The following is a 71,505-nucleotide window of genomic DNA, read 5'->3' on the forward strand; positions in this document are numbered from 1 at the left end:
TTGCAATGCCGCCTGCCAAGCCCACAACGCAGGCTGACGTAGTAGTTGGTGGTAAGAAAAATCTGTGGAGCTGAGCCATTGCATTGAGCCCTGTGTGACCCAGCTCTCCAGAGCACAGGGGTGGCCTCTGGGTCTGCAGAAGCCCCACAGCTTGCTTTGGGACTGCGGTAAACTGTACAGCAATGTGGACAAGAGAGATATTGCATCCTCTTCTTAGGCTCCCCTTTGGGTACTAGGGTCTTTTGGGCCACCCTGCTGCCAGCCCAGAGCATTGCTTCGGTCCTCAGAGGGACAGGAGATGGTGGAGATGGCGCTCCAAGCCTGGACAGGCACGGCTTGGCGGATACCCTGTGTAGGACCCAACCCTATCCTCCAACCCCAGTGTAGCCGTAGCACCATTTTTCTGTGTTTCTCCCATTCATTCTCATACTACTTCCGGCTCTGATTTCCTGGGCTTGGTGGTTGTGTTCATCAGAGGTGAGAAAGAGAGGTGAGCAGATCCCAAGAGATGGAAGGCCAGCCCAGCTGGAAGTCAGAGACAGGGGGATAGTGAGCAATGGACAGAGGCATGAGAAATGGCCTTGGGAGCGGGGACCACATGTTCCTCCTAACCAAGGCAAGGAGCCCTGGCAGTCATCTCCCTGGGACAAGAAGTGGGATTAGAGAGGGAGGCCCAGGGGAGAGGGCCAGGACAGGCTAGCGAGGGGAAGCTCTTTGTTTATCCCAATTAAAAATGGCAGCCTTGTGTTGGTCTCAGAAATGAAATTTACTCGAACATGTATGCCTAAGGCATGGGGCTCGGAGGAGCAGCTCAGTGTTCTGGCCTGTGCCCTCTGCCCATTTCTGTCTTCAGCTTTGGGCCTGTGGCCGGATGCCAGCCTGGGCTACTTACACCACTGCAGCCTGCTGGGCCCATGTCCATCATGGCGCAGGCCCCGCCCTTTCCTGTCCCACTGTGTGTCTGGTGAGGGACGTACACTTCCTATACCTCATTTCAAGTCCCTGATGCCTCTGTGCAGCTCCCTTCTCCCCACACCCCCTTCTCCCCCATCCCCTGTGACTGACCCAGACTCATTGCTGCCCTCTTCTGCTACACCACGTAGATCCAAGGACCTGAGACCACCAAGTGCTGCTTTCTTGATTCTCCCTGCAGGGGCTGAGTGTGGCTGCCACAGACATCACAGCCAAGTGGGCGTGGACCCCTCTTACTTGTGGCCCAGTCCCCCCAGCCCCCTAGCGCCGCCCCTCCCCTCAGGCTAAATCTCCCATAAGTGCAGGGGAAGTTTTTTCTGGGTAGAGGTGGTCTGTAAGGATGGGTGGAGAAGTTTGGGATCTATGGTGGATTGAGCATCACTGAAGCCATAGGAGACCATCGGGAGGAGGAAGAAGAGAAGGCCAGAAGAGGGCTGGGGCCAAGGCAGGAAGATACTCACTGTCCTGCCGCCAGCCTGCCTCCTGGGCGGCTGGTCATGTGTGGTGGCCCTGTGGGTTGGTGGCAGCGACTTACACCGTGGCTGGGGGCCATTCTAGGCCCCGAGTCCTCCTGTCTCTGCTTCCCTGACATTGTCAGAGAGGCCCCGAGCTTGCACCTCCAGCTACAGTGTCAGCTCTTCAGTCTCCTTCCCGTGGCCTCAGCTGGGCCTCATTCCTGGAATTCAGGGCCTACTGCAGCTCACGGGGCTGGCATGTCAGTGTGCACCCAGGCAGGTTCCACAGGCTGATGGCCTCCGGGGCGAGCGTACTTCACCATCCCCTGGACAGTTTGTGGAAACTCACACGGTCAGCCCGCACCTCAGCCTCAGGTTCCATGGTTCTAACGAGCTCTCAGCGGGTTCTGAGGGGGTGGGGTGGGAGGCTTCGAGTCCCGAGGCTTTAGTGAATGGGTGCACCTGAGCTGGAGCTCCTGGAATAGTCAGAGAGCAGTATTGCTTTCTCATTCAGGCCCCCCATCACATTAGGATACAAAACACCCTTCTGCTTTATTTCCTTTATGTCCTAGGGCATGAATTTAGGGCCTAGGCATCGTCCCTGAGCTGTTGTACTCAAAGCTGGTACTCTACCACTTTGGGCCACAGCTCCAGTTCTGGTTTTTCTGGTAGCCCATTAGAAGTAAAGTCTCATGGACTTTCCTGCACAGGCTGACTTTGAACTGCGATCCTCATATCTTAGCCTCCTGTGTAGCTAGAATTATAGGCGTGAGCCACCAGCTCATTCATCCTGGGTCATCTATCTGCTTCTTATGAATATGTGTTCCCCTGGACGTCATTCAATTCCAGGCAGTCCTTCTTCAGTTGTTTTCAAACATGCCTCCCTCCACCCTGCCCATTCCCAGCATCAAGAATGGTGCAGCCATTTTTTAGACTAGAGGACAGATCTGGTTTGGGGTATCCTTGAGCTGGGCCAGTGGATTGGGTTCTGTCCTTCTAGACTGTCATATACACGACTGGCATCTTTGCTTCCTATTCATCCTGTACCCAAGTCTCTCTAATGGAGATGGAAGAGGAGAAGGAGGCCCTCTGCGTCTGCACAGAGAGGACTTCTGTGTACAAGTCTTTTGGAGAGGAACCGTGCCAGTTTCTTAACTCAGCACAGAGAGCAAAACCCACCTCTGCCCCAAGCTCATGTGTTCTTTGGTTTGGAGCTAGTCCATTCAACTCTCTGGTGTATCTTGGCTACTAGGGGCCAAATATCCAGGATTTGTGGAAAGGACAGTTATGAGGACAAGTATTTAGAGGTGTTCAGAACAGAACAGAAACTGCGCAAGGAAAGATCATGGCTCATATCTTGGGAAGAGTTGCTTTTGGATACCATTCAGTTTCCTTGTTCTCATTCTTTGCTCCCAAACAAACTATTGATATATAATTTGGTCTCTCAAGCTGACTAATTCTGGAGCCAAAATATACTGCTATTGTCAGTGATGAATTGGTTTCCTGGTTTACCAATTAGTGTCTGGAGAGTATAATTAGCGTGACTAGATCTGATTGCCCTGCGGTGCTTACATCTGAAAGGCTGACATGGGTTTGCTGCCATCCTCCAGGAGGCTTTTCACGAAGCAGCTGTCCCCAGCTCCCAACCACTGCTTCCTTCCCCCTCCCTGGACTTGCCCACTTGGCCACAGTAGCCTCTTGGAGAGGCAGGGAGTGGAGCTTCACCAACCTCATGTGCAAAATCACGTTAGGAGGATGAAGGCTGTCTGGGAAGGAGACCTGGGACCTGAGGATGGGAGCAGGAGGGCAACGCTGGCAGCAGAGAGGGTCTGGACTCAGCCCCTCCCGCTTTGCTTACCCAGGGCCACAAGTTGTAGTGTTGCCATTCAAAATACTCTCCCTCCACTCTTCTGTATGTCTTACAGGGATTGTTCAAGCAAGTCTGTACTTGTTCCAATGCCCTGGAGAGTTTTCCTTCTCTCCCCATTCCATTTGGGTATGTTTTCTTTTCTTTCTTTCTTTTTTTTTTTTGGGTCCGGTCGTGGGGCCTGAACTCTGGGCCTGTGTGCTGTCCCTCAGCTCTTCAGCTCACTTGAGCCATAGCGCCACTTCTGGCTTTTTTCTTTTTGCTTATGTGGTGCTGAGGAATCGAACCCAGGGCCTCAGGCATGCAAGGCAAGCGCTCTACCACTGAGCCACCTTCCCAGCCCCTTGGGTACGTTTTCTAAGTAGCAAGATAGCAGGCTGTCCTTTGGTAGAGGGAACTCAAGCCCAAGGCCCACCATCTGAATCGAAACACAGTCACAGACGGTCCGGAACATGAATCAGCAGCCAGTGGGAAACAAATACCAGGTTTTGCATTCACCCTGCCAGGGAAGCTGTGTCTGTGCTCACGTCTAGCTGTGTGATTGCCCAGAGTTACTTAATGTCTCTGAGCCTCCGAGTCTCACTGCTCTCTGTAACTAGCTCTGCTCACCCCGGTCCTCCCTACTCATTGTCTGGTTTATTCTCTTCACAGTTCTTATCCCAATCCAAAGTGCTTCTCACTCCTTAGCTATTTCTTCTTGACTAGGCCGTCCAGTCTGGAAACACACCACGTCAGAGGTGGTACCACGCTGGCTTTATACTGCAGTCTCATCTGGGTGAACAAACCGAAGGTGAATGGCATGATGATCCTTAGCCTGGGACTGGCACTTGGGGAATGTAGAACTCTCTAGAACCACTGTGCAGAGGCTTTGCTACTCCTCAAAACTCACAGGCAGTTCAGTCTGCTCGGTTCCTTGTGCACCACCCCAAGCGTGGTGCCAGGCTCTGGAGGTGCGGCAGTGACCAAGCGGGCAGAGCTTCCTGCCTTGTAGATTTTGCCTTTGGGTGGGGGCAGACAGGCAAGAGAATCCAGAAGTAAAATGCAGGGACCAGGTGGGGAGAGAGAGAGAGGCTAAAGAGCACTGGAGTCAGGGTCAGGAAAGGAGTCACGAGGGAGGTGACATGTTAGAGAAAAGCCGGAAGGGGCTAGGAACACAATCCTGCAGCTATCTGGGGAAAGAGTCCTCCAAAGACAGAGCTGGACTATCTAGTGTGAAGAAGGGGAGGGGCCGTGGGGTCTGGTTGTGCAGGGCCCTTCAGTCCTGGTGGCAGTCTTCAGTCTTATTTTGGGAACGATGGAAGGGGTACAATCAGATTTCACTAGGGGCTGCATGTTACTGGGAGAAGCTGTGGTTGCATTGCATCTTGGCGATCGCTAAGCTCACCCATCCTTCAGGGAGGAGGAGTCAGATCCGAGTTGACTGCCGTCCTGCACATCATGGCAGGTCTCACATCACCTCTCCCCTCGGTGCCTCAGTGTCCCCAGCCAGAGACCCTGGGAAGCCAGGGCCAGCTGCTCTCAGTTGCCGACTTCAACAGCCTGTGGGGACCTGCTCCATCTGGGGTACTGCAACAGTGCATGGTCAGCCAGGGACGATGACCCTTAGCTGCCTTCCAAACCTAATGGGTGAAATCCAGTGAGGACTTTATGGGGTGGTTGGAGGACACCGCTGAGGGCCATGATAGATACCACAAGAGACACTCAACGGTGGAAACCACGGCCATCAATGATAGCAGGCTACAGGAGGGCAAAATCAGACTTGGGGGGAGTATCAACCTGACATCCAATGAGAGGTCATTGGGATCCAGCCACTAAACGCCCCCAAGATGGCACAGCCCTTCCCACAGATGCTCCCGGAGCGGCTTCCTGGCTCCATGGGCTTCATCTGTCAGGTTCCATGATCCTGGGCTCAAAATCAGAGCCCTCTGGGAGGTGGGAGGGGCTCTGGTCATCTCCAGGGTCCCGTGGTCTCTTGTCCAGATGGATGGCAATCCAGCACAACCTCCAGACAGAGGCTGGCCAGGGCCTGGCCTGACTGGGCCTGTGAAGAGAGGGGCTTCTCCACTCTGCTCGTGGCCATCTACCAAGTCCTCGCTGCCTCGGGCTGTTAATGCTGATTCCTATAAAAGGAGGGCGTCCAGTGGTGAGGCCGGGAAAATTATCCAGAGTGCTCAAGCCCCCTCTCCTGCACTACCTTGCTGGCAGTGGGGACCTCTGTGGTCCGGCTGAGCTGTCCTGGCTTTGGGGCCGAGTGACACTGCATTCAGTCCAGTGTTGCCACGCCGGCGCCTGGCTCAAAAGTCTGTTGGAAGAGAAACAGAATCAGTTTGCTTTTGTGGTACGCACTCTACAGAGGAGGCCCCAGTTTCCCATCTCTGAGAATGACATACATCTACATGTGGATCTGACATACAAGGTGGTGAACCTCACTCACCCCACAGCTTATTACAGACGTGTGGGTTACACACAGCTGTAATCCTGTGGACCCTACTTGATGCTCAGTGAGATCCAAAGCCAGGGTCTGCTGCAGTGTCCTTCTAGAATGAAGCACAAAGACCATGAGTGAACAGTGCATGGCGATGGAGCCCAGGTGTGAGGGATAGCTGGGCTCACTGTCTCAGGGCTGAGGGATAGCTGGGCTCACTGTCTCAGGGCTGAGGGATAGCTGGGCTCACTATCTCTGCTAAGAGGCAGGGTTCTGCTCCCAGGAACGCATTGAAAGTGACACTGCTAATCTGTTCCTCCCCCAACCCTTTCCAACCATGGAGCATGACATGATACAGAGAGATGACAGACAACCATCTCCATATTGTGTGAAGGATTATCTGCATCTGGAAACAATCTCAAAGAGTGAGATGGTATTTGTATTACAAAGCCAGAGACAGACAGACAGACAGAGAGCCAGAGAGAGGGAAGGGATGGTGTGCAAGGTGGGCAGAGGATAGGGTGTCGTACACTGTGACGTCAAGGGCAAGCGTCAAATCCACATGAGATGGTGGAGGTGGTTCTGTGTGCGGTCACGTGTTTCTCAGCTCTTGGATTAGTGTGAAATGCAGAACAAGGTGGTCCACCTCTTGGAGGCCCATGGTCTTTGTGGAATCGTCTCTCATGCCTGCTACTGTGGTTAGTAATGCCATTCTCATTCTTTGGTGGCTAGCTAAGGCCCTCCAGAGCCAATTAAAGAAGGCCCTGCCAGGATAAATCGTCCCAAAGAGATGCTCTCTCCCATGGCACTGGCCTCCTATTTGCCCAGTAGCCCACATCCTGCTTTCCACAGGACAATTCAAACTCTCCAAAAGGAAAATCAAGTCCATTCTCAGGAAGCCCTTGGGAGCCTTCTAGGTTCACCTAGAAGGAAGTTGGAAATTATATCTCTAATGTCTCTGCTTTGGGCAATAGCCAGATGTTGCATACGGCAATCAATCAAACACACCCCAATTGTTCTCACAGATTAACGAAGTCCCTTACTTCCTTCATATTGATTTATGGCAGCAATAGAAATATACCACTGGAGGACACGCCTCCTTTCAGCTAGATGTGTATAAATGGTGAGGAATCTCCATTCCAAGGGAGAGGAACCAGCAACATGGGGATCTCCACGGTCATTCTCGCAACATGTCTTTTATGGGGTCAAGTTCTCTCTGCAGGTATTATGTCTAATTATTCTGATCATTCCCTAGACCATGCAAACCCAGTTCTGGCAGGTCAGATCATCTTGTTTCTTGGCATTTGCCTGTCTCTCTGGTATTGAGTTTTGTTCAAGGACTTTCTTGTTGATCGTTGTAAGTACTTGCTGGTGTTTAGAAGGAAGGTATCTTTTTGTTCTGGTTTGGTTTGGTTTCTGGCTATCCTAAGAACAAGCTAATCATCACCTCAGTGATTTCAGTGAAATAAATGACTGATTGGGATTAGAAAAGCTCGTAGGGTTCAGGAAAGGTATAGATGTAAGACGAAGAGGCCTCAGAGTTTAGCAGAATGGGCTCAGCACAAGGTTGGATTGTATGCTACAAAAATAAGGAATGATTCTCATTATAATTCCAATTTAGGACTCTTGGTAAGAAACAGGAAAAAGTGCCCCTGCCATGCCTTCCCTCTGCAGGTGTGTCTGACTCCACAAGCAATATTTGCTGAGCACAATTGGGTCAAGTAACGGACAGAGACAGGAATGCGTTTCCATTCCAAGTCTAAGCCGTCCACTCACTGCTCAGACAAGTGACTGGCAGCTCAGTCGCTCTAGCATGGCTTTGTGTTCTCAGCATCAGACGATAAACACTGGAAGAGCCGCTGGCAGATCTCTGTGACTGGCGAATCTCAGTGTCTGTCTCCCCTTCTCTCGTCTCAGTCTGTCTTCTCTCTCTCTCTGTCGCTCTTTATCTCTTCCTCTGAATTCCTCCCACTGTCTCTGCCCACCTGTCCTCCTGTCTTCCTCTCTATCTCTATCTCTGTCTCTCTCCCTTCATGCCTGTTTGTCTGTCTCTCCTTGAATCTTTCTCTTTGCCTCCTCATGTCTCTTTCCACCTCTCTGGTCTCTGTATCAGAAAGCGAGATCTTTGTCTCTGTCTCTCTATCTATCTCAGCCTTTCTCTGCTCTCTCTCATCTAGCACCGATCATCTTCCTTCCCTCTCCCTCTTCCGTTCTTCTTTCTTTACCTCCTTCCTCCCCCCACCCATCTTTCTTTCTTCTCTCTCATTCCTCCTTTCAGCCCCCTCCCCCAACTTGACATCCCTTTTTTGCGTCGGATTTGTGAATTTCAGGAGGGAAAGGTAAAAATGGTCAAATTTCCACAGCACTTCCAGAACTATCCCTCTCTTCCTGGGGGTGCTCTGAAGTTTTAGGTGCACTTGAGAGATGGCTTTTGTGAAAGCAGCATCTCCCGAGCAAGGCCTCCGGTCCACCGCTGCAGGGAGTGTTCTCACACAGGCTGGGAGAGGCCTGGGCTCAGGGTTCTGCTGGGGGCGGTGTGAGGGATGGGCAGGTCCTGCGGCGTGTGAAAAGAGGTAGCAGGGCCCTAGTTCCAACTTTCTCGCGGGGACAGCCTTGCTCTGGCTCCGTGACAGTGCCCTGGGGTCCTGTCAGCTCTGGAGGGTGGGGAGCAGACTGCCAGGTCCTTGTCCACACAGGGACAAAGGCAGCAGGGTCCTGGGGCTGCGAGGATTTGTCATTTTCCCCAGGCTGCTCCAGCCAGCAGCTCACCCGCGTGCCCGTGGTAGTTCGCTTCACTTGTCTTCTCAGGCAGCTCGGCCAATAACCACAAAGTCTGGCGCCATCCTTCCTTGTTGTAGATGGAGACACCAGGGCTGGGCAGATCTGTGACTTGTTCCAGGATAGCAGCTCCTGGGCGGCTAGGGCCAGATGTGAACTCAGAACGAAGCCCCCTGGCTTTGGGCAGCAGTGATGGCCAGCCAGTCCTCCCTTCTGCTGGCAGGGGCAGAGTATGAGTGAGGGTGGGGTTGGGGGGTGGGGGGGAGGGGGGGTGGGGGGTGCAGCCAGCTCAGCACCGGAGAGCTTCTTAGCAGTTTGTGTACCCAGGCCTCACAGGGCAACAGAGATAGGGGCGCCCACTTCTGTCCTAAGCATTTGTCCTTGTCTCTGCCACTGGCCAGCTGTTGGGGGAGGGGCACTGTAAGCCTCAGTTTACTCATTTGTAAGGGGGTTATGTTTCCTTGCGCCACAGAGGGTCGTGAAGGAGTCAGGTCACCCAGGTCAGGTCTGGCTCATAACAGGAGCCTTGGAAAGGCCAGAGTTCCTATTCTAGGCATTTCCCTAATGTTTTATCCACATGTGACTTCCTACATGCACTGTGGCTCTTGGACTGGCTTCTGGAAAAGGAGACACTGGCGAACTCTAAATAAAGCTGATAGTTTAGTGGACAGGCATAGGCTGTGCCTGGATGACTTCAGTGGTGAGAATGTAAGAGGCTGGGTCGGGGTGTGTGCGAACTCTCTGTAGCATCATTGCTCTTCTTTAAATCCAAAATTGGCCCCCATTTTTTCCCCCAACTTTCCTTCCATGGGTCTCATTTCTTCAAGGCCAGTGTTTTTCAAACTGAGCAAGTAGTCGTTCCTTTTGAACTCATTCCAGGCATACTGCTCAGCCTCATTCTTAGTCCTCCTGCAATTTAACTAGCCGTGCCTGGAAGGAGAACATTGAATGCAGGGACTTTCAGCGTTGTTCAGGTATTTGAGCGTGGGTAGTGTTGCGTGGTGGGGGGACTTCTGAGTCGCTTTGATAGCAGGCCATGCTGGTGATTAATTATCCTTCAGGACAGCCCTCCTTTCTTTTTAAAACTTTTTTCTTTTCTTTTCCATTTCTGGGGCTTGAACTCAGGGCGTGGGCACTGTCCCTGAGCTGCTTTTGCTCAAGGCTAACACTCTACCACTTGAGCCACCACTTGAGCACCATTTCTGGCTTTTTCTGTGTATGTGATACTGAGGAATCGAACCCAAGGCTTCATGCATGCTAGGCAAGCACTCTACCACTAAGCTACCTTCCCAGCCCAGCCCTCCTTTCTTGATCTGTTCTTAACTGAACGATCACATGCTGGGCAGTGCAGGTCTCATCTTCTGTAGCTGCTGAATGCTGTGGAATGCAGAGAAAGCCTGAGGCTTCACCAAGTCTCAGCTGCAGCCTGGTATCTGGGCTCCCCGGCCCCCACCCCCATTTGCTTCAGTCCCCCACATGCCCCTTTGCTGGTATTTTCTTCTACGTCCTGTTTCTGTTTTGTTTCATTTTGCTTCCTTTTCTTTTGAGGCAGGGTCTTAATTTGTAGCTCCAAGTTGGGCTTCTCTGCCTCAGCCTACTGAGTGGCAGAATTACAGGCATGCACCACCACACATGCTCTTACACTCAGATGCACACACGGGCACACAGAAAACACACAACGATGGATACATAAACAATCATGTGCAGAGAGACATACCCATACACACACGCAAAGACACACATGGCAACATGCAGAGACATATACAGTATCACATATAAATGCATGTATCACACAAATATGCAAAGAGATACACTTCAGGTACACTGCATACTTAAACCCAAACACCGAGGTACACACACAGACACAGACACACACACACACACTCACACTCACACACACCGCGGCTGCCTTGTTCTCTCACGGCATCTTGGCCAGCATCTGTCTGTGTAGCGTGCTATCTATGGGTATCTGCAGTGATACTGCTCTGCTGGGGCACGGGTATCATCCTTATTCGGTACTCAGCTCAGCACTATCAAGAACTTAGTAGAGCACCTAGTCTGAATGTTCCCATGCAGAGCTGGTATGGCAGGGAGGACAGAGGTGCAGGTGTGTGCTGGTGAACGCCAACATCTGGCCTTCCACCAGATCCTCAGCAGAATGACAGCGCACACATCTTCACTGTCACTGAGAACAGTTGTCCCCCGTGTCCCCAGGGGTTGGTCTTACAATCCCTGAGATGCCCAAACCCTCAGATACTCAAGTCTCCCATGTAAAATGGCATCCAGCCTGCACATCTCCTCCTGTAGACTGTAAATCCTCTCCTCATTCCTCCTTCCAATTCCTAACCCAGTGTCCATGCTGTGCAAATCACTGGGCAGGGAAATAGTGGCAAGAGAAGAAACCTTTGCCTGCTTAGTACATCTGCAGCCTCTTTCCCCACAACTTTCCATCTGCTGAACTTATGAGAGTGGAACTCCCAGACACAGCTGGCATCTTCAACTGAGTGTTTGTACTCTTTCATTGGATTCCCATGGAAGGCACTGGTTAGAGAAGGACACTGGCGTGGCTCTTCAGGAAGCCACACAGCAGAGGTGAACACCCCCTGCCCCGGGGGTCAGGGCTGGCTGAGGATCATACATCCTTGCTTGTTTCTGTGTCAGAATCAGGTGCGTTCCTTCACAGGATTTTTTGTCAGGACACATGTCTGATTTTTCTTTTCTTCCATTACAGGTACAGATTCAGATTTCCTAACTGGTAAGTACTTTGAAAAGAATCGGTTTAGTTTATAACTGATTTTTTTTTTTCACCTGACGCAGTTATTTCCTTCTTGAGAATAAATCCAGATGTTGCGATGAAACCCATTAAAAATCCTCCAGACAGTAAATGTCGCCTTAGTAACTGACACGAGGCTAGCATAAAGGTGCGATGCGTGTCCCTTCTAGAAACACAAAGTCGACAGAAACTTCCTCTGGCGATAGCGTTGACGGGCCATTTGGCAGCAGAGCCACGTTCTTCAGTTTTGTCCTGCCTCACCTCCATATTCAGTACAGAGTAAAATCAAGTACATCAGTCAAATGAAGGGCTGGGGATTCACCTCCCTCTCTGGGGAGAGGCTAACACAGAGATGGAGGCGGGGCTGAGGAGTCTACAATTTTGTTAACCCACACACGAGGACACACTGGGAACTGCCCTCCCCCCCTCCTCCCACCCCCTACCCCCCTCACACCTGGGACAGTACCGAGTGAGAACTTACGTTCTCAGTGTAGTCATAGGAGCACTGTTTTGCTAACAAGAACTATGTGTACACAATTGTTTTTCTTTTTTTAAACTCAGGGCCTTGTACTCTATAGACAGGTGCTCTATTGCTTAAGCCTCACCCCCAGCCCTGTGTAGATAGAAGAGCGCTATGTATTTTTTTTGTGTGCTATATCTAAAATGATTGAACACTTGTCTCTAACCTCCTTGCTTTAACTTTGTCACCACAACCACTTACTTTTAGTAAAAATGTTGGTGGTGCTCACATCCAAGGTTGAACCACAGCGCTCCCTGGCGGCATTGCAGGGAAGCTGGAGGGAACTTTGGTGATGATCGATGGTTGTAAGGACCACTTTCCCAGAATCTGGGTGTAGAGCTCTGGGATGGGACTTTCAGAGCAGAGCCAGAGCTGGAGAGGTAGCTCTGGGGCCTGCTGCCAACAGGGTCCTCAGAGGGCATGCATGAAGTTCTCTGGGGGAGTTGTAGGAGAGCGAGAAGAGGGGGAAGAGAGCTGTCTTTAAAATCGCAAGGGGAAGAATTGGAGAAGGACGCAGCCTAGGGAGGAAGGAGAAAGAGGGGTGCTGGGCAGCGTCACCACTGGCCAGGAAGCCACAGGGCAGAGGGTGCCGAGACCAAGGCCTTCCGCTGTGTCAATGCAGGTTTGCCACTGAGGCTGGTGGATGGCGGTGACCGGTGTCAGGGCCGGGTGGAGGTCCTGTACCAAGGCCACTGGGGCACCGTGTGTGATGACGGCTGGGACATCCAGGATGCAGAGGTTGCCTGTCGGCAGCTGGGCTGTGGCCGGGCCGTGTCGGCCCTGGGCGGGGCTCACTTTGGTCAGGGCTCGGGGAATATCCTCCTGGGCGCCGTGTACTGCTCGGGATGGGAGCCCTACCTGTCAAGCTGCCGCCACGATGGCTGGTACAACCACGAATGTGGCCACAGGGAGGACGCCGGAGTCACGTGCTCAGGTAGCGTGGCTGTGGCCTCTCACGCTTGCATGCGCACTCCAACGCAATACCGCATGTGTATGTGAGCACACGCGTACACGCACACTGCACTGTTCACTTGCTCTGCTGTGAGTCTCGCTTTAGCTGCTGTTATACAACAAGGGCTGTTGCTTTGCACGGACAAAGACATTGAGGCTCAGAGAGGTCTAGGGACCGCCCATGGTCCAAAGCCGAGGTTCCCCTCAGAGTTTGCAGATGCCGTCACTCAATGGGCTGGCTCTGATGAGTGGCGTCGCGAGCATCCTTGGCGTTAGCCACAGCCTCTCCTTCTGCGAAGGTGGGAGAGGATGGGGAAACTGCTGGTCCTCACTGCTTTTAATGTGCACCAGATTAAAATGGAGGAGTGGCTAATATGCGCTCTCTTGGGGGATTAAAAGGTAAGTGAATGATGCTAAACACATCAGGTAAAAGAGGAAGTCTCCCTCATGCAACTCAATGACCCCCAAGGCTGTCTTTCTCATCTGTTCACATGGTGCTACATTCAACCGTCAAGGCGTCCTTCAATCCACAAAGAGCCCTCCCAGGATGCCAGTCCATCATGTGTCCTCCAGAAAGGAGTTTCTATTTAAAGCGGTCCCTGATACCCACCGTGTGGCCTGGACTATGTGCCTACCACCGCACAAGGGCGTGACCATGACAGGCCAGCCTCCCCTAGGAATGCATGACCCAAAGGCTCACAGAATTCTGTGCAGCCACTTTGTGCATGTGCTTATTTTGGCATTCCAGAATGCATTTCTAGAAATGACCTTTCTTTTCTGATTAGGGTCATTTTCCTTGGGATATCTCAATGATGGCAACTATTTGTCATTTGAGAGTGTCTGTCAGCTATGGAAATTGCCAGATGTCATTTGGAGACCCATCTCATGACTAGGATGAGGTGATTTTGTTTTTAGATGGAGATTAGACACAGAGGAGGTAGAAGCAGCAGAAAGGAGCAGAATAAATACACTTTTGAAGGCATCTTACAGGCAAAGTGACAGAAGGATCAGTGGTTTTTCATAAGGGGAAAAAACCAGCATTTTAGCAATCATAGCCTTCAGGGAGTATGTTCCCACCCTTTGCTTCTGAGCTAGGGGAAACGGGGACCTACCGCTCTGCCAGTGAGAGACAACATCCAATGACCTCTTCTTTCTTTTCCACTCTGCAGAAGTACTCAGTGAGGAACACACGCCAACACCAGAAGGTAAAGATCATTGTGTGGGATCCCTGTAGTCTCTCTGCCCACATCGTGCACCCGTGGGCTCATCACTATCCAAAGCAGGGGCAGAGGGCCTAGGAGGAGGTCTGCTCGGCTCCCCAAGAGGCCTCAGGCCTGAACAAACATCTCTTCCATGGATCATTTCTCCCAGACAGAGGGGAATCAATAGGATGAGGAATCTCCAAGGAGCTCCGAAGTAGAGTCTGGGATCCTATTTCCCATGTCCAGTGTTCATGCATCCATTCAGACTGCTGGGCAGCCTGTCATGCTGGTCAGAGAGACAGGCACAGACCTGCTTCGGTGGCATCCTTGGCCGTGCCCTTCCTGTGAACCCATAGTAAGAACTCGTGACCCTCCTTCCAGGGTCATCCTGACCTTTCTGGCTGGGCACCTCCAGAAAAAGATATGAGGCACAGTCAATAAAGCTGGAGGTTCTCACAGCCTGGGCTTGGAGAAGGGAACTCACTTCTCCTTTCCCATGAGAACTTTAGGCCTTAGGACAAAAATCAAGGCCATTCTCCACACCAAGGCTGATGGCCTTCTTAGGAGTCAGCGTGGGCCAGTCAGGCAAGGTGTCCTTGACCACCTTCTCTTTCTCTTCTCTATAGTTCAGGACACAGAGCTGAGGTTGAGACTGGCTTTATTCTAACTTACTGTTTGGTAGCAGAAACAGTAGCAGATCAGACCAACTCTCTGATGCAATTGGCTAAAACCAGGACAAGAATGAGGGGTGGAAGGGCTTGGATGATCTGTCTGGACATAGGCCACAGAGTGGGCTTTCTTAGAACTGCTTCTATTAGGGTCTCTAGTGTAGGGAGAAGTCCTGTGAGATTTTCCAGCTTTCCTGACTCAGACATAAAGCTGAGTGCCCTGGTTACGGTGGATGAAGTATAGTGGAAAAACCTCCAGGATGGGTGGGGTCAGTTCCCCCTCTCATTCTCCATGAGATTCTTGCTTGGAGTTACCTCTGTGTGTGTGTGTGTGTGTGTGTGTGTGTGTTGTATGTGTGGTGTGGTATGGTGGTGTGTGTGTGTGTGTATGTGTTTTTTGTGTGTGTGTTGTGTGTGTGGTATGTGTGTGGTGTGGTGTGGTGTGGTATGTGTGTGTGTGTGTGTGTCCCATGTCTGAAGAGCAAGGAGCTTGGGCCAGGGCAAAGGCAGTGCTGATACTTAACCTTGCTTAAATCCGCTGGGTGCCTGAACCTTGATTGCCATGAGAAGTTAACCTCATCAGCACAGCCTGGCTGACCAGCAGTGACAAAGCCTGTCTCTCTGTACTGTGACCTTAATGCAGACACCACAGGAGCATGTGGAAGCCATTTAATGGCGTGGGGGGTGGGAGTTGAGGAGTGGGTGGTGGTGAGAAATAGGAGCTTTTATTTACAGTTAGCATTTTTGTGTCTGGACCCAAAAAGGGAATGCTCATATGAGTTTCCAGCCTCTCCTGGGGACTCCTCTCCTGCCAGGGGTCCCCTCACACTGTCCCTGCCGGGCTGCCTCAGCCCATGACACTGGTTACTCTTCTCCTTCATGGAGGCGCAAGTGTATGCCCTTGTGCAGATACATCCGCACGGGTGTGCAGTGTACTCTTGTGTACTAGGATTGGGGTGGCTCTGTTTTTCTGGCCCCCTTTTGTAGCATACTTATTCTACAGGGCAGGTCTGTATCCAGGAGAGGACGGGCAGTACCTGGGGAAGGAGGTGATGGAAGTTTCTGGTGCATTCCTCACTACAGAACCTCATGCTGCCCTAGTCGGCTTGCTGTCTGGTGCCTCTCACCCTTCTACCCAAGTGGTAGTGTGAGGGCAACCATAGCCATAAGGACACAGAAGTCATTGGGCATGATGGAGGGCAGCGGTTTTCTAGCTGAGTGAAAATGTCACAAATTCAGAGAGATGGAAGTGGCAGTCTGATTGACAGCAGGGCCTTTGTCACATGAATGAGTTCAGAAATAGGAGCCTGGGGCAGACACACAGGGAGCAAGAGAGATTTCAGGAGCTGATTACTGTCATCAGATCTTCCTGGTAAGAACCTTTTCCAAGTGTAGTTTTAGCCTTTCTCCTTGTCTTTCAAGGAGTGGGAGGCACACCATTGCCACACCTGCACAAGGATGTAAACAACCCTCCCGCCTGGGCTTGGGGTCACTTTCCAGAGGGTGGGAGGAGGCTGAAATCATCTCCTACCTTATTGCATCCCTGTCGGTTGGTTTGGTGGAAACTGGAGTCTCAGAAGGCCGAGTCTCCTGTCTGGTGTTGAGGGAGGAAGTGGGCTCCTGTTTGAGAAGCTCTTTTACCTTCTCGATACAAGATGTGGAGGCATCAACCATGCTGCTGGGACTTTGGAGGGGGATGATTTTTAAGACCTCAGACATCTTCTTGACTGGGTTAAGAGTAAAGAACTACAGTATATTCAAAGGGGCAAAATACAGGTGCAACAAAGAAGGCCATGCGGCCTGGTCCAGGTTTCTATGAGAATCAGCAAGCAAGACCTACCTCTCTTCACACATTCTCTTCTTTTTCTTCTCCCATAGGCACAATAGTTCCTGATGAAACATTTATAACAGGTACTCTCCTCCCCCCCCTCCCCCCCACTTCCCTTCTGTCTCTTCAGGTCACAAAAATCCTTGGGCTGTAGGGTGAGGGTTGAGTTCTCTCAGAAGAAACTTTGGAGTCAGAAGCCTCAGAATAAGATAATCTTCCACAAAGGTCTCCAGGTCTGTGGGAGTAAGACCTGTATTGTTTCAGGGTGCCCTGCTCTGAGTCTCATCTCCAGCTTTTATGGTCCCTGGGAAGGGGTCCCTGGGGGTCTTGCAAGGTAGAGGCAGGGCGGGTATTTTTTTTTTGCCATCCAGGGTGATCAACCTGGGTCATGGCAAATCAAGATAACCTCAGTGACTAAAGCCTGGTGTGTGGTGGGCATCCTGACGTGGTACTGGGGTGAGGATAAAGGTAAGGGGCTAGAGGCCCTGGGGAAGGAGCACACAATGCATACTGTTGTGTGGACTTTAAACTGCAGGAGGACTGGTCTTGGCTATATACCAGCTATGCAAGTTAGGCCCAGAAAACAGCTTTTGATGATAAATGTCCTTTTTGCGCCCTGTCTATAACCAGATTCCGGTTTGGCACTGAGGCTGGTGAATGGAGGAGGCCGGTGTCAGGGCCGCGTGGAGATCCTGTACCAGGGGTCCTGGGGCACCGTGTGTGATGACAGCTGGGACACCAATGATGCCAACGTGGTCTGCAGGCAGCTGGGCTGTGGCTATGCCCTGTCGGCTCCGGGGAGTGGCCGGTTTGGTCAGGGCTCAGGACCCATTGTCTTGGATGATGTGGCCTGCTCGGGGCACGAGTCGTTCCTCTGGGATTGTAACCACCGGGGCTGGCTCTCCCATAACTGTGGACACCAGGAAGATGCTGGAGTCGTCTGCTCAGGTGGGTCCCCAAACCTACCAGGTCCCCCTCATCAAGAGTGGATTTTCATCAACTGGATTAAGTTCTAAGAGTAGAACTTAATCTCATGCCACTCATATCTACCTCCCATTTTGGATCATGAATATTCAGAGAAAATACCACTTTCACTCAGAGCTTTGACTCCATCTCTCATAGTTACCCAGTGGCTCGAGAGTTTACCCTCGAGGTACAATTCGGGGCTGCGTAGCCGTGGTGTTTTGACATATATTGGCTTTTGCAAACAGTACCCGTGTTGTCTTGGAAGTCATTGAACACCATGAGAAAGGCCCCGGTCCAGTATCCTGAGGGCAGAAGCAATAAGCCGTGGCTATAGCTGAGGAACAACCAGCTGTCTCCCTTCCCAGAGTGTCCTGACACTCTGTCCTAGGAGATGTGGTTGATAAAGCCTCCTCTGTCCAGGCTGCAGTCCTTTATGGGAAAAGTTCAGAGGTCTCAGGGGATCGTTGTGCTGGAGGTGAGGCGCAGTGATGGCAGGCAGCAAGGAGGCAGGCAGCAAGTGAAGGCAGACAGGGCTGGAACATGGCTGCAGGGAAGATTGCTAGACTCCATGTCAGGCCCCAGATTCATTTCAACTCGAGGATGCATCAGTGGGTCTGTAATGACTCATTGCTGAAAATGGATTTTGCATGGTCATGCAGAGGCTGTGGTGGGCTCTCCAAGGGTCGCTGTGTTGTTCCTGCTTTTGGAGAGTGACCTTCAAGCACACAGATGCAGGGTGTGGCTGGGAGGGGGGACAGGGGAGCTACCTGAAGTGCTTGAGGGATTCAGAGCTCCCCTGGCTGGTACATGTGTGGGGATGTGTGGGTCATCAGCTCAGCCTGTAAATCCTCCCACCTGTTATTCCAGGCAGGCATGCGTGCACGTGAATCTAACCTTCCTTCTCTTTCTCATAGATTTCTACAGCCAGACTACCATCTCTCCAGGTTAGTGCCAGCGTCCTGACTCGAGATGTTTATGCTTTTCCACCCACCGTCAGAATTGTTGGAATTCAGAAGCAATCTTCTTTTCTCAAGCCTTCTAGGTCTGCCTCAGACAGTTAGATAGGGGCTCAGTGGGTGATGTTTTCAGCTTCAGAAATGGAGTCACTCATCCCATGAGCCTTGGTCCTTTTAGATTCCAGGCTGACACGGTCCAGTGGGAAGTGATGTTGATCATCTCTGGCCTGCAAGCGCCGTGTTAACATCAGCCAGATGCCTGTGCCCCTTACTCCTAGAGACTCCCCCAGACTTCACAGGGCCGCATCTGCACCCAGAGGAAGGCGTACACGAGGTTGTAAGAGGAAGTTTCTAGTTACCAGTGCATGGATTCTCCTATGTTCTACACCCTGCTCTTCTGGCGCTGGGTATCCCAGTGTGCACCGTGGTGTCACGTGTACCCATCAGCACATGGTCAGCAAAGGAACAGACAAAGCTTCCTTCACTGGAAAGAACATCCCAGGAGGAGAAGGATGGGGGTCAGCCATGGGGTCGGCAGGGCCTTTTTCCTATGGATGAGGTCTTTGCACATGACCAAGGAGTTTGTGGCACAAGCTACAAGTGGAATTGCTGATGAGTCTTGTATGGTGGGGAGAGCACTCAGTGTTGTCCTTCCTTCACTTGAAGTCGATTTTTACCTCTTCTTTCTAGGGCCTATTTCACACACATCACCTGCCTTCAGGACTTTGGAATCAACAGGTAAGCATCGGCTCTGTGATGGATAGGTGGGGGGTGGAGGGAGTCGCTGCCTTGCCCCTGTCTCTGTGGGTTCAGTGGCAAACAGAGCAGGCCAAGCTGGTGATCTGTTGTGAGCCTGTCCCTTCCTAAGACGCCTTAGTGAAGACCATGTCTTGCATCCTTGAAGTCAAGGGAGAGATGGATGGAGTGTTCTGTGTCCCTCTAGATACTGCACTGGATGTGAAGCTGATGAATGGGAGTGGCTGGTGTGAAGGCCGGATGGAGATCCTGTACCAGGGGGGTGGGGCACCCTGTGTGATGACAGATGGGACACTAGTGATGACAACATGGTGTGCAGGCAGCTAGGCTGTGGCTCAGCCACCTCAGCCCCAGCAAATGCCCCGTGTGGTCAGGGCTCAGGGCCGGTTGTGCTGGATGATGTGAGCTGCTTGGGAAGTGAATCCTACCAGGATAGTGAAATCCTTCACTATCAGCACTGCCCCACCCAGACTGGCTCTCTCACAACTGCAGACACCATGCAGACACAGGTGTCATCTGCACAAGTGGGCCTCCAAGATCCGTGCCCCCCCCCATTGGGACAGCTTCTGATCAGTCCCCCAACCCTGCTCCCACAGCTTCCTGTGGGTGCCTTTGATTTGTGGTATGCTTCTGCTGCTCCCTCCTTAGACAGAGGGCCCTGTGGGCTGGTGCCCATCCAGGCTCAGATCTGAGTAGGGACATTTGGGCCCTGGGTATTGGTCTCTGGGTATTGGTGGTACCATGCAGAGTTGATAGGTTATTGTGCTGTACTCAAATTGAATATGTCTTTGTTTCTCACTCTTTGTTTTCACTAAGTCTTTAAGAAGGAGGTAAAGGCTGCTTCCTTCCTCCAACTAGTGAGATGATTTCAGGAGGGCCGATGGCAGGTTGTGGGGTGCCCCGTACCCCATGCATCATCCAGCTGCCTTTGGTCGTAGAAAATTCCGTGGGCAGTCGCTGAGCCCAGAGGGGCTGGGAAATTTCATTCAGTCTGGGAGGAGAATCACATATTTGGAATGACTGGGGCAGACCCTTTGCCCCATGCTGCGGGGGAAGTGGGAATGAGGGGGGCGGTGCTTGGCCCCCTGCAGATCTTTGCTGATGTTCCTCTGGTAGCTGAACCTTGACTCTAACAGGAAGGTAGCATCAGTCACTCCCAGGTAGCCTCCGTGACAAAACCTGAGCCTGTAGGGCACCTTGAATGCAAGGAACAAGCGTCATCTACCCACACCCATCTGAATGGTGAGAAATAGATTTCATCATAGTGAAATGGTTCTATGCCTGGTGTTGAGGGTAAAAATTCTGATGTGAGCTTCCATCATCTTCTGGCTGGGAACTGGGGACATCCTTTGCCAGGGACCCAGGGTGTGTCCCTTGTCCTGTAGAGGTCATTTGTTCTCCTTGTTCTGTAGAGGTCATTTGTTCTCCTTGTTCTGTAGAGGTCTTTGCCTCCCTTGTCCTTAGAGGTCATTTGTTTGATCTCTGTTGCTCTGTCTCACATGAGACCATCCATTCACTCACTTACTTTGCTGATGAGCACAGGATGCCGGTGTGAAGATGCACATGCACAGTGCTCTCCTGTAGGTCAAGCTTGCAGATGGCTCTGCTTCCTTCACCCTCCTCAGTTTTCCTCTGCTTCTGCTAGGCATCAGGAGAAGCATCAAGGGGCAGCTGCCTTGTTCTTCCAGTGCCCAGTGAACCTAATTCTTTCCAGCTTGCTCCCTGGTATATTTGCAGGAAATGCAGATATGTGTGGCTGTGTCAGAGAGGTAATGGTAGCAGAAGGGGGAGCAAAAGATGTCAGAGAAGAGGACAATCCAGATAGGGAGCGATGGCGGGTCGGCCTTTCTCCAGCAGAGCTCTCATGGCATGGATGAGAGCTGCTCAGGATCACCCCAGGGAAGCCAGTCACTGTCCATTTACCCTCAGACTTTACCCTTCAGGGAGGGGCAGTGGTGATACCCCAGCTTCCTGACCCTCATAAGCTGCACAGAATGCGGTTAAGTAGGAACCCTGTGTCTTCTCCAGCAGGAGATTCCGGTTTGGCGCTGAGGCTGGTGAATGGAGGAGACCGGTGTCAGGGCCGCGTGGAGATCCTGTACCAGGGGTCCTGGGGCACCGTGTGTGATGACAGCTGGGACAACAATGATGCCAACGTGGTCTGCAGGCAGCTGGGCTGTGGCTATGCCCTGTCGGCTCCGGGGAGTGGCCGGTTTGGTCAGGGCTCAGGACCCATTGTCTTGGATGATGTGGCCTGCTCAGGGCACGAGTCGTACCTGTGGAATTGTAACCACCGGGGCTGGCTCTCCCATAACTGCGGACACCATGAGGATGCTGGAGTCGTCTGCTCAGGTGAGCCCCACACCAGCTAGTTCTCCCTCCCTGAGAATCAAGTTTGAGCAGGTCACCTTTCCCTACTCCTAGAATTTGATTCTGCCATCATTCACTTCTGGCATCCAGTGCAAAGGTCTGTAAAGGAGGAGTTTTGGGCGGAGGGTGGCAGATGTGTGTATGCACACAGTGGACCTGAGGCTTGAGAGCCTGGGTCCTTGCCTGCTACTTCCTCCGGGGAGCCACCAGGGGGTGTGTGTTGTGGGGTGGCTCTGAGGCATGGGGGGAATTCTGCTCCGCATCTTCCCCTTGCACCGCAGCTTTGCCTCCTTTGGTGTAACGCCTCTGACCTGACCTTCCCTTTCTTGCAGCGGTCCGGAGGCCATTGACTACCGTTCCAGGTAAGTCCCACTGTGAATTCACTCCCGTGTGTTCCTCTCTCCTGATACTCTTTACAGCTCCAGCCGGTAGCTCTAGGAGGGGACTGTGGAGCATTCTTGCTCTGCCCATTCCAGAAGGATAAGACAGATCCAGTTCCTGACCTGTGGCGCTCAACAGCAGTGCTCTTGGGGACCGAAGGCAGAGCTGTCTTGGGCTATTTCTGCTGGAAAGCACTGTCTAGACCAAAAGCCACATGGGAGGAGACTAAGTGATTCTTTTCCCAAAGCTCCCTCCTACTGGAGAGAATTAAAGTTCCCTTTGGGACTAGGTGGTAGATATATTCCGGAGCTGGTTTGCTGACCACTGGCTTTCTCGGAGTCCCCTGCCTCTGGTCCCAGCCATATCTCAGTGGACCCAGCTGTGAGTCACAGTCCTCCCCTCTAATCTAGCTTTGTTTTTTCCTCTAGCTTGGTGGCATACAACAACTCCGTACTATGGTAAGTATATATGGGAGAAGCTAAAGCAATTGCCTTCAGCCCTCTAACGGACAGGTCTGAGGGGAACTGCTGAGGTTACTTGGAGGTTCGTGAAAAGGGTTCCTTTCACTTGCCAGTTGCGTTGTGCTGTAAGTGGGTCTTTGAGTCAGGATGCTTTTGTCTGCAAGTGACAGGAGCCCAACTCAAAATCTTAGCTAGAAAGGAACTTGTTGGCTCCCTTGTGCAGGACATTTACTGTTGTGCTCTAAGTACAGCTTGGAACCAAAGGTCCAAGACTGACTTTCTCCTTAGGCTTTTCATAGGCCCTCTCTTTTTTTGGGGGGGGGGGGGAATCCTTCACTATCAGCTTGCTTTTGTACATAAGGGGAAGAGAGCAATTATTTGTCCCAAGTCAATGTCCCACCAGGAGAAAGATTCAGAACTCATATCATATAATCTTGACAGGTTTCTAATAGGACCCCCCTTCTCCCTTTCCCTCTTCCCTTTTCCGCTCTTTTTCTTTTGGTGGCACTAGGGTTTGAACTCAGGGTCTCTTGCTTGTTAGGCAAAAAAAAAAAAAAAAAAAACAAGCAAGATGTATAAGTCTCGGAGCTCAAGCCCCAGCACAGGACAAAACAAGCAAGCAAGTAAACAAGCAAGTATTGCTCTTTGTGCCACACTGAAAATGCTGTGTGTGAACTATGTGGGAATGTGCTGTGAACCGCAGCCTCCACAGGCCACTAGCTGCCACCAGGACTCTTCTGAGAAGTTCTGTAGTTAGAGAAAGGACTTCATTTCGGAGGGAAGGCTTTCTGGGCTTGCCTAAGGTGGCCCTAAACTCTCCATCCGATCCTCCTGCCTCCACATCCGCTGAGCACCCCAACCCCATAGAAGATAAGGGATTTAACATGTCTCCTGAGGCAACACTCATGGAGCTAAAAACCAGTCACTAAAAATCCTGTCACCTTCCTCTTCTTTCTAGATTGGTGGAATGTAACAAATACAACTCCTTCGCGTAAGTATCCCATTTTCATTTTTTATCCCTAAGCCTGGCCAACCATAAAGAAGACCCCTACCCCGCCCCAGCTCAGTGTGCACAAGCCAATTACCCTAGGGATGCCCACGGCTCTATGCCAGGACTCATGCCCACACCCACCATGTCTGTCCTGTTGGGAGATCAGCCATTCTGGGACTTCTTCATTATATCAGTGTCAGAAGTACTTGTGACTTAAAGGATTTTTACTTCTTTAAGTGTCTCCAAAGGTTTGGAAGAAAGAACAGCGAAGGGGAGTGAACAGTTCATTCCAGCCATATCACAGTGCTTTGCCCACTTTCACAGGTTGCTTTCCATTGCTCTGAAAAGACAGTGTGTGGCTGATCTTGGGTGCCCTTGAATTTTTTCTCATCACCATCTACAAATATCTGTATATTATTCCATAGTGGCTATGCCAGTAATTAGTTAACTGATGGCTTATATGTCATTGTTATAAATGATGTGATGAAAAATATCTTGATAGATAGGTCTTCTACATTGTTTCACTTTTTTTTGGACAGGACTATCAGTGGAACTCAAGGCATCAGATTGCTAAGCAGGGCCCTCTTCTACATGAGCCATGCTTCCAGCCTGTGTGTGTGTGTGTGTGTGTGTGTGTGTGTGAGAGAGAGAGAGAGAGAGAGAGAGAGAGAGAGAGAGAGAGAGAGAGGGAGAGAGAGAGAGAGACAGAGACAGAGAGACAGAGAGAGACAGAGAGACAGAGAGAGACAGAGAGACAGAGAGAGAGAGGGTTATTTTTTAGGTTTTTTTCTCATTTTTCCCATAGTGCCCTTTGAAAATAATTTTCCCATGTATGTATTCTATATGGTTGGGGCTACAGATATCAATTACCACACCTGCGGTGTGTGTTGAGGTAGGTCTCACCAGACTTTCACAGAATGGCCTCACACCACAATCGTCCCAGTATCTGTCTCTTGAGTGGTTAGAAATATAGGTAAATGCCAGCACCACTCCTAAACTTCCTTAACAATGTGTAAAGACACACCAATCACAGGCAGGAGCTCAAGTGCTCAGCAAGGGTGAGGCCCTGAGTTCACATCATAGCACCACAAAACAGACATTAGAATTTGATTTGCCAGATAAGCATCAGCTCAGTTTCAGATTAGCAGAGGATCCTTGATAAATAGTATCTATTTCAGTGGGAAGTTTTATAACACCTAGTTGTGTGTTGGGTTAAAGTGCCACTGAGAATGTTTGCACAAGTATTAGAGAACCATGAAAACTCAAATCTCCTGCTCGGGTGTTTCAAAGTATTAAAGTAGAATCAACACTGTCAAGGGAAGGAGCGGTGTGTAAGAGGAGGCTCTCTCGCACACTTCCTTAGAAAGGGATGGGAAACGCTTTCTGGCAAACCATTGAGCCAAAGGCCACAGTGTCAATCACCAGGTGTCTCCTAGATGGGCGGCTCAGAAGGCCCCAGGTGGGAAGGAGCTGCAGTCTCTGCGGGAAGGAAGGTGACAGCAGGAAGGGCTGCAAAACATAAGTGAGGAGCTTGAGGATGGTGGAGCACTCTAGACTTTATCTTGGGGACAGCAGAGTTGCCGGAAAGCTCTACGCTGTGGAGTGACAGAATTGGGAAGGGTTTGCTGAAGACCTGGCTATCTTTTCTGTCAAACTGCCTTTCCTGAAGTCCAGGGTCGTATCTGCCCCTTCATTGTTGCCCCATTACCATGGTCTGCCACTTAAGATCTACTGTGGAAAGAATGAATTCCTGGTGCCTAATTGCTATTGGCATTTTGTCAAACAGCACACACAAACACAAAAGCATACATTCACATATAACGGTAGAGCATGCCCTATGGCTTTATTTGTGGCTTGTTTATGTTTGTGCTAGGGCTTGAACTCAGTGGCTGATGCTCTAGCTTTTTTTTTTCAAAAGGCTAGTTCTCAAGTCGAGTTCTGCTATGTGAGGCACTTCTGGATCTTTTTCTGGTTAATTGGAGATAAGAGTCTCCCAGATTTGTCTCCATGGGCTGGCTTCAAACCACAAGCTTCATACTGCAGGCTCCTGAGCAGCTAGGCTTATGGGTGTGAGTGTTTGTTGCCTGGCATGCCCGTAACATTCATTTTCTTTAAAGAGAATATAATAGTTTATTTTATTGTCGGTCATGGCATCTGAAATCTGGGCCTGGGCACTGTCCCTGAGCTCTTCAGCTCAAGGCAAGCACTCTTCCACATGAGCCACATCACCACTTCCAACTTACCCTGTTTATGTGGTGCTAAGGAATCCAACCCAGGGCCTCATGCATGTAAGGCAAGCACTCTACCACTGAGCCACCTTCCCAGCCCCTGAAATAGATTATAATTATCCTGTGGCCTTAAAATTAGTGTCTTATGGTACTGAAATTATTTCTATAGCACGAGGCTCAAGGATTGCCCATGCTGCATCGCATGGCCATATCATAGTTTTATTAAATAATATCCATTAATCATCATTAAATCATGGACTAGACTCTGGAGGGTGGAAATGTGAAGATGCTCACCTAGAAGACAGTTGCTTGTCATGAAGCACCTCAAGGTAAAGGGGATGTTGCTCTCCTTCTCTTCTCTACAGCAGCTCCAAGTTGTGGTGGCTTCTTATACAATGGCAGTGGGGTGATCTCCAGTCCATCCTACCCTGCGTATTACCCCAACAACGCCCTGTGTGTGTGGAAAATCCAAGTCCGTTCTGACTATCGTATCACCCTGCACTTCACTGACCTGAGGTGAGGGTCATCAGGGGGCTGAGGAGGGCAGCGCTCCCCTTGACACACCTGGAGCTTTAGGCTGGGTCTGTGCCTGGGTGCTTTCCACCCTCCTGTGCTCTGGGTAAACTTTGGCCATGTTTAGTTCTCTCCCAGAAAGCTGCAGGGAAGTCCTCCAGTGCAGTGTGGGAAGACCTAGACCATGAACTTGTATCCAGTAGGAATGTCAGTGTTGACTTTGGTCCATATTTTCTTTATAGGCTGGAGTTTACCAGTAACTGTGCTTACGATTATGTTGAAATCTATGATGGATCAATAAATAGCAATAATTTGCTAGGAAAGATCTGTAATGACAGTGGGCAAATATTTACATCTTCCAACAACCTTATGACTGTTCGATTCCGAAGTGATGGCAGCATCCAAAACGTTGGCTTTTATGCCGAGTACGACTCCTTCCCGAGAGGTAAGTACCAGCTTAGCCTGGCGGTGTGGCCTGTGAATGCAGTTTGGTTCCTGGAAGAGGCGGGTGGTGAAGAGCCTCCCCTGAGCCTGAGCTTCTCCCAGCTCCCAGCTTATCCTTGTAAGCCTGAGCTTCTCCCAACTCCCAGCTTATCCTTGTGAGCATCAGGAGCGGGAAGCCTGGCCCAGACAGTAGGTATTCAGAACATAGGATGCACTTGGCTTTGAGTCTACCTCCCATATCTCTGGTTACCTGTTAAAGCTGCTTTTCACAGAGTGCTGGTGGCTCATGCCTGTAATGCTAGTTATGCAGGAGACTGAGATCTGAGGATCACAGTTCTAATCAGCCCAAGTGGAAAAGTCCAAAGAACTCTTATCTTCAGTTAGGGGCAAAAAGGCAGAAGTGGACTTGTGTGTCAGGTGTTAAGAGAGCCAGCTGCATCCCACAGACACTGGAAGGACTTTATGTCCAAGACAACATGGTGGCTGTAACCTTTCCTGGGATACTGATGAACCCCTCAAAATAATGGGGTGGTCAGGGGCTGCGGACTTTCCCTGGAACAGAATAACTCAGAGTGGGGCTCAGATGACAAGTCCCCTCATGTCACTTGCTTCCTTCTGGAAGCTCCTGTCTGTCTCTCATGTGCTGACCTATGTTTTTCTTCTTTCTCATTTTAGGACTTCATCCTGTAACGACAATTCGTAAGTGCCTGTGGTTTTTATCTCATGCCTCATGCCTAGGCTTTTTGCTACTGTGGGACTTCTGTGATCCACTTGCTGAGTAGCTTGCCTGTCACACCCCTCTGGCCTGGCATTCCCCCTCTCCCCTGCTATGAGCAGCCCCAGCAGGGCTGAGCTCTTTTGCTCAGCCACAGAAGGGTTTGTCCCTCTTAATCCTTCAGTGGCGTGGCTGACCAGGGTTTGGATCTCCCATCAGTCCCTAGGAGAGGGCTTCTCCTATGAGGTCTTCCTGTCCCACGCCCACAGCACCAGAGCCTGTCCTGGGCAGGCAGGCCAAGCAGCCTGGCCTTATGGCAGAGCGGGAGGCAGAGTGAGCCTCGGCCTTCCTGGCCTGCTGCCAGGCTGATCCCGCTTCCCTCTGCTGTCACCCACATTCTCCTATCTGCTCTTTGCTCTCATCCGCATGCTTAGTTCTGGATTCAGCGAGCAGAGGTCCAGGAGCACCTTTGTGCAATGTGACTGTCTCTCTCAGCCTCTGCACTGTTTTGTTTTGTTTTTTAAGAAAAAGTTCAACAGAGATTGTTTATTTCAAAGTGAATGGAAAGCTTTGCAGGAAAGTATGGAGCCCTCCTGTTAGGACAGGTGCTCCAGAGAGGAGGCAGAGGAGTCCTCTGAGAGCATGCTGTTGTAGTACAGTGCTCCTCCGTATCTCCTCCCCTGGGCTTTGGCCTCATTCTTGATGGCTTTTGCGTGCACAGCCCCTGCTCTTTTCATTGGTTGGGTGGGCACGCAGGGTATTAGGGGAAGAAGTGTTTGATTATGGACTCACAGCACTGGGGAAGAAGAAACTCGCATCCTCAGCACTTTCAAGAGCGCCAAGGCTTCAAGGCTTCCCACAAGTTCTTCCCTGAGTCTTCTGCCTCCTTACGACCCACATGGACGCCCATACATGTCATCTGTGGGTCCCTCTGTCCCGAGAAGCCCTCCCTCCCTCTTTATCAGCTCCCCTCCAGCCCCATTACCTGCTTTCTCTCCTCCATTCGGTCTGGGTCAGGAGCCCTGTCTCTGGATCCTATCCTTCCCTTGACTTTCCTCCACCTCAGCCTCATTCTCATGACATTTTGTCCTTTTTGTAAGCTGTGAAGTCCCCAACGGCAAGGCCTGGGTTCAACCTCTTGCTGTAGGCCCAGGATTAATTGTGGATGCCAGACAATTAATTGTGGTTCTTTTTCTTTATCAACAGCATCTGTTCCTTCCACCGACTACCCTAACTGTAAGTTCTGAGTCCCTGAAAAATCTATGGCAGAGATGTCTCCTCACCTCCCCTGATCCCACGTACACTTCTCTTTCCCTTAGTGACAGGGACACTGGCTGGGGAAGAAGGGCCTGATGGTAGCTTACCTCAGCATAGCCCGTCCCCTGGGAGGGTGGGCGTCCCGTGGGCCTCAGTGATGATCTGGATCTAGATCACTTGTTGTTAGAAACTGTGACCCACCCCACCCTCTGACTGTATAATGTGCCTAGGGATCATCAGCATTTCCATTTTATTCTCACAGTAAATTATTCCTGCGGAGGCTTCTTGTCTCAGACATCAGGGTACTTTTCCAGCCCGTTCTACCCTGACAATTACCCAAACAACGCCAGATGTGTGTGGGATATCAAGGTCCCAAGCAACTACCTCGTGACTATTACCTTCAGAGATGTTCAGTGAGTGTGGAAGGCGGAATGCCTTGGGAATCTGATGGGAAATATTTGGAAAGAGTGTGTATGAGGCTTAGAGATTCAGGGAAGATGTGGATCTAGGTGCCATTTTATCTTAGAGGTTCAGTTTTTGACCTAGTCGAGCAGCAGCCCACTGGCAGGGAGTGGTCAGGCGTGATGGCAGGAGTGGTCTAAAGCTCTAGAGCTGTCATTCATTTAATGCGTGACCATGGGAAACCAGTCAACTTTCTTGAGCCTGAAAGAAGAAAGTAAAATCTTCTCACTGATTATTGGGAAGGTCACCAGGGAATGAGAAAATACATGAAAGGGAGGGATTGTGGTTAGGAGTGGAGACGTTCTTAAGGTTTCTAATGCAAATAATTCTGGGAAGAACTGCACGTGTTGTGCATCTCTTGCTACCCGCGCCCTCCTTTTTCTTCCCGTGAGTTCTGGGGCTGAGGTGGGGACGTCATCGCTGCAGATTGTGGAGTAGCCATTCCTCATCCACTTACAAGTGGAAATCAGTGCCTCACAGCACAGGGCCTCCCCAGAAGTGCATGTATGTGGTTTATCCAAGGAGGGGGTAGTCAGGTGACTGAAGAGGTACTGATATTTTCCAAGAGACAAGGGGGTTCCATGCCTTCTTCTCCAACAATCATCACGGAACAAAATAGTTTCTCTGTATTGCATTTGTAGCGCTCAAGGAACTCTCTGCCTTAAGAAAGTCATTTAGGCTTTGCCAGAGATTATTTGTATTGTCGCTTGTTACTACATACAAAGGCTGAACTTAATGTTCTTGAGATACGCCCCCCCCCATACACACAAAGGCTAGTTCTTTAACTGGCACCCTACTAACTCATCGTCCCGCCAACCATGACATTTTTAAAGCACTTTTCCATAGCTTATCTCATCTGAGGCTCACACATCTCTCCAATCTGCACAGACAGGGCTGTTTCACCCTTGTAAATAAGAAAACTGAGTTTCAGAGACATTACTTGTATAATGTGTATTTATTCAATTATTCATTTCTACCAGTCGATACACACTCATGGATATTTATTTTGTCCTATGAAAAACATGATTCTTGGATGGGAAAAATAGTCATGATATGAGCTCTTTAATTTTTCTGTAAAAAGCCGTTAAAGAGAGGGATTATAGATTTTAGATGTGTGACCTCAAAATCAGGACCAAGACTCAAGTATGGTGGCTGATGGGAGAATAAGGCCCCTTGACCTAGGAAGTCAGTCATCAACTTTGTTCAGTGATGGACGCCATCAGGGTTCTGGGCACTAATTCTGACCCCCTCCCTGAGGTCCAATAGATTCTGTACACAGCGGCGCTAACCGGTGTGTTCTGTCTCTTCAGGCTGGAAGGAGGCTGCAACTATGACTACATTGAGGTTTTCAATGGCCCCTCACACAGTTCCCCAATCATTGCTCGGGTTTGTGATGGGGCTGTGAGGTCGCTCACCTCCTCATCAAACTTCATGTCAGTTCGATTCGTCACGGACGGCAGCATCACACGGAGAGGGTTCCGGGCTGAATACCGTTCCGTCAGATCCAATGACAGCACCAGTAAGTTCCCTTGTGAAAATGCTTGGTTAGCAGTGGGAATATCACAGGGAGCCTCCTTCTGCCCACCTGGTTTGTAGCTGTGAGATAAAGCATCCTCATTAAGGATCCAATGATGGGTTTCTTTTTGAGAAGAGGTCATTGCTTGTGAGTCTGGGGACTCCAGATGCCCCAAACAAGGTCAAGAGCCAGCACTGACTGATGAGGGGGGTGGGTGTTGGCTTTTGAGTTCAGTAGAGAATAGGTAGAGTATGTAAGATGATGCTCTCAACACACAGTGAGAAGTAGGAGCCAAAGGCCTGGATGTTTATCTGGCTTGAACCTTCCCAGACGATGGGACACTAGCCATTCTGAAGCTTAATGCATTTGGTTTCTCTCTGAAGAGAAATGGAACTGGTCACAGCCACTTCCAGTAGAGATGCTCTATGGACTAATGTGTACATTGGCCAAGTTCTTATGTAGTCAGGATTTGAAGCATTGACTTTCTCTATGGCTAAATGACACAGTCTATAATTTCATCATAGAGTTAGTTTACTTTATGGATAAATGCTACAACTTGGCAAAACATTTGACTCCAATTGTTCATCCGAGAACTCCTAAGTCCATGTGTCTTCCTTGGGCTTTTGCGACAGTGGGGCTGATTGGAGCTATAGGGAATGGAGCTATAGGGAACGTGGTGGGTTTCAGTTATGTAAGTTGCAAGCATGCATGTCATGGGTCGATCACTCTCTCAGCCATCTTGACCTATGACTCTTATATGGGAAGAGTCTGGTAGGTCTTGTGGGACTTTGGGCTGCTGACAGTGTATTTCATTACTCTTATCTATCAGGTCTGTCTTGTTTGCCGGATCACATGCTAGCCAGTGTGAGCAGGAGCTACCTCCAGTCTCTGGGCTACTCGGCCAGAGATATTGTTATTCCCTGGTGGAATGGGAGCTACTTGTGTCATCCCCAGATAACACCAACCCAAGTGATATTCACAATTCCCTACAGAAACTGTGGCACCTTCAAGCAGGTAAGTCTGGAGTACCTGCTCTGTTTCCCTGCCTTCTTTTTTCTTTCTTTCTTTCTTTCTTTCTTTCTTTCTTTCTTTCTTTCTTTCTTTCTCTTTCTTTCTTTCTTTCTTTCTTTCTTTCTTTCTTTCTTTCTTTCTTTCTTTCTTTCTTTCTTTCTTTCTTTCTTTCTTTCTTTCTCTTTCTTTCTTTCTTTCTTTCTTTCTTTCTTTCTTTCTTTCTTTCTTTCTTTCTTTCTTTCTTTCTTTCGTTCTTTCTTTCTTTCTTTCTCTTTCTTTCTTTCTTTCTTTCTTTCTTTCCTTCCTTCCTTCCTTCCTTCTTTCCTTCCTTTCTTTCTTTTTGGTCAGTTATGGGGCTTGAACTCTGGGCCTGGGCGCTGTCCCTCAGCTTCTCAGCTCAAGGTGAACACTCTACCACTTGAGGCACAGCGCCACTTCCAGTTTTCTAGTGGTTAATTAGAGATAAGAGTCTCATGGACTTTTCTGCCCAGGCTGGCTTTGAACCACAATCTTCATTTCTCAGCCTCCTGAGTAGCTAGGATTCCAAGCATGAGCCACCAGTGCCTGGCTCCCTGCCTTGATAGCAGCCATGCTTCTCAAATACTGGAGATTCTGTAGCTATGACTGTGGTACCATCAGAATAAAAGCAAGTAAAGGAAGGCAGAACTCTTTCACACCATAAGAAAGCTATAGCTATTCCCAAATAGGAGGGAGGAAGAGGAAGGAAGATGAGGAGGAGATTTCTCCACCAGAAGAGAAGGCATCTGACAGGTTGCCACTCATGTGCTCAAATAAGAGCCATTTCCAGGGACAGCAGCAGGTTCTGTAGGATTTGAAGCTTATGCAGTTTGGGTTTAGAGGGTAGGTGAGAGCGGTAAGGACCTCAGTAAGCCAAGTAATCCAAATATAACTTATTTTCCAAAAGAAAATTAAGTGGCTGTGAGAACACATTGCTAGGCCTTGGGGGAGGTGCGCGCCTTCATCTGCTTCATAATTAACTCATCTTGACAGCTGCTATTTGCCAATTTGCCACCATCTAGAGTGACCAACCATCCTGGTATACTGAGACTTCACAGATTTTAGTATCAACTGTCCTATACCCCAGAATACCCCTCAGACAACTTGTATGTAGCAGATACTGTGACTAATCCATGTCATAGTCCCTGAATTCTTATCAGGGATTCTCTTATTGCTGTTCCACTTTTAAAATGGAGAAATTGAACTGAGAGGGGTGGGGGAGCTGCCACTTAGCCCTAAAAGGACAAAACTGGTGCCAGAGTTGGGGAATCTGAAGCATTATAGTGAGTGCAAGGAGCCAGATGTAGAAGAGGGCGTGTTTGAGATTCTACCTGTATAATAGTTATTCATAGAGAATAGATGCATAATGATAAATATAGCCAGTCAGTGGTTAATGGCTGCCCTGTTGGAGGAGATAACTTCCAAGGACAGGAGCTGTTTGAGCAATGGAAATGTGTTGCATAATCCTCTGTTGGCGATTAGTTGTCAAACTTCATTTACCCCAAGTGATTTACATTTTATATGCATTTGTTTTAAATCGGTCATCCTAAATTCTGAATTTTTACCTGTTTCCTAAATGATGATTGTGAGATTTTTATGTTAGGGACAGTTCAAGGGCCAGTACTTTTTCTTACCTTAGGACGGTGGACAGACACAGCATGAGATGCTCATCTGTGAGTGTTGTAGGTGGGTTTCCCAGGCTCAGGTGGCTACTGTACCATAGAACATTTGCCACATGCCAGGAGCTAGGGCAATGCTGGTCATTATGTGGCAACCTCATTTCCTCTCCTTTGACATAGTCAACACTAAGAAAGGAAGGAACACTCATTGAACCCACCAGATGGGCTCCCTTGCTATGAATGTCTGTCTCTGACGGCCGGCAATGGCTTTGGGGTCACCTAGCTTCCTATACCTGAACACCTCGGGGCTCCTTCCCAGAGGGCCAAGTAGACTTAACTGCAGGGGAAAGTACCCTCAAATCATGCCATGTAAGTAATGTGTCCTGCGGATACAGTTCTTTGGGGGCACTGGCCTTGAAATCACTTGAGCTTGTTGTTGAAAGAGTAATAACATGACAAAACTCATAGTTTAGTACATAATTATAACATTTAAAGATGAGAATTGAAAGTGGAAAAGTGTAAGGTGCCTCCTACAAGTCTGCGGCTCTTCCTCACACCTGGGTATCGAACGCTGCCTCTGGCACCCTCTGCCAGCCAAGGTGACCTTGCCCAGAACTCCAGTCAAACCGGGGAAAAGGAAAGGAGAGGACAGACAAGAGAAGACAATTCCACCTCTCCGCACGTCCTAGAGGTGAAGACCGACTTCAGTCAAGGCTTGGATCTCTCTGACTCAGTGGCAGTCACCACGCATCCGTAACCTTTAGTCAACCCAAACAAAAAACAAGCAACGCTGCTCTTACCAGAACAAGTGTGTGATCAACTCCTCAGATCCCTAGCAATAGTGAGAACAAAACAGAACATTCTGTTCTGAGCCCCGAGCCATGGAATCCAAGCTCAGCTAGTGACATGGCGGCCTAAGGACCATCTGGACGCTCCCAGCTTGCCACCAGGAAGAGCCACAACTGGCTGCATTGTAGTGGCCCCTCATGTGGTGGAGGAAGTGGCTAGTGTTCAAGGAGTATGGGTGTGTGGAGAGGGGCAGGGTCTGTCTGTTATGCTGACATTCAGCTCAGGTAATAGCAGCCCTAGGAGATGGCAGGTGCTGCCCCAGGGTGGTGATGGGTTCATCTGAGTCTTGCTGAGATACTCCTCTCTCATTCCAACCCAAATGGGCAGTGAAATTCCCTTAGCAGGTAACGTTTGTCTGACCCACCTCTCCCTCCTGCTTCTCCAAGGTTGACAATGACACCATCAGCTATTCCAACCTCCTCAGAGCAGCTGTGACAAATGGCATCATCAAAAGGAGGAAGGACCTCAACATTCACATTAGCTGCAAAATGCTGCAGAACACCTGGGTGAATACCATGTACATAACTAATGACACGCTCGAGATCAAGGAAGTCCAGTATGGCGGCTATAACGTCAACATTTCCTTCTATACATCCTCCTCCTTCTCACGTCCTGTGACCAGCAGCCCATACGTTGTTGACCTGGACCAGAATTTGTACCTTCAGGCTGAAATTATCCACTCGGACACCTCCCTGGCCTTATTTGTGGACACCTGTGTGGCTTCACCCTATCCCAACGACTTCACATCTTTGACCTACGATATCATCCGGAGTGGGTAAGGACGGTCTTCAGGGGACAGAATTAGACTGTTGTCTGATAATACACGCACAAATTAGCTCCCAAAGGTTTCAGAAATACAGAGGTTTGGCTTACTGAGGTTCCTAGAAGTTCAAGATTGTCAGATGCCTCTCTGCCTTCAGTGACAACCTGTGGTGTTTATCTTTTGAGGCACTTTCCTACTGTATCATGGATCACCTCCAGTTAATGTGTGGGGAGTGGTCATTCACAGGGGTTGGCTGTAAACTGGAATTAGACCCCAGGGGGCCAAACGCTAGCCTTAGCCTTAAAAAGACCAATGTGTAGGGAGCAGTATCCTCTGGGACAGTGTCCTCACTCGTCAACTGTGGATAGTGACACCCACATTTTTAAGTCTTGTGGGAGGACTAAATGAAAAGAAGAAGATGATCTCTGAGCACAGAGGGTGTCCAGTGAGTGGTCCATAGGACTGTGGCATCGAAGGCAGCAGGAGGCCCCTGTACTCCCGCAGTGGCTGAGAATGGAAGTTCTCCTGTCTGCCTCAGGAGGTGCAGAGATCAGGCTAGTGGTGTCCAGCCTAGAGGAACTGCTCTCCCCTGCTCCAGCTTCCTTGGACAAGGTATGTGGTGAGGTCATGTTTGACTCTCACAGGCCCGAGGTCCTGGGTGCTGAGTCTCCGCTGCTGGGTGGCACAGCACTGTTTGGTTTGCAGGATGGTCCTTGACACCTTTGTAGCCACTGCCCCCTAAGAGAAATTATAACGCCAGGGCAAGGATGCTGGGAGGAATTACAGTTGGGGAGTCAGTATCATGCTTCTCCAAAATGCTAATGGGCAGCATCTCTTCATAGGCACAGGTGGACTATTTTCCAGGTTAGTAAGTGGTTGTTGAGGCTCATCTGGTCTCCATTTAATACACTGGGTTCACTGTGCAGACATCCCCTCAGATGCAAAGAGAGGGAAAAAGCCTACCCAGACACCCCCTCTCCACACAGTAACAAGGTGATATTTAATGGATGTGAGGTGACTGAAATGAGTGGAAATGAGCGAATGATTTAGCTCTCTGCTGAAGGATTCTTGGTGATGGCACACTTTGCTGGGAGAAGGGGGAGCTGTATTGGGCGGTGGGCCAACTGGACCTGGAACCTATGGGCATCACTGGCTGTGTCCGGCCCTCAACCACATCCACTGGAGGCCCCTGAGATGGAATTGGGCTTCAGATGCTCCCTTCCCAGGCCTACCCACACATTCTCTTCATTTTATCTGCTTGGGGTCCACATCTTGTATTTTTATTCCCTTCTTTTCCCTTCCCCTCCCCCCCTTCCCCTTTGTTTTTATCTTCCTGGCCCTCTCTCCTTCTCTCCCACCTACAACCAGGAAAAGGAAGATCTGTTCACGGGCTGTCTTGTCTTTGGCCCATTGGTGTGTTCCTAATTGGAGTGACTGTCTGAGATCTTCTAGCTTACCTAGGCAATAGACCCCTGGTCACAGCAGGATTAGGCCCCAACCCATCGTGATCTATGGGCCAGCTGTCCATCTGTGAACCTGCAGGAAATGTGCTGTGGAAAGATGCTAACGATGTGCTAGAGTGGCCAGGATACATCAGCTCGCCACACAGGAAGTGTGGGGGTCACACATTGTTGTGGAAGGAAGATGAGGTGGTCCAGGAGATGTGGGCAGCCAGGATGGGCTGTGGCATTCAAGGCCTGAGTCATGGAACATCCAGTGCTCTGATTGAGTGCTAATGGGTTTCTTTTCTTTCCTTCCAGGTGTGTACGGGATGTAACCTACCAAACCTACTCCTCGTCATCACCCCATATCGCCCGCTTCAAGTTCAATTCCTTCCACTTCCTGAACCGTTTCCCCTCAGTGTACCTGCAGTGTAAACTGGTGGTGTGCAGAGCATACGACTACTCCTCCCGCTGCTACCGAGGCTGCATAGTGAGATCCAAGAGGGATGTGAGCTCCTACCAAGAAAAGGTGGACGTCGTCCTGGGACCCGTCCAATTGCAGGGCCCCCATGAGAAGAAGAGCCTGAGTAAGCGGTCACCTTCTGACCCCCATGCCCACTAAGGTCCAGGCCCATGACTCTAGAGGACTTGGGAAATGTTTCTGTGGGTCTCATGTTCCAACCTCAGTTAAGTACCTGATATGAGTCAGACATTGACTTGTCGAGTCAGGCCTAGTTTCTGCTTTCCCCCAAGGCCCCATGTCTTTGGGGCATGAGTGAGAGTTCTGATCTGGAAGGCTATGGACATTACACCTTTATCCTGTGAGTGCACAACTCCCAAGACCCACACTTCTCATCTATAGATTTCAAATGTGAATGCGTATTTCTTTGGGCTGTTCAGAGGATCAAATAAAGTAATGTGAATTCAATTGCCTTGGCCCTTGCCTGGTGTTTGGTGAGCAGTAGTTTTTGTTACTGTTGTCTATGTCATCTCTGTTAGCATCATTATGGTATTATTCCTCACAGTAACGTGGATGGCAAACTATAATGTCAATCCTTGGGATCTGGGAGGGCTGTGGGGATGGACTCAGGCAGTATGGATACATTCTGAGGCCGTTTCATTTCCCTCATCTAGAGCAAGGGGCTGATTTCTATGGTGCCATTTGGATGTTGGTATGGGGAGGAGAAGATTCTCAGTAGCATGCTGAGAATCTCTGGTCTAAATGGGGGCCAGTTCAGGAATGGTGATCGGAGTACAGGTTCACCCATGGTTGCCATGGTGATGGGAGCACATCAGTATTCACAAACCCTGTGTCTGGCTGGTCCTTGTGGCCAGCTGATTCCACTCTTTCCTCAGTGCATACATAGCAAGGAACTATAATGTGCCAGGAAGCAAAAAGTAAGCAGGTATAGACTGACATCCCTGCCCTTGAGGAGCTTAGATTCCTTTGGGTTAAGATCAGAATAAGCAACTCAGGTTTTACCACTTGAACTGTGTCCCTAGCCCTTTCTTCTTTCAATAATTTTTAAATAGGGAGAGTTTAGGACCTTTCTGTCTGGGAGAGTCTGGACCACAATCCTCCTCTGGGTGCTTCCCTTGTGGCTGGGTTGACAGGTGCGTGTGACAATACTCCACTTTATATTGGTATGTGACAATACTCCACTTTATATTGGTTGAGATGGAATCTCTCAGACTTCTTGTCCTGGTTGGCCTTGGAGCGAGCTCCAATCTCTGCCTCTCAAGTAGCTAGGACTGTAGGTGAGATCCCAGCTCTGCCTGAGACTCTTGTAGCTCATTTCCAATGGGTCTAAGTGCTCTAACTTTCTCTTCCCCAACTCTACTGGCCAGAATTTTTCTGCCAAAGTTCAGCTGTGAGTCCCTTCTCACAAACCCTTTCTTGGTTCCCCTGGCTAGGAAGAAAATCCGAAACAGAATCTCAGTTTCCCAGTTTCTCTGTCGTCACTCCTCTGCTTCTTTCTTTCCTTTCTTTCCTCAGTGCCTTGCACTTGCACTTAGCTTTCTTTTCCTCCTGGCTACCACTTGAGACACGCCTCCAGTCCTCTCCCCCATTTCTTTATCTCTTTCTCCTCAACAGTTCATTCTCCCCTTTTCTTCAGGTTCCAACTCTATTGTTTCACTCTCCTCCTCACACCTGGCGGTGGCAGACACAGAGGAGCCGGTCAGCTGGCAGGGGAGCAACCACAGCGCTGCCATCGCGGCCGGGGTGTTCCTGGCTGTGGTCCTAGCCGTGGCAGCCTTCACTCTGGGAAGGACGACACAGACCACAAGCAACTGTCCTCCAAGTACCAAGATGTAAAGCCAGGAGAACACACTCTGACACTGGCACCAAGATGTAAAGCCAGGAGAATGCACTCTGACGCTGGCTCCCTGTGCCCATGCTCCCAGAGAAGATGGAAGACATGAGGGGCAGAGCTCAGTACCCTGCTGTATCCCAGCTTGGCACAAATGTGCAGTGAGGTGGGTTGAGGGGACCGTGAAGAAAGGCAGAGGCCTCGGTTTCCCCAGATCCGAAGCATCATGGTATCTGCAACCCTAGGTGCAGCTGTGAACACAACAGTAGAAGTGGCAGAGCTTTTCCTAGGTTCAATAATCATTCTGATTTTCTATACCTTAGTGTCTTGATCTGTAGTATAAATATCAGACTTTCTGATAGGGAAAACTAAATAAAGAATCTTTGGTCTTTGTTTCCAGAGGCTTACCTACAAACTGGGTTCCCTCCAATTAAGCACACAGCAAGGGTGAGATGATAAAGGATAGTGTGTGGGGGAGGGTTCTTCTTGGTGGCTTCTAGAACCTTCCAGGGAATGGACAACATGTCTTCCTAGTATCCTTGGCATGGTTCAATTCATCCCAGGCTAGAGAAAGACAAGCATGCTAACTCCATCATCCTTCTCAGTGTTTGTGAGTTAAAATTAAAGAATTCTCTCAGTCCACGGCTTCCTTCTTGCTCACAGCTTCAGGACAGGACACCAAGGGTCATGCAGGAAATCTCTAGAGAGAAGTGGATTGATAAGTGACCCAAGGAGATGGGAGAGGGAAAAGAATGGGGCGGGGTCCAGGAATACAGTGAATTTGGAGAAAATAGGAAGTAGAGGCCCTCAGGCCCCTCCGAGTTCAGCCCTGTAGAAGTGAGAGCTTTTGTTTTCTGTGCTAGCAATGCCAATGTCAGCCCTGCTGGTCCAGCTCAGGACCCTACAAGGAGCCTACTAGGCCTAACCTCAGATGTGTGACTGGAGCTTAGAAGATTCTGGAGGGCCTCCAGGAGGACCAGAGGACCAAGAGACAAGGAATCCACATGAGACTCGGTCACAGCTGCCAGCTCTGGTCAGAACTTCCCACCATCAGCATTTTTCCTCTTTCCAACGTAGGGGCAGGGGAAAGGTGAGAGGTTTAGTTTGGTGAGATTTTTCTGGATTCAGAGGTAGAGGAGGAGTGAGGGAAATTTGGCACATCGTATTAGTGAGGCCCAGAGGGTTAACTAGTAAAGCTGAAGCAGCATTGAATGCTGAGCAGTGAGAAAACTTTCCAACCTTACTTCAGCTCCATCCTTCAACTAGGACAGCTTCAGTGGCCACACAGCGCAGCAGGGTCACCCTGTTCTGATAAAGCGCCAAGCTCCTGTACACCATGAACCCATTAGGGCCCTTTGCAAAGAAAGCTATGAGTTGGAAAGGACAAAGGAGGCTTCTACAATCCAGAAGAGAAGAGTGTGGCCACTGGAAATGGGTCAGAAGACGGGACTGGCATTTCACAAAAGGCTGGGGTGTCACGAGGGACATCAAAAAGGTGCCAACCCCACTGGAAACTGAAGAAGAGTACCTTCAAAAATTAATGTTTTTCATGCATATTTGATCAAATTATTAAAAATTCATTTGTAATATGCATAATTGGTAAGAGTTCAGGAAGATGGATCGTCAGGTTCTCTTGATAATCATATTGGTAATAGTCTTCAGTAGAGACCTGGAGGTTGACGTGCAGGAAAACGTACAACATCTACCCCTGACTCACCAACCTCGTTATGTTTTTGAAAGTTTTCAGCCTTGGATCTACTGGGATTCTTGACTGGGATGACTTCCTGTGCACCAGAGAGTGTTTTATTAAACAGCATCTCTGGACTCTGCCTATAACCCCAAGTTATGACAAGGAACAAATGTCTCCATATTGTCAAATGCCACTGGGAGCGGGGATAGGAAATTCTACTAGGGTTGGGAACACTGCCCTATAAAATGGCGCCCTAGAGGAAGTGATCGAGTTGTTTTTGACTATGTTTTATCTTCACCTTTATTATTTTAATAATTGAATTGTGTTGCTGGGAGCTGGTGGCTCACCCCTGTAATCCTAGCTACTCAGGAGGCTGACATCTGAGGACTGCAGTTCAAGCCAGTCTGGGCAGGAAAGTCCATAAGACTCTTATCTCCAAATAACCACCAGAAAACAAGAAATGGTACTGCAGCTCAAGTAGTAGAATATTCACCTTGAGCTGAAGAGCTCAGGGATAATGCCCAGGCCCAGAGTTCAAGCCCCAAGTCTGGCAAAAATAATAATAATAATTGAATTGTTTTTAAGTTTACATACAAGCCTTGCTGAAATATAGCTCAAATGCCATTATATAAAAAACATATGGTATTGGGATTTGAACTTAGGCCCTCATGCTCATTAGGCAGTGCTCTAAAAACATGTACCCAAGAACTTTTTATTTTAGTTATTCTTTGTCAGAGAGGGTCCCACTTTAGCTCAGGGCCAGTTTCTTACCTACACACCTCTTGTGCAGCAGACATTACAGTACTACTCTACCATTTCAATTTACACATTCAAAATGTATACTTACAGATTTTTAGAATATCAGCAGAGTTGTACAGCCATCATCACACTCAATTTAGAACATTTTCATCATTTCCAAAACAAATAATATATCCATCAAAACTCACTACTTATTTGCCTTCAACCTTTGGCACAAATTTTGTTACACCCAAACTGAATTCTGTCTCTATGAATTTATCTCTTCTGACAACTGACATAAATGAAATCCTACAGTAAAGAGTCTTTCCTTTCACTTAGCATGAGACTCCAAGGTTCACCCCCATTTTTAAATATTTCTTCCCATGACTGAATAACATTCTGTTACATGGAAGTACTATACTTGATTTGCTCATTGATCATTGGATGGACATTTAGGCTGTTTCCACTGTGGGTTCATTTTAAGGAAGTTGCTGTGAACATTCATTTACCAGTCTGTGTGTGCACATATGTTCTAATTCTCGTAGGCAAATGGCTTCTGGCAGGACTGGGCCAGAAGGAAGCTCTGCGTAATAGGCTTTTGAGGAACTCTGAGACTGTATCACAAGCACAGTACTTCGGTTTGCCTTGGACTGTGACACCATCCTGGGAATGAGCCCATGTACAATGAGCCATGTGGCTCATTATAATACAGACACATATCCGTGCATGTGGGCAATCCCATTCCCTCTGCACCTGCCCCTTGTGCTGTTCCATTGTCTGCTTGTAGACCTTGAGCAGCCACAGAGCTTATTTCTGTTGCATTGTCCCTTGAGTGGCCTTCAGAGGGCTTGTGGAGGGACTGCAGTCAGGAGAGTAGGAACGGGGTTCTACCACTGATGTGTGGTGACCGTGGACAAGCATCTTGATGTCATGATCTCCGTTGCTTGCCTGTCCCTGGCCTGCCTCACCTCCCAGGTGTTGTGAGACTTCTGAAACAAGTAGAAGGGAAGGTATAAGTTAACCAAAGGCAGGAGAGATCCCTACACAGGGGATGGATCATGTCGTTCCCACTGAGGAGGACTCTTTTCTCTAAGAATGCTGGAGAAGAGGTAAAAAGGAAAGGGAACCACTGGCCTGTATTTCCAATCTCAGTGACAGAGGACCTGGAGCCTGGCTGCGGATGGTAAATGTGAGTTGGTACACAGCCACATTTCACATAGACTTGTAGAAAACGGAAGGGCCAGGCAGGCCCTCATTCCTGCCACTTGGCCAACCTGGCTCCAGGGAGGGAGGGAGGAGATCAGATTTCAGGAGAGTCTCCTTATAGCCACACCAGCAGGTCTGAGCTCTCCCAGCAGCTGGAGCCAGGCCCTGCCCAGGATGAGGGTGTCCACAGCCTTCACAGCTCTTGCTTGGGTGCTGCTGATCAGCGCAGGTAATGCAGGAGCCCTGAGCCCCCGCCCTGCTCCCTATTCAACCTCAGGAATATTTGTAATTTGCTTGGGACTCACAAAGGCTCATCAAGACAGACAGGCAGCATGGTGTCTCTCCTTTCACAAAAACGTCTCCCTGCTCTCTGAGAGTCAGAGGAGTCAAGGCTAGAGAAGAAAATGTCCATGTCCTGGGATGATGCTATGGTGATTTTTAAACATATTCTTGGCTCGTGGGACCTATCTAGACATGTGTTCTGAGGGCTTCCTTGTTGCCCAAGAAAGTTATGTTAATGCTGGTGTGTGGGGAGTGATGGAGGGCAGGGAGTTGAGCTGGACGAAGCCTGGCTAACCTGAGTTTGGCTAAGATGAGCGGTGGTGCCCCACGTGGGTGCTACGGGAATGTGTTTGAGTGGGAGACCCAGGGCGAACCTGAGGCCTCTGGATGAGCGTGCAGCGTCCCTGGGCTCTGTCTCTGCCCAGAGCTTTTTTAACTGGTGACTGTAGCAATGTTCAGAGCAGCAATAACCAGAAGCTTCCATCAGGGTTAGAAGAACCAGAAGAGCAAAGTTATTTGCTCTTTTTGAGGACTTACGGGTAAGAAGATAGGCCAGCTGTCATTGGGAAACTAAAAGCTAAAAAGCACTATGAACTTGGCCAGATCTTGCTCCTTCTCTGATCTTCACATAAAGACAAATGAACACCCAACGGTGGTGTGAGCCATGTGAGCACGAATCTCCCCTGAGGCTACAAAGGCACAATGAGTGATGAAAGCTCTCCGAGGAACTCCCTGAGCACATCACTTAGTTCACCCTAGAAGGTCCGCGCAGGAGGGCAGTGTGTTCCCTATGCTTGAAGGCCTGGGGTCAAGAATGTAGATCAGAGGCGATAACGCAGGCGAATCCTCTTCGGACAGGTTGTACACTGTGAACAGCACGTTACGGATTTGCACTTGAGTTCTGACTTCTGGCAAAGCATATTTTTATTTTCTAGAGAAGAGCTGTCAGAGCTCTGTGTGTGTGTGTGTGTGTGTGTGTGTGTGTGTGTGTATGTAGAGAGAGAGAGAGAGAGAGAGTGCAAGCGAGTATGCCTGACTCCTCGGTACCTCACAGGCTCCACACAGCCCCAGGAAGGTGAGGAAGGCAGTAACAGATGAGGAGGATGGATAAGATGCTCGTGGGAGGCTGGGATGACCTGTACTGTAAGAATAGAATGTAAGGCCCTGTGATGAAACTAATTTACCCAGCAAAGAAATATTGTCTAACTTGAGAAATGAATGTCCTGAAAACAAGGCATGCCAGGGAAGGAGAATGAATATAAAATGAGTATAATATATTATAAAAAAGAGAAAGAAAGAAGGAAAGAAAAAGAAAGAAGGAAAGAGAAAGGAAGGAAGGAAGGAAGGAAGGAAGGAAGGAAGGAAGGAAGGAAGGAAGGAAGAGAAGACCTGTGATGTGCAGGCTTTGATGTCTGTGAGGGAGAGTACAAACACCAACTCCTGTGAACACGTAACAATGAGTGGATGCAAGCAAAGTCTTGGTAATCCTGAAATGTGAAGAAATGTGAATGGTTTCTTTTCTATACTTTATAATCTGTTCAATTGATCAACTCCAACATAAAACTAAGTATTGGTTTGTTACAGCGTTAACAGCATAAAGTATTGCTCAAGTCAGTGTTAGGGTAGCAGACTGCCAGAGTTAACCCAGGACCACCTAGACCCCTGGGACTTGAGACTTTTGCCCAGTGAACCAAAGTAAAAGTCACAGACAAACTGGAGATGGTTGGTGTAGGTCTTTCCTAACTATGGCTCCAGAGTAGGACATTATACTTTGTGATCTGAGAAAGGAGTATGTAGAAAAAAAGAAAAGCTGATGTCTGGAGACAGTAGAATGAAGCTTTCTTTCTTTCTTTTTTTTTTTTAAATTTTATTTTATTTTATTTGAGAACATACTGTACAGAGGGGTTACAATTACATGGGCAGGATAATGCATACATTTCTTACCAAGCATTGCAGCCTCCTCCTTTGTTTACCCTTCACCTCCCTTCCCAGCCTCCCCCCTCCCCCCCCACCCAATCATACCCCCCCCCACCAACATTGTAAAGCTGGTTTTGACATGACATTTTGTACTTCTCATTGTTGCAACAGGTCCACCTGAATCCTTAAACGACTTGTTTGTCCCCGTCTCCTCCACATGTTATACTGACATCAAATATAGTGAAAGCGGGGGTTACACTGTGGGGGAGGGACATACAAAGCAACAAAGAAATAATATTATAAATGTGTTAGAAACACATGCATGAAAGAAACAAAAACATTAAAATACATATTTGAGGGTTCATTTTCCTAACATCACATTCTCTGACTTTTTCCGCTTGACTCATACCTATACTAGATATTGCAAATAAGGGAAACCATGGGACCTATGTTTCTTTGGGCCTGGCTTACTTCACTTAATATAATTTTTTCCAAGCCTTTCCATTTCCTAACAAATGGGGAAATGTCATAGAATGAAGCTTTCTTCCCGCCCTATTCTCTGTGGGCCCAGGATTGCCGGAGGCGAGGGATGGCTGGGGGAGTGGAGGGGGGAGGACGGTGGTGTCCTCTCTGCTATCTGCTCAGCCTCAGCCCTTGGCACGGAGGCTCCGCTTCATAGTGAGCTTGCTCACCTGCCTTGACTGAGCAGTACTGCAGCCTCTCACACTGATTTCTGTTCTCTTCCAGCCAGAGTCAGACCACCAAAAAAATCAAAAGGTAAATGATGCCATTACAATCTCATCTTCTAGAACTCTTCCTACACAGACTAGATATTTTTGGTGGGCTCCAGGTGGACAAAGGTTGCAGTGTGGAGACAATTCTTGATGAAAAGAACACAGCATTTCTGTACCTGGGAACCTATGCCAGTCTTGCAATCTCTATTTTCCCAACAACATGCAGGATGCCGTCCTCTTGCAGCTGCCCAGCTGCTTAGCTTCCAAGGCAGGGAGAGGAGACATCTCTGTACAGAGCAGGTACCAAGGGGAGATGGAGCCTCCTCCTAGATCCCAGAGACTGGAGGGCTGAGGGAAGCACAATCGATCAGGTCAGACATGAGAGCATTGAAGGAGAGGAACAAGGAGAGTGAGCATGGGGGCTGTGGTTGGGAGAGATGCTCACCTTCCACGATGGATTGATTATCCCTTAGAGGTCAGGGAAAGTGCAGGGAAGGTCTTGAGTCTGGGACCATCCCATGTAGAAGAGGCCAACAGGAAGAAGCTATTTTCATCTCCAACCTTAATGCTGGAGGCTGAGCCCTCCCTGAGTGGGCTGCTAGGCCCTTCCCCAAGAGTTAGGGGAAGGGCTTCTCATTTGACTGACAGGTTATAGTCCTCTCCAGGGATAGGAGGATAGCCTATTTACTATTTCTCAAGTCTGTCCTTAGAAAATACCATTAGGGCCAGGCACTGGTACTCAAGCCTATAATCCTAGCTACTTAGTAGGCTGAGATCTGAGGATCGAGGTTCAAAGCCAGCCAGGGCATGAAAGTCTGTGGGACTTTTATCCCTAATAAACTACTCCAAAAAAGCCAAAGTGGTGCTGTGGCTCAAGAGGTAGAGCGTTAGCCCTGAGTTCAAGCCCTAGAATTGACAAACAACAATAACAAAAGAAAAAAAGGAAGGAGGAAGGAAGGAAAGAAGGAAGGAAGAAAGAAAGAAGGAAAGAAAGGAAGAAGGAAAAAAGAAAGAAAGAAGAGAAAAGTAAAAGAAATAGAAAATACTATTAGGAAGGCAGAAATAGTATGCTTGACTTTCTGCTCCCAGTCAGGCAATGGGACTAATAAAAAGGATATTCAAGACAGAGATACTTATTTCATCTATTTTCCAACCTGCCAAACATAGATGGTACTTTTGGTTTGTTTGTTTTGCCAGTCCTGAGGCTTGAATTCAGGGTCTGGGCACTGTCCCTGAGCCTCTTCGTGCTAAAGGCTAGCGCTCTACCACTTAGCCACAACACCACTTCTGTCTTTTTCTGAGTAGTTTATGGGAGATTAGCATCTCACAGAGGCTTTTCTGCCTGGGCTGGCTTTGAACTGTGATCCTCAGATCTCAGCTCCCTGAGTAGCTTACAGGCTGGAGCTACCAGCACCTGGCTAGATGGTACTTAAAAATGGTCTGGGCCCCCTTTAAATCTTTGAAAAGGCTACACAAAGCTCATCATGTACACTCATCATCAATATTTTGTTGCTCTAGAAGACAGGAAGTGAGGAGGGTGGGAACTGACCGGATCCAGGAATTGCACCCCTGTCATTGGTTTAGAATGCTCTGGAGTTCTAGGTTCCTCTTCTTTCGTTGTAGACCACAGTGAGTGTGGAGGTTTGATCCAAGCAAATGAGGGAAAGATTGCAAACTATATTGGGCCAAGAACAAATTGTGTCTGGGTCATCGAAGTGAAGCAGGACCGCCGGATTGCAGCAATAATCCCTAGGCTTAAGTGAGTACCGAGGTTGTATGTGTGCTGACGGCACTGGGGCTCCTGGGTAGGAGTCCATCTTGGCCTCTTCCTGTTCCACATGAAAGCCTCCATGACAGGGAACTCCTCACTGTCCCTGTTTCTTGGATGAAAATAGCTCATCAAGCTCTTGGTGAAGTCTTGCATTTCCTTCACAGTCTGGTGCTTTGACCTCAGCTCTCTTCTATCGCCTCTCTCTGGCCTCTGTCTCTGTGCCAAACGTAACACACTATGGATTGTCAACACTGCAATCCAGCAACATCTCGCCTTTCGTCCCACCACACTCTCTGCCAAGATACAACTTTCACCCCTGCCAGACTGCGCTGCCCATGCCAAAGTCCTCTGATGGCTCTATTTCATGCTTTGTTTGACATGAGTACCTGCAACAGGTAAGCACCTTTCCTGGTGAAACTGCATGTCTTCCTTTCACCTGCGACCCATTGTTGTACCAGGCAAATGGGTCTAAAGTATCAGAGTATTCTTGCCTATCTCTCTATCCATGACTCCTAGTTGAGGATACTATGTTTTGGATTTGAGGACTATTTTTATTTATTGTTATCATCATCATCATCATCATCATCATCATCATCACTGTTATTATTTGGTGCTGATATATAGGGTTATGGAGTATTTCTTGAATGAGTGAAATGATAATACCCCAGAAACAAGTTGCAGTGCAGCCTGTGATAACACACACACAATTCTTGTATGTTCTTCTAAACTAGGAAGCCACATTGCCATCATTATAAATAGCCTAAGATAGAAGCCAAGGTTGGCCAAAAGCTAGCCTAGTCTGCCACAGGAGTTTCAGGGGGAGGCAGTGTCTAGACGTGGCATCACTCACTAGTGGCTGTGACAAAGAAGAAGATGTATTTATGTGTTACTGTCTTTTGTACTTCAAGAGATAGGCACACAGCAGAGCTATAGGCTAAGCTTCCTAGAGCTTTGGAATGGATGAAAATTAGAAAACTCTTCTTCCTCTGGTAGCAAAAATACTTTCTGAAGAGAAGAGAAAGGTGGGAAGTAACTGTTTTCATACTGGAAGAAGTGATGGATTGTTCGCTGGGGCTATGCTGTTCTTATAGCACAGCTCTAGGGATTCTGTTTTAGATCAATGATGGAACAAGATGGCAGAGAAGAGAATGGACAGTTCCAAATACTGATTCCTGCTTTCCCTCCACTCCACAGCTTCACCTGTGATAAGGAGAAGTTGGACATTTTTGATGGACTTCCAGGGTCAGATTATTTGGGGAAGTATTGTGAAGGCTTTTACGTGAAATTCAGATCCACTCTCAATTGCCTGACCATCCAATACTCCAGAGAACCAAAGCATCCACCTTCTTTCTTTGAAGTGTATTTCTATATGTTTAAAGGAGGTAGGTGTGGGTGGAAGGGCTTCCTGCTCATGTTCTTGTCCTATGCAAACCTAGCTATGGGCATGTTGGGCACAATGCTGGTTTCGTTTGACCCTTCTGCCCTTGATGTGGCTTTAGTGCCCAGGTGTGTGACACCTGTTGGGGACAGACCATACCTTTTCTCCAAGAGATTCCTAAAGAGAATGATGTGCTACAGCCAACAGATTTCTTCTGATAGCATTTTTTATTATTATAAAGGGTCAGATAACCTCTGGGGGGTGGGAAACAATTAAGAAACTAACTTTAACAAAGTATCTGGTCCATTCTGTTCCTGATACACTAGATGTGGCTTTAGGTGAGTCTTCTCACCTCTTACCACCATTGTTTTCCCACTTTATAGGTTGGAGAGAGGATCAGATAGAGCATCATTTATTATGTTAAAATCAGATGAGGCACTTTCCGCCCCTGCACAGCATTCCTAACTTGGTACAGGAATGTCCCTGCATGGAGACAGAAGCCAAGGTTGCTGGTGTTCCCAGATCTGACTTACTCAGGCTTTAGCAGAACAAATGCTTTGAAAGTCACTCACCAAGAAACATACACCATGATGCAGCCATCTGCCACCTCCAGGGCTGGGCTCCAATGTGGTCTCAGGAACAGGCTGATATGAAGCTTTCCATGTCATTTCACTGAGGTGAACCCTGGGCCGCATCAGCTGAGTGCAGATTTAGGATTGGACTCAGCTCTTTTGGCTCCAAACACTTACTCAAGTGAAGTTCTTATTAATGGCGAGGTTATTCTCAGAGGAGCTAGTTTATGTCTCTGATGGGGAAGTTTTATTTTACCTAGTTCCGCTTGAAATTGATCATTGATGTCATTACAGAATTTACAGAAAGAAGTGAACAGTCAAAAGTAAAAAAGGGACGGACATTCTGGCTGGCCCAGGACTGAGGGAATTCTGAGACAAAGGCCTTTCAGTCCTTAGAGTGTGAACACCTTTGCCAATCATGATGGTTGAATTTAGTGACTAGACCAGTGTGAGGACATCACAATTTGAATGCGTTCCCCGACAGGAGGAGAAATTGGGAATGGCTGGCCCTGGGCTACTGTCCAGGCTTTCTCCCTCTGTGATCGCAGGGTTTCTGACAGGAATCGGAGCACGGGTCCCTCCTCGGGGTTCAGTTCTAGTGCTTTGCAGAGTGAGCTCATTGCCGTGTGTGCTGTCTTGATATTTCTTTCTTTTTTTTTTTTTTCCAGATGATGTTGATTCACCAAATGCAGCAGGAGGTAAGTGTGGGCCACTTCATTTCCCCTTCCCATTCTTTTTCCGGGGGGAAGGTAAGGTATATGCTCTTGTTCAAAATAAGTGAGAACAAGCTTTAGGTTGGGTTAGGTTGGGACAGATGGAGGAGAATGTCTAAAGGGGTGGTGTTGATCAGTATACATTGTACCCACAAACTTGTATGTTAAATTCAAACTCATTTGTCCAACTACTTGAATACAAATAAACTAAACCATCCTAGCTCCTGATGTTATGTCACGCATGCCTTACAAGTCTTCTCCTTAACCATTACATATAGGTAATACGAAGTCCCATGTTTCCCTTGAATCCTCTCATCTGCCAGCTCTAGAGCCAGGGAAAAGTGCCACCTCTTTCCAAAGGCTGAACGAGGCTCTGAGTTCTCCATAGTTCGGGGAACTTGCTCTAACCTCCATTCAGACATGAGAGAGTTGAAGGGTGAGAGACATGGAGCGTGAGCGTGGGGGTGGAGTTGGGAAGAGATTCTGCTCCTGCCTCATGACATGAGCTCCAGGATTGACTCATACCTCAGTGTCCAGGGAGGTCAGAGAAGACCTTAACAAGCATGCAGCCGTCCCCTCCCGGACGGTCCCAGAGGTAGGAGGTATTTTCATCCCCATCCTCAATGTCCGAGCCAGAGGAGTCCCTGAGCAGGTTTGTGGAGCCCTGCTTCTAGAACTAGGATGAGCGAGATTCTCATTTGCTGGAAAGGTTAGTCCTGTGTAAGGTGGAGAACGGCATATTTAATATTCCTCAAATCCACGCTAGGAAAATACCATCAAGGAGGTAGAAGTGGGTGTGTGTGTGTGTGTGTGTGTGTGTGTGTGTGTGTGTGTGTGTGTGTGTGTGTGTGTGTGTGTGTGTGTGTGTTGACTTTCTGTTCACAGTTGGGCAGTGGGATTGATGAAAATGAGTGTCCAAAGCAGAGATATTCATTTCACATATTTCCAACGTTTTGAACATAATGGTACTTAAAAAGGTTTGTGGGTACCCTGCAAATCCTTTTTTAGCATTTTAATATATTTTAATATATATTTTAATTGTAAAGCTATTGTACAGAGGAGTTACAGTTACATGAGTAAGATGAGTACATTTCCTATTGAGCACCGTTACCCCCTCCTTGTGTTTCCCCTACCATCCCTTCCCTCCCCATCTCCCCAACCCCCCCGCCCCCACTGAAGTTGTAAAGTTGGTTTTCAACATAGTGTCTTGTACATCTCATTGTTACCATGAGGGAACTGTCTCCTTATTTCAGCATTTTGTTATTTCCCTTCCCCTCCCCAAATTAAAAAAATGTACAAGACCTGCAAATCTTTGAAAGGCTATAAAAGTCCATCTTACAGAGAAATCAGACTAGACTGCTCAATGCTGTGTTGTTCTTGGAGAAAGGGAGTTAGCAGGATGAATGATGACAGGAGCAGATCAGAATCCTGTTGTTGGTTTAGAATGCTCTGGGGCCCTACATGTCTCTTCTTTCCTTGCAGGGTACAATGATTGTGGGGGTGTCATCAGGGAACATGAGGGAAAGATCGTAAACTACAATGGAACAAAAACAGACTGTGTCTGGGTCATCGAAGTGAAGCAGGACCATCGTATTACAGCAGCAATTACTGACCTCAAGTGAGCTCTGAGCTTCACGTTTGTGGACGGCATGTGGTTCCTCAGGCCTCCATCTTGATCTCTTCCCCTTCGTCTCCCTTGTGTCCATCACAGTCATCTGTTACACACTAACTCTGTTTTCCTCCCTGATGGCAACTCTGCAGTGGACCTGTCTTTGGGATAAAATTAAACTCTTCTGATCTGGTGTTTGACCTACACTCCCTTCTGACTACTCCTCTCTGACCTGTGTCTGTGCTGAGCACAATGCACTGCAGATTCTCAGCTCTTCGAATCCAGCGGCAGCCTGCCTTTGTTCACACCATGCTTTCTGCATGCTTTGTTTATCCCTGCCAGATCTAACTCCCCAGGCCAGGCGCCTCCAGCTGCATTTCATGTGTTTGCTTGAGGCATTTTTCCATAAAGGGTAACTTTCCTTGAGAGACTATCTGCTAAGCTGGCCAGATTTTCTTTTCAATCTGACACTTGTCATATCACCAGAGGGGCCTAAAGTGACATGGTCCTCCCGCCTATGGCTGTAGCCTCGTCTCCTAACATGCGAAATTGTCTCTGGGGTTTGTGGCACAGCTTTTGAACCGCTGAAGTGATTGCACTGCAGAGAACATTTCTAGTGTGGCACAGGCTATCCCCCACATTCTTCCAGATAAGAACCGGAAGCCACAGCCACATCAATTGCAGAAACAGCCATAGGGGAAAAAAAGACCATACATGACAAAATATGTTCAGGTCCCTGCCACTTTGGGTGTGGCGTGAACAGAGGCTTTAGGATATACACGTGCTTTGTCAGATGAGACGAAAAAAGCTTGTTAGCTTTGAGCGAACTATTCAGTGCGGCCAGAGATTGGAAGCGGGATGTGGCCCAGGAGATGAGGGTGAGGAGCCATGGGGAAGGAAGGCAGCTGAGGAGAGAAACTGGATCCGTAATTTAGGCATTTCCTGTCTCTCCGTTTCTCTGGTTTCCGAGGGATGCAGAATTGTGAATATTTACCCATGTTGTCTAATTGTTCTGACCTACTTACTAGAACGTAGGCCTTGCTCTGTTGTTCAGGCTGACCTACGGTTCACACTTCTCCTATTTCATTGTTCAGAGCTGCTGAGAGAGAAGCACAGGTTGACATGCCGGGTTCTGTTCTCAACTTGAAAGATTTTAGATCTGACTTATTAGCTCTGGTTTGGAGCTTGGCTTGGGTAACAGTCACAATAAAAGGGCCAGTGTGTGCCTGGTAGGATGCCTATTGGCTGCTCGTTGATCATCGTAAGACATGCTCAAGCTCCCCTCCAGAAAGCCTGGGAATGCTCTGGTGAGGTGAGGGGAAGGTGATGTAAGATCAAAACAGAAATGATCAGGGATGAGCAGAAAGCTGGGTACCTCACAGGACTGGAATCACCACATACACATTGGCTTACTCATCCAATGCAACTGGAGGCCCTCCTGCTATGCCCAGAAGCCAAGGTGGGCCCAAAGCTAGCCTTGTCTGCCAGGGGAGTTGCCGTGGAAGGCAGGTATACAGAGGTGACATCCGTTCATGGGTATCCCCAGCACCTCCCTGGCTGGGGCACATACAGGTGCACACAGACTGGGGCTCATGGGATGTCCCTATGTCTGTCTGTCATTATACTTCAGGGGATCCACACACAACAGATACCAGACATCAAAACTTGGGTAGGAATTCCAGAGCTAAAGGCTGGGCTTCCTCTAAAGCTGTGGAATCTGTGAATATTGGAAACCACATCTTGTCCTGGCAGAACAGAAACTTTCAGGAAAGATAAAAGAGTCGCAGGTGACCGATATCATCTCAGAAGAAATGTCAGACTTGTTCCCATCTAGGTTTGCTCTTCCCAAATAGTATTTGTGCTTTCCCTTCTGCTCCACAGATTCGTCTGTAATAAGGAGAAGTTAGAAATTTTTGATGGGCCTCTGGGGTCAAATTCTTTGGGGAAGTATTGTGAAGGTTCTTCTCTGAAATCCAAATCCACAACCAACCGCCTGACCATCAAATACTCCAGGGACCCAGAACATCCACCTTCTTTCTTCGAATTACATTTCTTTGCTTTTAAAGAAGGTAAGTGGTGGTGGAAGGCTTCCTGCTCATGCTCTCCTTCCAAACCTCTGTTGCAAGAGATCCCTGGAGAGAGAATAATGTGCTGTGGCCAATAGACTGATTTCTTCTAATAGCACACTGACTGGCACCTTTGAGCAGAAAGGGTCAGATAATCTCTGGATAAAAAGGAATCAGGAAACTAACTTTAACAAGGTATCTGGTTGGTCCATTCTTTTCCTGACACACTAGAAGTGGCTTTAGGTGAGTCTTCTCACATCTTGCCACCGTTGTTTTCCCACTTTATAGGTTGGAGAGAGGATCAGATAGAGCATCATTTATTATGTTAAAATCAGATGAGGCACCTTCCACCCATGCACAGCATTCCTAACTTGGTACAGGGATGTCCCTGCATGGAGACAGAAGCCAAGGTTTCTGGTGTTTCCAGATCTGACTTACTCAGGCTTCAGCAGAACAAATGCCTTGAAAGTCACTCATCAAGAGACACACACCATGATGCAGCCATCTGCTACTTCCAGGGCTGGGCTCCAAGGTGGTCTCAGGAACAGGCTGATATGAAGCTTTCCGTGTCATTTCACTGAGATGAACCACTGGGCTGTATCAACTGAGTGCAGACTTAGGATTGGACTCAGCTCTCTTGGCTCCAAATATTTAACCCAAGTGAAGTTCTTATTAATGGCAAGGTTATTCTCAGAGGAGCTAGTTTATGTCTCTGATGGGGAAGTTTTATTTAACTTATTTCCACTTGAAATTGATCATTGATTCATTCAAATTCATTAAATTTGACCATGGATGCCATTACAGAATTTACAGACAGAAGTGAATAGCGGAGAGTGAAAGGGATGGACGTTCTAGCTGCCCCAGGACTGAGGGAATTCTGAGACAAAGGCCTTTCAGTCCTTAGAGTGCGAACACCTTTGGCAATCATGATGGTTGAATTTCGTGACTAGACCAGTGTGAGGGCATCACAATTTGAATGCGTTCCAGACAGGAGGAGAAATTGGGAATGGCTGGCCCTGGGCTACTGTGCCAGGCTTTCTCCCTCTGTGATCGCAGGGTTTCTGACAGGAATGGGAGGAGCACGGGGCCCCTCCTCGGGGCTCAGTTGTAGTGTTTGCAGTCAAGTTCCTCTCCACAGGGAGTTCATTCTGGTATGTTCTGTCTTGATGTTCCGTAACTTCAACTTCACATTTTATTTTTCTGTTCCTTTTTTTTCCAGACCAAGTTCCTTCACCAAATATGACAGGAGGTAAATGTGGACCACATCATTTCTTCCATTCCATTTTCTCACCCAGAGATCATGTGTATACTGGTTAGATAGCAAATAGCTCAGTGGGAAAACACCGGTCCTGGGAAATACTATTTTTTGAGGAATCTCTTTTTGTTTTTTTTTTTTTAAAGGTGGAATACGTTTTCACTGTTTAAAACCTAGGAGTTCCTGAAATGCTATATAATCCATACCTGATGTTATTTTCTTCTTAGCCCGTGTGATTAATACGTAGTCCCAGAGATTCTCCTGCAGCTTGCCATCTGTCCAGCTTCAAGAGGCAGGGAAATGAGCCAGTGGCACAGGAAAATGAACTTCTTCTAAAATCCCATACTTTGGGAGTGGAGGGACAGTAGCGGGAGCCAGGCAGCTGAGGGAGGACAGGCAGCAGGTGCCAGGAGGCTGGCATTCGGATGGGATGCTGTCTCATGACACTAAAGCTCCAGGGTTGACTTATACCAGTCTGGTAAGGGTGAGTGCAGAAAAGATCTTAAAAAGTGAAAAATCATCCTAACTAGAAGAAGCCCAGAGGTAGAAGTGGTTTCCTCCTCATCCTCAATGTTGCAGCCTGAGGAATCCTGAGCATGCTTGTCCCCAGACATGAGATGAGGCAGATACTCATGTGTCTTTTAGGTTTGTCCTGGGTGGGGTGGTTTCTCAAATCTGTGCTACCATCAGGGAGGCAGACGTGTGTGTGTGTGTGTGTGTGTGTGTGTGTGTGTGTGTGTGTATGTTTTCTTCATGCTTATAGCCAGGCAATAAGATTGATGAAAATGGGTATCCAAAGCAGAGATATTTATTTCATCTATTTCCAACCATTTGAACACAATGTTACTTAACAAGGTTTTGGGTATCCTGTATATCTCTAAAAAGCTACACAAGCCCATCTTGTAGGGAAATCAGACTGGGATGCTCAATGCTGTGCTGTTTTGATGATAGGAAGTTAGGAGAGAATGAGCAATGATGGAGTCCAAGCAGAGTGGAAGCCTGTCATGGGTTTAGAATTCTCGGGAGCCCTAGGTTTCTCTTCTTCGTTTGCAGTGTACTCTGATTGTGGGGGTATCATCAAACATAATAAGGGAAAGATCTTAAACTACAATGGAAGGAAAACGGATTGTGTCTGGGTGATCGATGTGAAGCAGAATTACTTAATTGCAACATCAATTCCTGTCCTCAAGTGAGTGCTGGGTGGGGCTGTGAGTGTTTGTGATGGTGCTGGTAGTTTCTAGAGAGGTGTCCATCTTGGCCTTTCCCCACTCATTTTCACGTCTGCATCACAGGCTTCCGTTCCCTTCTAACTCTTTCTTTCCTCCCTGATGGAACGTTGCAGTGGGCCTGTCTTTTGGCCTTGCTCACCCTTCATGAGCTAACACTTGAGCCTCAGCTCTCTTTTTACCTCTTCTCCTCTCTGGCTGCTGTCTCTGTGCTGAGCATAATATACTGAAGATTCTCAGCTCTGTAGAATCAAGAAGCATCCTGCCTCTGCTTCCACCATACTCTCTGCCTGGATACAACCTTCATCCCACCAGTCCAGCTCCCCACACCAACATCCTCTGGGTATAATTCATATTTTTGCTGAACTGTGAAGAAGTTTTTCTCATCTATGACCTTTTCCATATTACATGCCAGGTACAGGTGGGCTTTAAAGTGACATGGTACCCTAACCTGTGTTTGCCTAGCTTTCTTGGGGGGTGGTGGAGTATTTCTTGACATACAGACAGCATTTCCCAAGCAGCATATGTTAGCACAAGGTAACACTTGAAATAGGAAGCCACATTTCCCTCAATTCCAGAAACAGCTCGAGTTAGAAGAGGCGAGGTGACAAATGATGTGACAGAGGTCTCTACCACTTCTGATGCACTGTGAGCACAGGCCTTAGAGAAGCAGGTGCTCTGTGAGACGAATCAGCCTTATAATTAGTTTGAATGAACTCCTCATGTGGCTGGAGATCTAATGGGGAATGTGAGGAGGTTGAGCTGGAGGCTGAGCAGCCAGTGGAGGAGAGAGAGTAGCTCAAGAATTGGGGCATTTCTTGTGCCTCCATTTCTCAGGCCTCAGAGGAATGAACAATGTGAACATTTACCCTAATTGTATACTTACTATTGCTTATTTAATTACTTAATTCATAGAGTTGAGGCCTTGTTCTTTTGGCCAGATGGCCTATAATTCATGATTCTCCTGCTTCAATGTTCAGAGACTCTGGGGAACAGGCACAGAGTGACATCCAGGTTCCATTCTCTTCTTGAAAGACAGATTTTAGTCTGCCTGTTCTTAGCTCCAAGGTAGGACTCTGGTATGGCCAACAATCACACTAAAAGGAGCCATGTATGTCCTGGTTGGATTCCTATTGTTCATTGATATCCTTGAGCCATGCTCCAGTTCTTCCCCCTGAAACATGTGGTACACTCTACTTGAGTGAGGAGGAAGGGTGCAAGATCAAAACTGAAGTGTTTGGGGGACAGCACCCCATATACATTTGTTTGGTCATGCGATGGAGCTGGAGGCACTGTCTCTTCTGTGTGTAGAAGCCAAGATTGGCCCCAAACCAGCCTTGTCAGCCAGGAGAGCTGCAGGGGAAGGCAGATGTGCACTTACAGGTGGCTAGGGCACGTACAGGTGCCATACAGACTGTGGATCAAGAAGATGTACTTACGTCTTGCTGTCTTTATACCCAGCAGTTATCTGGAATTAAGGTTTGAGTAGGAATTCCAGAGCTATAGGCTGGGCATCCCTAGAGCTTTGAAATCCCCGACAATTGAAAACCACTGTTTGTCCTAGTAGAACAAACTTTCTGGAAGATGATAAAGGTGGGAAGTGACTGTTGTCAGCCTAGAAGAAATGGACAGACTTGTTCCCATCTAGATTTGCTCTTCTCACAGCAAAGCTATAGGAACTCAGTGTTAGTAGCAGGGCTTGAACTCAGGACCTGGTCACTGTCCCTTAGCTTTTTTACTCAAGCCTGACAGTCTACCACAGCTCTACTTGTGGGTTTTGGGTGGTTAATTGGAGATAAGAGTCTCATTGGCTTTCTTACCCAGCCTGTCTTCAAATCACCATCCTTAGATCTCAGCCCCTTGAGTTGCGAGGGTGCGAAGATGCTAGTCACGAGCCACCAGCACCCTACAGGATTCAGTTGCAGATCATTGTGGACAATCCCAAGTGTTTACTGCCACTTTCACCTTGCTCCGCAGCTTCACCTGTAAAAAGGAGAAGTTAGAACTTTTTGATGGACCTCCAGGATCAGAGTCTTTGGGGGAGTATTGTGAAGGCTCCAAGCTGAAATCCAGATCCACAACCAACCACCTGACCATCAGATATTCCAGAGACCCAGAGCATTCACCTACTTTCTTTGAATTACACTTTAATGCATTTAAAGGAGGTAGGTGGTGGTGGAAGAGCCTCCTGCTCATGCTCTCCTTCCTATGTAAACTTAGCTATGTGCGTGTTGGGCAATTGTACCTGTGTGCTGGTTTTCTTGACCCTCTAGCTTTCCCATGTAGCCCATTCAGAGAGTCCGTGTACCCTTGCTGTGGCTTTGGTACCCAATTGTGTGACACTTGGTGGGAGCAGACCATACCTTTTCTCCAAGAGATCCCTGGAGATAGACTAATATTCTTTCCTCCATAGATTCCTATCTTCTGATAACACATTGATAGCTTTCATTAGAAAGGGTCAGATAATCTCTGGGCAAAAAGGAATCAGGACATGAACTGTCACAAGGTATCTGCTTCTCTGTTCCTGACATACTAGATGCAGTTTTAGGTGAGAATTCTTGCCTCTTGCCACCATGTTTTTCTCACTTAAGGATGTAGACAGGAAAAGGTTAACTGTCATTAATTATTTTGTTAAAAAATCAGGTGTGGCACGTTCAGCCCACATACATTATTCACAATTTGACACAGGAATTTCTCTGAGAGGAAGCCATGTTGCTGGTGTTCCTAGCCCTGACTTATTCAGACTTTAGGGAAGCAAATTACCTTGAAAATGGCTCATCAAGAGACAAACACAGTAAGGCAGCCATCTGTTACCACCAGGGTTGTATTCCAAGGCTGTTTCATGAGCAAGCTACGATCAAGCCTTTTTTTAAAAATCACTTTACAGGGATGAACTACTGTTCTACATCAACTGAGTGTACTTATGTGTTTGAACTCACTTCTTTTGGTTTCAGGTATTTAAGTCAGGTGACATTATTAAGATGAACTAGTTCAAGTCTCAGAATAAGAAAACAATTTTTTTAATTTAATGCAACATTAAATTGGCACCAGTGGGTGCCATTATCGAATTTGCAGGAAGAAGTGGACAGTCCAGAGAGAAAGAGAACAATGTCACACTTGTCCAGGACCAAGGGATTATGAGGTCAGGGCCTCGTAGTGTTTAAATCGTGGATGTCATGGGCAAGTCAGAATTTGAATTTTCTACCTAGGAAGCCAGCATGGGGACATTGCCCTTCGGGTGGATGCAGGGAGCTAGGCTTCTCCACTGTGAGCGTGGTATCTCTGAAAGGGACGTGGACAGCCACCTCACCTCCTCTCTGCTCAGCTCCACTCCTCTGAACTCAGGTTCTTCCCACAGTGAGCCCCTTGTCCCGTGCTCCGTCTCTGTGCTCAGTAACGTCAACTTCTCATTTTATTTTTCTGTTTTGGTGTCTTTTCAGACCAAGGCAATCCACCAAAAAGGACAAGAGGTAAACGTGGACCACATTGTTTTCCCTTTCCCTCATGTCACACAGGTAGTAGATACATCCAAGTTGGAGGGCAGATAGTTCTGTGAGAAAACTCAGATCTAAAGATATATGTTTTTTCCTTTTTGATTTTTTTAGGGGGGCAGAGGAGGCAGATAGGATATATTCTTGTCCAAAAGAGGTAGAATAAATTTTGATTGTTCAAATCCTTGAAGTTCTGAATTGCTATGTAATCCACAGCTCCTGGGTCATCTCCTCATGCTTGGTGACTAGTACCTAGCCCTAGGAATTTCCCTACATTCTCTCTTCGGCCTAGTCTCAGGAGGCTGGGAAGGTCACCTCTCCCCACAGCCTGTCACTCCCCTGAAATCCAATAGTCTCAAGAGATGAACTTGGCTCCATCCCCCATTTCAGACATGAGGGCACTGAAGGTAGGGGGGCAGAAAGCACAGCACTAGGCTGGAGTTGGGAAGGGACGCTGCCTCATGACAATGGCGCTCCATGGATGACATATCTCAGTGGTCACAGAGAGTACTGAATGGTCTTATCAAATGTGAGTGACCCCATCTAGAAGCATCCAAGGGGAAGGAGGAATTTCCGCCGTCAACCTCCATATAAAAGCCTGGGGCATCCCCAAACAGGCTGGTAGAGCCCTTCCTCTTGTCTTTGGAAGGGGTATAATTCTCATTTGTCTGATAAGTTTATCCTCTCTGGGGGCAGGTGGATGGCCGGTTTGCAATTTCTCAAACCTGTCCTGTAAAATACCACCCGGGAGGCAGAAATATGGGGTGCTTATGTGGACTTTCTGCTGGTAATGGGATTGATGAAAAGGGCTATTTTGTGAGGAGGTATTTATTTCCGACCATTCAAACACAAACCGTACATGTAATGGGGGACAGGTGTCCAGTAGATCTCCAAAAAGGCCATAAAAAGCCCGTCTTGTAAGGTCATCAGCTGGGATGCCCTGTGTGGTGCTATTCCCGTGGACAGGAAGTTAGGACAATGAGCCATGGTGAGGCTGGTGGGCGGCGCGGCCCATCACTGGTTTAGAATGCTCTCCACCTACATGCTGCTTCTCTTGTTTGCAGGACGTGGTCGCTGTGGAGGCTTCCTCAAAATGAACAAGGGAAGGATCGTAAACTATATTGGACCCAAACCGAATTGTGTCTGGGTCATTAAAGTGAAGCCAGATCACCGTATTGCAACAGAAATCCCTGCCCTCAAGTGAGTACCGAGGTTGTGTGTTTGCAGGGGGTGCTGTGGCCCCTCACTAAGAGTGCATCTTGACTTTTTTCTGTTCACCTTACAAACCTTTATCACTAGCATTTGTGACAACCCAACTCTGTTTTCCTCCCTGATGGAAACTCTTACATGTCTTTTGGATAAAATTTAAACTCTTGGTAATGCCTGGTAAATCCTTCATGATCTGGTCCTTTGAACTCGACTCCTTTCTTTTACTGGTCCTCCCTGGCCCGTGTCTGTGCTGAGTGTAACACGCTAGATTCTGGGCCCTACAATGTAGCAGCATGCTGCCTGCCTGTACTCCCGCCATGTTCTCTGGCTAGATCAGCCTTCACTCCCATCAGACTTGCAGGGTCCCTCTTGTTTTTCCTGTCTACTCTTCTTTCAACTTTTCATAACAGGTAAGCACCTTTTCTTGGGAGATGGTTTACTAAACTGGGCCGAATTTCTTCTCACCTGTGACCCTTGTCATACTACAAGCAAGACACTACACAAATGGGGTCTAAAGCGACATGGTACTCTTTTTATTTTTTTTCTGGGCCTGGGATCTGTCCCTGAGTTGTTTTTACTCAAGGCTAGCACTCTACCACTTGAGCTACAGAACCACTTCCAGCTTTTTTCTGAACAGTTTATTGGAGATGAGTCTCATGGACTTTCCTGCTTGAACTGGCTTTGAATCGTGATCCTCAGCCTCCTGAGTAGCTAGGATTGTAGATGTGAGCCACCAGCATGGTACTCTTGACTGTGTCTGTGTCCATGTTTTCTAACCTAGGAGAATGTCTTTGGGAATTTGTGGGATTTTTAGACGGCTAAAGTGGTAACACCACGGAGAACATTTCCAACACACTACCTGTTGGCATGCACTACTGCTGAGCATTCTTTTATAGTTGAATTAGGACAACACATTCCCATCAATTTTAGAAACAGCCACAGATTAAAGATGATACATGACAAAATATTTCTCCTGTATAATATGATTGAGAGCCAGGCCACTCATGGTGTATTTTGAACACAGGTTTTTCAAGGTATAAGTGCTTTGTGATGCCTGTTTATTTTATTTATTTTAATTAAGTAAATTGATTTTTTCTGGCCCTGGGGCTTTAACTCTGGACCTGGGTGCTGTCCCTGAGTTCCTTTTGCTCAACTGGTAGCCTTCTACCAATTGAGCCACAGTGCCACTTCTGGCTTTTTCTGTGATTAATTGGAGATGGGAGTCTCACAAACTTTCCTGCCTCAGCTGGCTTTGAACCTCAATCCTCAGATCTCAGCCACCTGAGTAGCTAGGATTACAGGCTTGAACCACCAGAACCTGGTTAATTATTTTTTTATATACTGGAGACAAACCCCTCCTCTTTTCTGGAAGCATATACATTTGTTTTTCTCTTGAGATAGAGCCTGAGGCTACTCCTTCTCTGTCCTTGGTCTGCAAACCAAGGTTGGTCCAATGCTAACCTTGTCTCCTAGGGGAGCTGAAGTGAGAGACAGGTGTCCAGATGACATCCATTCATTGGTATCTGGGGCACATACAGGTGATACACAGATTGGGGCATAAGAAGATCCACTTATATCTGTCTTTGCACTTCAGAGCATCTACACACATCAAATCCTAGAATTAAACCTTATGTAGGGATTCCAACGCTAATGTCTGGGCTTTCTCAACACTTTGGAATCTGTGACAATTAAAAACAATTTCTTGTTCAGGTAAAATAAAAATTTTCAGGGAAACTGCAAGGGTCGGAGGTGACTGAAAACAGTCTCTCATCTAGATTTGCTCTTCCCACAACAAAGCTATAAGGATTTGGTTTTAGATCATTGCTGGAACTAGACTGCAGAGAAGAGATGAGACCATTCCAGACACTGATTCCTGCTTTTCCCCCGCTCTACAGCTTCACCTGCAATAAAGAGAAGTTAGAATTTTTTGATGGACTTCTAGGGTCTCGTTCTTTGGGGAAGTATTGTGAAGGCGTTTTTGTGAAATCCCAGTCCACTACCAACCGCCTGACCGTCAAATACTCCAGAGCACCAAGGCATCCACCTTCTTCCTTTGAATTATATTTCCATGCATTTAAAGAAGGTAGGTGGTGGTGACAAGGCTTTCTGTTCATGATCTCCACCCCATGTAAACCTAGCTATGCAGCGTGCTGGCAAATGCTGTACATTTGCCCAATGCTGTGGCTTTCCCATTTGGTTTACTTAAGGGAGGCCCTGTACTCTTGCTGTGGCTCATAGTCCCCAACTGTATGACACTTAGTGGGAGCAAGCCATACCTCTGTTCCAAGAGATCCCTGAAGATAGAATAATGTTCTATCACCATCAGATGCCTCCCTTCTAATAACACACTGATACCTTCTATTAGAAAGGGTCAGATAATAATTGCTGGACACAAAGGAATCCAGAAACTAACTGTAACAGGAGATCTGGTCCATTTTGTTCTGTACCAACTAGATGTGTCTTTGGGTGAGTCTCTGCACCTCTTGCCACCATGTTTTTCTCCTTTATAAGTTGGGGAGAGGATCAGATAAACTGTCATTGGTTATGTTAAAAGTCAGATAGGCTCACTCAGCCCATGTTACACATTGATGATTTCACACGGGGTATATAATTGCACCCATGTTGGTGGTATTCCCAGAATTGATTTACTCACATTTCAGGGAAACAGATACCTTAAAGACAGCTCATCCCAAGACACATGTTACGATGTGGTAGTGGCAAACTCCAAGTCCATCCCTAATGCCAAGCTCCTTCCTTCTGCATCATGGGATGTGGACCAGCCACTGTTCCGCTTCAGCTGAGTGTACTCATATATTTGAACTGAAGTCTTTTGGCTTCAAATAGTTTAACGCAGGTGAAATTTTCATCTACTTAGATAGTTCATATTTCTGAATAAGAAAATTTAATTTAATTCACAATTGAAAAGGGCATTGATGTCATTACAGAGTTTATTAAAAGTGACAAGCTAGCCAGAGTGAAAAAGACTGCATGTCTTGGCTTGTCCAGGACTGAGAGGATATGGAAGACACAAGGGTCGTTCGGTGCTTAAAGTATGAATACATGAGCCGTGAATACATGGCTCCTGTATGTGGACACATAGCGCTCTGTGAGGATTCAAAGGCAGCGGGAGAAGGTAGGGAGCCAGCTGGTGTTAGGAGGCTGGGAGGCAGGCCTTCTTCCCACTGTGAGCGAGGATGAGGATTACTCTCCAGATGGAGACAGTGACACCGTGTTTTCTTTGCTCAGTTCCAGTCCTTTGCACTCAGCCCCCAGCTCCACAGTGAGCTTTTTGTCCTCCCTTCTACTTAGTCAGTCATTTCATCTTCTCATTTTATTTTTAAATTTTGGTGTCTTTTCAGACAAAGATGATTCACCAAAAAGGACAAGAGGTAAGTGTGGGCAACATCATTTCCCCCTCTCCTGCTCCTCACTCAGAGAGTATATGTGTATCCTGGGTAGAGGGGAAATTGGAAACTCAGATCCTGGGACTTCTTTTTTGTTCAAAAAAAAGTGGGATAGGTTTTGAATGTTTATTTAAAACCTTCTTGTTCCTGAATTGCTATATAGTCTAGACCTCATGGGTAATCTCATCCACTGTGACAAAATATAAGCCCAGCGATTCTCCAGTATCCTCTGATCTACCCAGCCTACTGGCTTGAACTAGCTATGTGATGGGTTATGCAAAGGCTATGTGTGTGACTACTAGAAGAAACTTGACTATACACATTTTATAACTTCACCAGAAAATTCCAAAAGGCTCCTACTAAGATCAGTAGAGATAGATGATGTTTTCTGACACATGCATACTTTTTTCATCAAGGTGACAGGCAGAATTTCAAAATTACTTTTTGTATCTGATCTATAAGGCCCATGGATGGGAGTGTTCAAAAATACTGGTGAAGGTATAGGACAAGAAGCGTGGGCATGAGGCTGGAGTTGGGAAGGGACAATGCCCCATGAAAATGGTGCTCCATGGTTGGTTTACATCTTCGTGGTCAGAGACAGTACTGAAAGTTCTTATCAGACATGAGTGATCCTATCTAGGGGCATCTCAGGAGCTATTTTCATTTTCACCCTCAATGTTGGAGCCGGAGGTATTCCTGAGCAGGGCTTGTAGGACCTTTCCTCAGGCCGTGGGGTGAGATGAAGTCTTATTTATCTGACAGGTTAGCGGGCAGGAGGACGGCCTAGTTGCTATTTCTCAAAACTGCCCTAGGAAAATACCATCAGCGAGGCAGAAATAGGGTGCTTGAGTTGTCTTTCTGTTCACAATCTGGCTATGGGATGGAGGTGAAAGGCTATTTGGTGAGGTAATTATTTCTTTCCAACCACTCAAACACAAACAATACTTAAAAAGGAGTCTGGGTTCCTTGAAAACCTGTGAAAGGCCATCAGAAGCGCATTTTGTATGGTTGTTAGACCGAGACTCTCCAAGTTCTGTTGTTCTTGATGACAGGAAGTCGGGAGGAGGAGAGTGATGGGATCCAGGAGTGGTGTAGCCGGTCATGAATCTGGGCTGTGCTGGGGCCTGGCTTCTCTTCCTCTGTTTCAGGACCTTCTGATTGTGGGGGCCTCATCACAGGACTCACAGGCCAGATCATAAACTACGTTGGGCTAAAACAACATTGTGTTTGGACGATTGAGATGTCTGCCAGCCACCGAATTGCCCTGGCCATCCCTGCTCTGAAGTGAGTTCTGTCTGTTCATGTTGTTCTTCCTGGGAAGAAGTGCATCTGCGTTGCCTCTTGTTCTCCTAGAATACCTCTGTCACAGGCATCTTTGACCATCCGCCTCTATTTCCCTTCCTGGTGGATATTTTTCCATGGCCCTGTTTTCTGGATGGAGTTTTAAGGTCCTTGCCTGTGATTTGACTCCTTGGCTTCTACTTTCTTTCTGTCACTTCTCCCTCTGACTTTTGCCTCTGTGCTGAGCATAACACACTGTGATTTCTGGAGATGAAGAGATGACTTCAGATATAACCCACATTGGCACACCTCATTCACAGATATCCATCCCAGACTTGAACATGGAAGGCTACATTCCCAGCTGTTTCAGGACAAGCCTTAGAGAGAAGCCATGTTCTGTATGAGAGGAAAAGGTCTCTGCCACTCCTGCTTTTCCACAGGGGGTGGAAGCCAATCTTAGCAGAAACAGGTGCTCTGTGACACAAAGAAACTTACCCACTGCAGCCTCAAGACTGGCTTTGAATGAGTTATGCATTGTGGCCAGAGATTCTCACAGTGGGTGTGGCACAGGAGATCAGAATGGGGAAAGAGGGAGAAGTATTGTTTATTATTATTATTATTATTTTATGCCAGTCCTGGGGATTGAACTCAGGGCCTGGGCACTGTTTCTGATTTTTTTGCTCAAGGCTAGTGTTCTAACATGTGAGTCATGGCTCCTCTTCAAGCTTTGGATTGTTAATTGGAGACAAGAGTCTCATGCACTTTCCTGCTCACACTGGCTTTGAACCACGATCCTCAGATCTCAGTCTCCTGAGTAGCTAGGATTATAGGTGCAAGCCATGTTACTCGGCTAAAGGCATACATTATAAAGCTGGGTAATTCCTATATCACTGTGTCATCATATCTCTGAAACATGCTGTTCTGAACATCTCCCTCCTATTCTCACATTTTCATTTTTAAAGACTGAGTTTAGTTCTGACTATCCTTGGTTCCAAGGAAGAGCTCAGGCTCAGACAAGGGCCACACTAAGGGAAAGTGTGTGTTACCTGCTGGATATTCTACTGCTGTCTTGTTATGTCCCAGACAGGCTCCAAGACCCCTTTTTGGAGCATGAGGTTTGCTGTGCCTAGATGAGGAGAAGAGGTGTAAGATCGGGACTTGAAAAGTACTTGGCTCTCCCCTGAAGGGGGTCTCCCAGAACGGAAACCACTGCATGTGTGTTGGTCTCATGGTAGATGAAGATGTAACCCTCCTCCTCCTCCTCACTGAGTAGAGACGCCTCAGTTACCTCTATGCTGTCCTACCTCCTGCCTTATCTGCCAGGATAGTGTGAAGGGGAGGTAGGGAACACGGTATGGTGCTTACCCCTGTGGTGTCTGGAGACTGCCCAGAGGACACAGAGGCTCTGGCTCAAGGAAATATACCATTGTGCTACTGTAGTTTAACACTGAGGAGCATGACATAGAAGGTACCTGGAATTCAAATTCTGAGCGGGAATCCCAGAGCCTCGGCCTTGGACCCCACCTCTGCTTATGTGAAGGAAATCTTTCAGATGAGAAGGGTTTGAGATGACTACTGTCATTGTCAAAGAACTAATAGATGTCATCCACCCCTTATTTCTAGCTTTGCTTTTGACTCTAGCAAAACTATAAGGGTCCAGGCACTGGTGGCTCATGTCTGCAATCCAAGCAATCAGGAAGCTGAGATCTGAGGATCACAGTTCAAAGCCAGCCCAGGCAGCAAAGTCTGTGAGACTCTTATCTCCAATGAACCACCTGAAAACTGAAAGTGGCATGGTGGCTCAAGTGGTAGAATGCTTGCCTTGAGCGAAAGAACTCAAGGAGAGTGCCCAGGCCCTGAGTTCAAGCCCCATGACCGACAAAAAAATACTAGAAGGTTATTAGTGGAGTGAGACTGCAGACCAGAGGGTGGATACTTTTACATGCTGATTCCTGCTTTCCTCCTTTCCCATAGCTTCACCTGTGAGAAGGAGAATGTTGAGATCCTGGATGGGCCTCTGGGTGCTCCCTCCTTAGGGAAATTCTGTGAATGCTTTCATCTGAGCTATCAATCCACTACCAACGTGATGACCATCATTTACACCAGACTTCCCACCCAACCACCTGCTATCTTCAACGTGTATTACTATGGGTATCCGGGAGGTAGGTGTATGGCAGGAGAGCTTCCTGCAGATGCTTCATACCTATGCAAATCTAGTTATGTGATGGGTTGTGCAAAGGCTATGCGTGTGACTACCAGAAGAAACTTGACTAGCTTTGTCCTGTATCACCCTGGGGTGTGTGGATGAGTGTGAATCATGACCCTCCTGGTACATACATATGGATTGTTCCAGTATTTTTGTACACTCCCATCTATGGGCCTGGTGGATCCGATACAAAAAGTAATTTTGAGATTCTGCCTGTCACCTTGATGAAAAAAGTATGTATGTGTCAGAAAACATCATCTATCTCTTCTGATCTTGTTAGGAGCCTTTTGGAATTTTCTGGTGCATTTATAAAATGTGTATAGAATACAAAGTTTATAATATACAAGATGCAATATTTATATGTACATATTTTCTATGCAAACACATTCACACAAAGGTTATTTATGTAGTCTGTTTATCATCTATCTATCACAAAAATCCTTTAACTCATGCATTATCTTTAGAGTCCTCCCTCCGTCCTGGCCGACTTTTACCCCTTTAGTCACACTGCAATATACAATACATATTCTTTACTCTTAGAGGAATTACCATTAAATAGAGAACGAAAAACAACTTCCACATTAAAAGAGAACAGCAATGCTTAGGACATCTCCGTTAGCTGGGGGACCAGCTGCAGATCCTGGCAGGTTCCCAGGCAGGCTTGAGGGCCCAGCTTGGGTGGGCGGAGAACCAGACACCACGTGAGCAGAGGCGAAGAGTCAAGAAAGGGTGGATTTTGGAATAAGAAGACTCAGACAAACATGATTCCTCTGGTTCCCCTCAGAGGGTTTGGGGAGGATATGAGCGGGTCAGAGGCCCTTCCTGATTAAGAATGGGGAACAGGTCAGGCGCAGTACCGAAGTGGCTAACTCTGTTTGGTGATTGGTGAGATGTCTGGGGTCAGCAGAATGCTCATTGTCTTGTGCTGCTGGCCCAACTTTGCTTCTGGAAACATGACGGGAGCTGAGGATGTTAAGAGTCTGTCTTGACTGTGGGTAGGCATTGGAAACAGTATAGATCCCTTCCTGAACTGGCTTTACACTCTGCAAAGAAAGGATGACTGGTCTCTGAGAAATCCACCTGACGTGAGATTGACTCTCTTCAGTCTAAAGCTTTGTCTTGGAGCTTCAGTCATCAGGTGGACTTGGTGCCCCATTTGCAGACCAGAAATAAGTGCTAAGTGTTTTTTGATCCTTCACTCTCCTGTATCCTAGAGGCCTTGTCCTTGCGCTATGGTTCATAATGCTCATTAGTGTGGGACTTAGTAAAAACAGGCCAGATATCTGATGTCCCTAGAGATTCCTGGACTATTATACTCTTCCCAGCACATTCTCCTCTTCCAATAAAGGTTAACTCATGGCCAAGACGGAATCAAGAAGGCAGCTGTAAGAAGATACTGGTCCATTCTGCTCCTAACATCCATGCACAGCTTTCTTTTTATTACCACTGTTGCTTTCACATTTATAAGCAGGGAACAGGAACAGACCAACTGGCATTTTCAAACTCAGATGAGTCACATTTAGTTCATCCATGCATCTGGCTCCTGTCATGTCTCCATATAATTTGACACAGGGCACATAACTGTACTGAGACAGAAACCTCGTTGCTGGTGTTCCTAGCCCTGATTTACTCAGGCTTCAGGAGAACAGATAACCTAAAAACATATCGCTCTACACTCACATCTGTGGGCTCACAGTTGCTTGTGGTGTTTCAGGAGAGCGATGTCATCTCTTCTGGCCATTGCTTCTTCACAGGGAGCTCATTGACCACCTTTCTTCCTGGACATTCAGTAACTTCAACTTCTCATTTTATTTTTCTGCTTTGGTGTCTTTTCAGGTGCGTTGGATATACCAAAAAGGCCAAGAGGTAAATGTAGGCAACATCATTTTCCCCTGTCCTAGTCCTCACCAGAGCCCATGTATCCTGGTTGGAAAGCAAATAGCTCAATGGGAAAACAGAGGCCCTGGGATACATTTTTGTTCAAAAGAAAGTGGAATCGATTTTGTCTGTCTGTTTAAAACCTTTTTAGCTCCTGAGTTACCCTGTCCACCCGATCCCTACAACGCTCCTCCCAATTCATTCTGTACTCTTTCTCCAAGAAGCCTCCTGCACCCTCCCATCTGCCCAGCCTCAAGAGGCAGGGAAAGAAACCAGATCTGCATCAAGCCTGGGACATAAGAGGACAGCTCCTTCTCTGAAGGCCTGTATCCCTCAGAACTGAGGGCGGCTCCATCTTCAGGATGAGAAATGAGAGCATTGAGGACAGAGGGACATGGGTAGACAAGAATGTGTGCCCCAGCAGAGGCAGACACTGGCTTAGTAATTGACTCCTTGATCTCACGCTAATGGGGTGCCAAGGTCTGCTAAGCAGTATTCAGACAGCAGCATTTTTGATCTCCCAAGGGTGGTGCTTTTATTATTATTAATATTATTATTATTCCCTGTGGTGAAGTTTAAGGTGTCACTGAGCAGCGTGATCTGTTCTGGCTCTCCAGTCTAAAATGTATTTGCTTTCTCTTTTGTTTGGAGGGATTCCATCTCTCTTGGGACAGAGAATGATCTGTCCTGGCAAAATGATTTGGGGCAGCAGAGATGACTTTCTACTCTCCAGCCATTAATAGGTACATGGCAGATCAATAGGTACATGACAGATCAATAGGCACATGAAGGACGTGAGCTTTGTATTGCCCCTGGTGCACAAGAAATTACAACTAGATGTAGGATGTACACCCAAAAATCTCTGAATGCATGGAACAAGCCAATCTTATTGAAGGGAAGTGACTCTTTGCTGGTGGATTTTCCAGAGAGGATCTGGGAGAATTGAGACTGTATCACCCTGTGTTCTTTGGAACGGTAAGACGCTTTCAGTTCTAGTGCTACCCTCAGAGTCCCTCAATTCCTGTTATTCCATGTGTAGCTCCTGCTCAATGTGGAGGTATCCTCACACAACCCTCGGGGAGGGTGGTCATCTCTGCTGGGAACAGAAGCAACTGTGTCTGGATCATCCAAGTGCAGCCCACACAAAGAATCCAGCTCTCCTTTTACTTCCTCAGGTGAGTGCCCACTGTGCAATTTTTATTTATTTTTGTCCGTCTTGGGGCTTGAGCTCTGGGTCTGGGCACTGTCCCTCAGCTCTTCAGCACAAGGCTAGTGCTCTATCGCTTGAGCCATAGCACAAACTCCAGCTTTTTCTGCTTATGTGGTGCTGAGGAATCGAACCCAGGGCCTCATGCATGCGAGGCAAGTGCTCTACCACTGAGCCACCTTCCCAGCCCTTGTGCAATATTTTTTTATTTCTTTGGTTCTGGGTCCCCAGAAGTGTCTAGAACAATATTCAAATCTTTTGCTCCCTGCTGATATACCATGAAGAGGCTGTCTGAACTTCTAGGTAGAGTACATGTGCCTTAGCATGGCTTGACAAATACTACATCTTCCCTCCCTCTCATCATGGTTGCCTTTAGCCCTGTCTGTGCTAAACTGGGACCCATCCCTGGAGTCTTGCACACATCCGGCTGCTCTGTAGCTCTCTATTGGCTCATACTATACTCTGACAGGAAAGTATCCTTCAGCCCCATCTGGCTCCTTTGACCTCTGCTAGGGTCCTTGATCAGTGTTTTTATTTAGCCGAGGGCTGACTCTTCCATGGTATCTTTTGTGATCCCTCCCAGAGAGCCAGATCTCTCTTTGTGCCCTACTTGAGACCTCAGAAAATCTCCAGGAGAATTTGCACTTATTTCCTTCTGTGTCTCTACTGGAACAGAAGCTCTAATGTGGGGTTCGAAGAAAATTTTTCAAGAGTGAAGACTTGGATGAAGGACTGAAGGATATACTGCTCTTTGGGTCAGAGTGGACATTTCCCATGCAGAAGACGAATGCATCATTTATAGAGAAGAGAAGTCCTCCCTGGCTCTGGAGCTGTGTTTGCACAGGTTCCAGACCAGGCCACACAGCTCACAGGGGTGGAAGGGGTAGAAGATCTCTGTGACTAAGGTCTGCTCTCCCTCACACCACCTGTGGGTCAGGACCCCCACTAGGTTAGATAGGTGCTCTGGAGGGGAGTAAAAGTCAACACAACACATTCATGACAGCGGCCAAAGAAATAGTGCAATGAATTGTTCTGGACAACCACAACCACATAATTCTACCTCCTACCCCATCTGCTAGGGGTGGGGACCAGGGGCTGGCCTCCAGACAAACCCTTTTGAGGCCTCCCATTCAGAAACAGAGGCTAAAAACACTACAGTAGATCGCTGGGGTTACTGCTTTATATGTTTGTGTGACCTGGGGT

The 71,505-nt window shown here is 47.9% G+C and overlaps 1 protein-coding gene across 1 annotated transcript; it reads left to right on the forward strand.

Annotated features, from left to right (window-relative positions):
* Nucleotides 1–5,120: 5,120 nt before the first annotated feature.
* On the forward strand, nucleotides 5,121–38,507 carry Dmbt1 (deleted in malignant brain tumors 1). Its single transcript, XM_042701351.1, is given in 23 exon segments — nucleotides 5,121–5,181; nucleotides 11,229–11,252; nucleotides 12,359–12,729; nucleotides 14,638–14,691; nucleotides 16,688–16,691; nucleotides 17,070–17,387; nucleotides 19,230–19,376; nucleotides 19,379–19,545; nucleotides 19,548–19,690; nucleotides 21,126–21,469; nucleotides 21,799–21,849; nucleotides 22,297–22,326; nucleotides 23,288–23,320; nucleotides 25,914–26,064; nucleotides 26,304–26,506; nucleotides 27,181–27,204; nucleotides 28,427–28,456; nucleotides 28,740–28,890; nucleotides 30,250–30,458; nucleotides 31,285–31,469; nucleotides 34,339–34,727; nucleotides 36,476–36,744; nucleotides 38,275–38,507. Coding segments are annotated over 23 exon segments (3,558 nt in total). The 3' UTR covers nucleotides 38,475–38,507.
* Nucleotides 38,508–71,505: the final 32,998 nt, after the last annotated feature.

The sequence above is a fragment of the Dipodomys spectabilis genome, unplaced genomic scaffold (assembly GCF_019054845.1).
Source record: "Dipodomys spectabilis isolate Male_0828 unplaced genomic scaffold, ASM1905484v1 ptg000289l, whole genome shotgun sequence".
Classification (NCBI taxonomy): Eukaryota; Metazoa; Chordata; class Mammalia; order Rodentia; family Heteromyidae; genus Dipodomys; species Dipodomys spectabilis.